The sequence below is a fragment of the Citrus clementina genome, unplaced genomic scaffold, assembly GCF_000493195.1.
Source record: "Citrus clementina cultivar Clemenules unplaced genomic scaffold, Citrus_clementina_v1.0 scaffold_6, whole genome shotgun sequence".
In the NCBI taxonomy this organism is placed as follows: domain Eukaryota; kingdom Viridiplantae; phylum Streptophyta; class Magnoliopsida; order Sapindales; family Rutaceae; genus Citrus; species Citrus x clementina.
Genome location: NW_006262139.1, coordinates 496,101 through 568,189, shown reverse-complemented (window position 1 = coordinate 568,189; position 72,089 = coordinate 496,101). Strand labels below are relative to the sequence as shown.

The following is a 72,089-nucleotide window of genomic DNA, read 5'->3' as shown; positions in this document are numbered from 1 at the left end:
AATGGAAATTCTTTTTTTTTAATATTATATAATCTTGCAAACCTTTTGATACGTGCATCAAAAAGTATGCTAATCTTAGGTAGTGTTTGTCTTTTTTTGTCTAAAAATCTGAATGGGCCTAAATTTTTCTAAAGTCTAAATAGGTCTAAATACGAAAATTTGAATAATATGTTTGTTTTTCTTTTTTTAATATATGAATATAAGTGGTATCTTATTTGTTTTTATAATAAAAAATATCTTAAACTTGATTCTTTAACATTTACATCCTTGTAAATTAAAATAAAGAAAGAGGATTCTATTTTATAGTTTAGGAAATAAATTATTTTATAGAGATATTTCTAGAATATAATATTTACTTATCATTCAGACCTTTTTCTGTTCAGATAAAAGTTACAAAAGTCTACTTTTTCTATTCAGATGTAAATGTTTGAAAGTCGAAATAAGTTACAAAAAATAAACAAATAAATTTTAAAAAATCTTGAAATTAATAAAATTTCAAGCTTCAAACATTTAACAAACAACCTCTTAGTCTCAATGTAGCATATAGTTGAAGCACAAACACAAACCCTCCGCCTTGATAATAAGGTGTAGAAGTGATCTACCGCTCGGTGAATTTAGTAGGAATTCAAATATTTCCAATGCAATATGTGTCAGCACTCCCAAAAAAACAAATTCCTTATTCGGTAACGTAAATAAATACAACGCATCACCATCAAACTTCGGATCTTGATACCAATCAATCAAGCGATGATTTTGAGTCGAATTGTGTACATGTGTACAGATTCTGAATTGGAACCAGAAGGATAATAGAGGCCGCATTTTGATGCATGCAGACAAAATAGGCTAAAATTTGAAACTACGGCGGCTGATTCCATTCAATTGATCTTTTATTCTTTGAACCTTTAATTGCATATATCCAATATTCATATCCCCATCTGTAATTAGATACCATGAATCAGAATTTTGTCAATTGATTTCCTTCCCCCAACAACACCCCCCCCCCCTCAAAAAAAGGGGGCATTTTCTAATTTAAACATGTGTAGGGATGGCAATTGTACCCGCAAACCCGCCCAAACCCACCCGCCAAAACCCACCCGTTGCGGGTAATTTTACCCGTTGCGGGCGGGTTTAATATTATAAATTAAAACCCGCACATGGATGCGGGTGGGTTTGGTATTAACCTTATATCCGGTGGATACCCGCATGGATATCCACCAAACCCGCAATATTTTTTTCAAATATTTTTAATTTAATTTTAATCTAAAAATGTATAAAGAAAATAATGTCATTAATTAAATTACCAAATAGCCAAAGGCTCAAAGTTGTGTATGTGTGTATGTGGCCTATATCATATTCTAAAGTCATAATCTAAAGAAAACTAAAGGCATTTTCCTTCGAATTAGTATTTGAAAATATTAATCTTAATTATTATTATAGGCATTGTGTTGGATGGGTGCTTATGGTGGTGAATGAAATGAATATCTTCTCTTGGAGCTTGTTTTAAATGATAATATGAAATGTAATTATTATTTTTAGATACTAGTTTGTGTTTTTTAAATGGATTTGTGTAATTTATACTTAAATTTGAGAATTTGTGTTGAATTGATGTGGAAATTTTAATTTTTCATTTACATTATTTAAATATAAAATTGAGTATGTTATATGGAATTTGAGGTTATTATTATAAATTTATATATTAAACATTTGTGATTTTAAATACGAAAATCCGCAAAAAATCCGCCGGATACCATTGCGGGTTTGGTAATTATTAAAACCCGCTGCGGGTGGGTTTTTGTAAAAAAATTAAAACCCGCTGCGGGTTGCGGGTGGGTTTGGTAATTTAAATTTTGTGCGGGTTTGGGTTTGGTAATGGCAAACCCGCTGCGGGCGGTGCCCATTGCCATCCCTAAGCATGTGCACTAAGACATTCTTTGACGTTTGTGTATATGATGGACTCTGTATATATTATCTTTTTCTTTTTCAACAATGCTACATTGATAAAAAAAAATTAGGTAATAAAATTTTGACAAAGGCATCAACAGACTAAAATATCGAGATAATTATCAATCAACTTATTTTTTGTCAAGATATTTTAGTCTTTTTATGTTTTTCTCAAAATTTTGTAACCACTTTTTTTTTTGTGCGTCAAAATAGCATTTTCTTTTTTTTCCCAAAGATAAAAGGATGAACAGAGTTCAAATCAAACTTTTAACTTTTATTTCTTTAAAAATTAAAGGAAAATTATCAACTGTCACCCGTTTTTTCTAACTTTTTCAAAAATACACAATTCTTTTTTTTTTTTTTTGCTGGAATCCACATGAAATTACATTTCTTTTCACTTTTTCACTTCCGTTTGGAGACCGTTTAGAAAACTAACGGAATATTGTGTAAATAACTTTTTTACCCTCAAATATAAAAGATAAATTTCCACCTACTACCTTTTTTTAAAAAAAATACACTATTCTTAATTTTTTTTTTTTTTTGCTAAACTCCACTTGAAGTTATATTGTTTTGCACATTTCCACCACTGTGTCATTATGAAAGCACAATTTTACCCTTATGATGTCAGCAAAGTTCTAACGGTATTATAACGAGAGTGGACCAATGAAAAAAATGTTAATTTCAGGTGGAGCGAAATGGTGAAAAAACAGGCGAACGGTGGATAATTTCCCAAAATTAAATTTGAGTGACTTGTCAAATAAACTGCTTTCACATGACTCGGTTTAGACCATTGGATATTTAGCTGAATTTTGCGAGCAACTTGGTTGTTGGAATTTAGCTAGATTTGGAAATAACTAGCTAGCTAGCATAAAAGCGTCATGGCGGGATGTATAATAATTAATAATTTGACTGAAATTTTTGTTCAGCAGTTACGTGAAAGGAACTTGCTTTAAATTTAAGAAGTCGGCAACATTAATTAAATTATATTTATTACTTGTGAGACACTACAAAACTTTGATTGCATTATTGCAGTTGTTTTCTTTCGGAATATGATTTATCCATTAATACTTTTGCAAAACCTATTTCAAACTGCCACAGATTCATTCAAGTTATACAATAATATTGACTAAAGAGACTACTTGAGTACATGCATTTTGATCGAATAAAAGGTTTGAGTTATCCAAAAATCAGACAAAAGTAAAATACATATTTCAGAAATCATCACATTTCGTACCAATTCCCTGGTTTTGGTGTCACATTGTGACATAACAAGTACCAATAAGTCTAGTTAAATTAATCAAATTCACGCTCTCATTTTTTCCATATGCCCTGTCAACTGATGAATATCAGCGTCGATCAATGGTGGCGTTGGAGGTATGCTCGTTCTCAGAAGCGACGTCGATAACAGCGGCACGGCCAATGTTGGCTTTGGCTTCCATATCCTTCATTGGGACAACACAATCTCTGGTCAAGGATACATCATTATTCTCTATATGTTCGGCTTCATCTTTGAACTTGTTATAAATATCACCTTGGTAAAAGTTTTTGGTCCTTAGCACCAAAATAATTGAAACAATACAAGCAAAAAATGTTGCTGCTGAGATTGTAACAAAGGCCACTCTGTAACACCGCGCGCCAATGCAATTCAAGCTGCCTTTTCCTTGCTTCAAAGCCTCTCTGTCATATAACCGACCAGCCACTCTCACATTGAAAATATATGACCCAATCGGACTTGAAACTGATCCCACATTGTACAACGTTGAGTAATGTTTAAGGCCAAATAATTCTGATATGATTGTGACCAATAATGACAATTGTGCTCCAAGGCAAAAGCCTATAATTATTGAAGCAAAGTAGAGAGAATTATGGACAGCAAAGGCAATCAAAAGATAGCCAATACAAGAGAATAGAATAACAAGAGTGAGCAGCAGAGGACGAGGGAGCTTATACTTGGCTAAGAAGATTTCAGAGGCAAAACCGGCAACAATTCGTCCCACGAAATTCCATATGCTTATAAGCGATATGAAACTCGCAATGCTATGTGTCGGATAGCCTAATGCCTTGCCTATCTGACCCATGTTGTCGATGGCTGCCAATGCGCCGCCAATGCTACAAGTTGTTGCTGTGAACATAATTAGCATATCAATGCTGAAAATTGCTTGTAACAAGGCATAGTCGTCGCCTCTCTCAGGTTTCTTGGAAACGTTTTTCAAGCTAAAAAGTGTCAAGAAATTTGTTTTCACATTCAATGCTGGAATCGCTTGATCATAATGAGCATCCAAGGCTTGTAAGTTGTTGCCCTTCCAGATATTTAGTTCTTGTTTTATGACTACAGCAAGTGGGATGAAGAGTGAAAGAACAACTACAACTGAAGCAGTGCCAATATACTCACTTCTTGTAAACCTGAGCTTGTTTTGAAAGATGATTGTCACCATTATAAATCCAGCCAAGACCAGCAAAATATAGAGGAAACTGTAGAAAACTTTGAGCTCATTTTCTGGCCTAGCGATCTTAATAATCCGAATTGTTGGAATAAAAACAATGGGAACAATGGTAGGAAGACAAGCAAGCAGTAAGATAAGAGCCTTTGTGTTGTCTCCATTTACGGCATGGTAGATTTGTGTCATGATTGCACCACTAAGACCAATAAGACCCTTCAAAAGGCCTATAACAATGCCTCTGCTTTCCGGAAAATTCTTAACACATGTGACTAAAGCTCCAGTGTTTGGAAATGACTGTGAATTTGCACCAATCAACATGTACAAACACATTTGCCACACATGGGGTTTGGCGCCTAAACGATGAGAAACACTCAACCAGATCATAAAAAAGCCAAAAAAGTTCATGATTGAACCAGATAACAGAACAATCCATGGCGGCGCAACCTCATAGGTTAGCCCTGCCAGGACTCCAAGATTGCCGCCCAAGTCCTTGAAGAAGCTTATCAAATTGAGTGTGGTCTGATCATAGTCTAACGATGATTTTATGTCGTTAGAGTATAAACCAAACATATAAGATGAGCCATTTACTGACATGATTGAGAGGGTAGCAAAGAACATGAACCATCTGCTATCAAGCAAATGCAAGCCAAAGCCCTTTACCTCTCTCCAATTTGCGCCAATACAACTGAACTTGGACATGACCATTTTACTCTCAAGTTCTAATTCCCTCTAGTAACAGCTGCTTGAAGTTTGATTTTGATGAAATTTTGTAAGAGAAGCTGAATCAATTTAGTAGACATTTTGAAATGAAACAATAAATGATTATCTTGTGACCCATAATACTACTTGTTTATAATTTTTCTGTGCAAGTGAAAAATTATAAATATTGGTGCTAAATTATATGATCGTCTTGTCTTAATTGTCGGCTTTACTTGTCTTCTTGTTTATGAAATTAAATGGAGTTTATAATTGAGGTCAATGCCATGCTAAGGCTACTTGGTATTAATTAATTAAATGAACTTATTAATTTCGATTTCATTATTTTGTTGCTTTTGGTTTGTCTGTATTAAGGAAAAGCAATAAACAGTTGAATAAGTTTGTTTACAATATTGAGGGCCAGTTTGGTAATATTGTAGCTTTTAAAATAATTATTGTTAGTTATACTGTAAAAATAATTAGCTATAAAAAGAATTAGTTAAACATTTTGTAAAATTTATTTTTAAAAGTCCTATGAGTTTAAAAGGCAGTCGTATGTGTTTAGTAAATTTTACTTTTAAAATGATATAAAAATATAAATGATTAAATTAGATATAACGTTAAATAAAATTTATTTACACATTTATGAACAAGTATATAAATATTTTTTTATTCTATATATATATATATATATATATATATATATATATATATATATATATATATATATATATATATGATAATTGATAACTAAAATAAAATTTTTTATTATTAATGTATTTTGTTATATCAATATAATTAGTAATAATAACAATCTTTTTAAATTTTCTTATTTTATTTCCTAATTAATACATATAATTTTGGCTTTTTATAATATATATGAGGATATATATAGTGTATTAAGTATAAAAATAATTCTCGAAATCAAATTTAGAAAAAGCTATTCCTTCTCTATTTTTCAAAATCTTTGTAGGATAAGGTAATTTTATAAAAAAAATTTAAATAATTTTACCAAACACTAAAATTAACTTTGAGTTTTAAAGTTATTTTTTAACCGTCTAAAAATAATTCAAATAGGCCCTGAAAGCCTCACTATTTTTAAAGAAGAAAAAGATTGAAAACATTATTGAGGCAAATGAATTAATTATAAGTTATCAAATGTTTTAAAAGTTCAACAGTTTATTATTAAAGGAATTTTTGCCTATCTCATAAGATTTGACAAGCGTCAATATACACCTACAAATTTTGACACGTCATCAAATCAACACCTGTTCTAATTTTAACATGTCAAATTTCACTATAAAATAAGACGATTAATCTAGAAAACATAACAGGTTTCACTGAATATATATATATATATTGCATAAAAATTACAAGTAGAAAACCTCTTTGAATGACTCAAGACACCAAAATAACATTAGTTTGAATCTCACCCAAATAGAAATTTGATACATACACACCCACACACAGAGGCAATGGCTTTTACCTCACCATAAAAAAAATTAGAATTATTACTCAATTAAATTAAAATAATGATATTTAAAAGATAAATAAAATAAAATATTTTTTTATGAAATGAAAAGCTACAAATTACAAATAAGATAAAATATAAAAATAAATTGTATCAATATAATTTACACCATCCCAACTAGGTTGGCACGTACTCAATTATCTATTATTTGCATATTGCGATCATTTTAAACACTAAAAATATTCTTAAATTTTAATATTCATTGTCATTGTCATCATCTTCGTCAACTTTAACACGAACATTATCATTGTTACCATCATTTAGTTGTAATTCATGAGTTGCTATAATTTATTTTTTTCTACGCAACACATTATTTCTGATTACGTATTTGAACTGTTTTCACTTCATAAGTAAAAATTGCTATCGCTTCTAAAACCTAAGAAGAATCAGAAATATACTTCCATAATATGGGAACATGAAAAAAATCATGAACTCCTGATAACTCTGAAGATAAGGCCAAACGATAAGACAAGAATTTTCAATAAATTAAAGGTTTTAAATGCTATTAACTTCTATAGATAGATGCACCATCAAAGAGATTACAAGAGTACAGTTTTTTTTTTAAATGTAAAAAAAAAAAAGCGATAACGATGAAGTTGCGGTGATGGGGTTTAGAGACACTGAGAGTTCTGTAAACTCACCTGCTGAAGAAATTAACTACAATACACGAATTCAAGATTTGGGGTGATGAAATTACAATCAAAGTGATTAGAGTTTAAGTCATAATGTTAAGAGAAACAAATTATTTGTTAGATAAACTTGTCCTTAACAGTAAATTTAGTTGTGGTTATTTTAAAAAGTAAGAATAAATTTTTTTATTGAAATTTAAGTGTTCTAAGTAATTTTTAACGCAAAAAGCCATGCATATAGTTCAAATAATATAGTGCATTTAAATTTATTTGGTTGAGTTGGTGATATGTTTCGCTTGCACTTAAATAGATATTTAAAATAATAAGGAAATTCATACAATAAAATTTGGAGGAGTGAGTAGCTAGAATTAACTCAGAATTCGTCGAATAACAGTATCATAATGCATATATTAACTGGTTTGATATTACCAAAAATTTAACGTGTAATTTGTTGAAAAGTCAGTCCACCAAAGCTTATTTTTCCACACGGTTTTTCTTGACAAATTGGAGGTTGGTGGCACAAATATTTGACAGGTTGTAGCCATGTATGCATGAAGATTTTGTTGCCCACCAAAATTGATTATTCATTCTAAATTCAATTTGTCAATTTGGCAAGTTGTAGCCAAATTGAAAGTGGTAGGTGAGCAACGATTCCTATAAATAGAAGGGTCATTGTTCATTTATCATCATCCCAATTTGAGAGAAGTAGAGCGCAATTGCAAGTGAGCTCTTTGAGAGATTTGTGAGAGCTTCCACTTGAGGTTCCAGTGAGGTTCCATTTGGGTCTATTGGGGTTTTGGGTGTTGAGAGTTTCTCCTACTTTTGTAAATTCTCATTGTTAGTAAAATTATCTTCCCGTTTTTGCCCGTGGACGTAGGCATTACGCCGAACCACGTAAATTATTGTGTCATATTTTTCTTTGTATTGATTTATTACCACATTTATATTTCTCCAGAAGTTGTAGTATTAGTAATTGCTCAACCCGTGTTTCTGCAACAATTGGTATCAGAGTAGAAGGTTTGTGCTTGGGGCGTACGGCACTGTTCACGTATACGACACTGTTCACAGATACGGTACTGTTCACGTATACGGTACTATTCAGTAATACGGTGGAGACGGCCATTTATACTTGGGAGACAGTCTATTGTAAGTAGTGTGTATTTTTGCATGTCTAGGAAAATTCTATTAACAAGGCGATAAGAGCCTAAAGAGTTTGGGTTTTAAGTGGGACCGTTGTGACCCCTCCATTCTCCTGGAAACGTTCTTGGTGCATTTATTCACGCGAAATAAACATCATAGAGGCTGTTTTTCAAGTGTAAATAGTTGTTGAAGAAACTGATCATTTGAGATAAATAGAATGGCAAAGGCATCGTCGTTGTCTTTATCGGTGAGGACTACTATGACTAATGCAAAGTTTGAAGTGGAGAAATTTGATGGTACCAATAATTTTTGTATGTGGCAATGTGAGGTGTTGGATGTCTTATGTCAACAAGAATTGGACGTTGTTCTTAAAGAAAAGCCTGACATGATGGATGACAAGGAGTAGATAAAGATCAATAGACATGCATATGATACTATTCGCCTATGTTTAGCTAAAGATTAGAAATACTCTGTCATGAGGGAGACATCGGCAAAGAAATTGTGGGAGACATTGGAAGAAAAGTATATGAAGAAAAGCCTTGAAAATAGGCTTTATATGAAGAAGAAACTCTATCAATTCACATATACACCTAGTATGTCAATGAATGACCATGTGAATTCATTCAACAAAATATTGGCAGATTTTCTAAATCTAGATGAGAGATTTGAAGATGAAGATAAAACATTTTTGTTGTTAAATTCCCTTCCTGATGAATATGATCATCTCACCGCCACTTTGCTTCATGGGAAGGACAGTGTCACATTCGATGTTGTATGCAGTGCATTGTACAACTATAAGACCAGAAAGAAAGACAGAAAGGATCACAGAGATACAATTGCAGAAGCATTAACAGCACGAGGTCGTTCGCAAAGCCGTAAACCTGGAAAAAAGAGTAAGTCTAAAGGGAGACCTACCAAAGATGAATGTGTTTTTTTTCGCGAGAAAGGGCATTGGAAAAAGATTTGTCCTAAGTTACAAAAGGGCAAGGCTACTTCTAATGCATGTGTAGCAGAGCATGATGAAGAGTCAGACTTTAGTTTGGTTGGCATGACATTGATATGTCACTCAAATGAATGGATTTTGGATTCGGGTTGTACTTATCATATGTGTCCTAACAAGGGCTGGTTTTCTAGCTTCAAGGAACTAGACGGTGGAGTTGTTTTTATGAGCAATGACAATGCTTGTAAAACCATGGGAATAGGTACAATCCAATTAAAGAATCATGATAGCTCAATCCAAGTCTTGATGGATGTTCGTTGTGTACCAAGCTTGAAGAAAAATCTCATCTCATTAGGATTCTTAGAATCTAAAAGGCTCACAATCACTTTGAGAGATGGATTGTTGAAGGTAATAGCTGGGGCACTGACGATGATGAAAAACACAAGAAGAAATAACTTATACTATTTCCAAGGAAGTACAGTTATTGGATCAACATCAACAGTTTCTGAAAAAAATACAGATTCAGAAGCAACCAAGTTGTGGCATATGCGTTTGGGACATGCTGGTGAAAAAGCTTTGCAAACTTTGGCGAAGCAAGACTTATTAAAAGGTACAAATTCTTGCAAATTAGAATTTTGTGAACATTGTGTTCTGGGCAAGCAGACAAGGGTAAAGTTTGGTTCAGCAATTCACGATACAAAAGGAATTCTGGACTATGTTCATAGTGATGTGTGGGGACCTACCAAAACAGCCTCTTTGTGAAGTATGCACTATTTTGTTACTTTTGTTGATGATTATTCAAGAAAAGCGTGGGTGTATTTGATGGAGAATAAGAATGAAGTTTTGAGCATATTTCTGAAATGAAAGAAAATGGTCGAGACTCAGAGTGGTCGAAAGGTCAAAAGACTTTGCTCAGACAATGGTGGTGAGTACAAGAATGATCTATCTCTTCAAATATACCAAGATGAGGGCATTGTATGACACTTCACTGTTCGAGATACACCATAAGAGAATGGGGTGGCAGAACGCATGAATCAGACTATACTGGAGAAAGTTCAGTGTATGTTGTCCAATGCTGGATTGGGCAAGGAGTTTTGGGGTGAGGCAGTTGTGCCATCAGATCAACCGTTTGCCATCAACTGCAATTGAGGGCAAAACACCCATAGAGATGTAGACTGGTAATCCCGCTACTGATTATAATTCTTTACATGTTTTTGGCTCCACTGCTTAATATCATGTAAAAGAATCTAAGTTAGACCTAAGAGCAAAGAAAACATTGTTCATGGGTATAACTAGTGGAGTAAAAGGATACCATCTCTAGTGTCCTATTATGAAGAAGATTATTTTCAGCAGAGACGTAACTTTTGATGAATCAGCCATGTTGAAACAAAAAAATTCTCAAGAGGATGACAAGACCAGTAGCACTTTGCAGCATGTGGAGTTTGAAAAAGTTAAATCTGATCCAGCTGGTGTCGATGAGATGAATAATGATTCTCCATCGACCGAAGATGATGAAGAGGTTCTGACTCAGAAACCTTCACAGCAACAAGATTCAATTGCCTATAGAAGGCCACGCAGAGAGATTCGCAGACCTGCTCGCTTTGTTGATATGGTGGCCCATGCACTTCTAATTATAGATGATGATGTTCCTTCCACTTACAGAGAAGCAGTAAGTAACCCAGAAAGTATACAATGAAAGAGAGCAATGAATGAAGAAATGCAGTCTCTTCACAAAAATAAAACTTGGGAGTTAGTTACATTGCCAAAGGAAAAGAAGGCAATTGGGTGCTAATGGGTATATGCAAAAAAGGAAGGATTTTCTCGTAAAAATGAAATTTGATACAAGGATAGATTGGGAGTGAAGGGTTATAATTAGAAGGAAGGAATAAACTAGAATGGGGTATTTTCTCCAGTTGTGAAACACTCATCTATTTGAATTTTGCTAGCCATGGTTGCGCAATTTGATTTTGAACTAGTTCAACTTGATGTAAAAACTGTATTTTTACACGGTGATTTGGAAGAGAAAATGTACATGACTCAGCCAGATGGATTTAAGGTTGCTGGAAAAGAAAATTGGGTTTGCAAATTGACAAACTCGCTTTATGAGTTGAAACAATCTTTGAGGGAGTGGTACAAGCGATTTGATCGATTTATGAAAGGGCAAAGGTACACAAAAAATAAATTTGATCATTGTGTGTATTTTTGCAAGCTACAAGAAGGATATTTCATTATTTGCTATTGTATGTCGATGATATGCTAATAGCATCGAAGAGTAAAGATGAGATTGAGAAGTTGAAGACTCAACTCAATCAAGAGTTTGAGATGAAAGATTTAGGTGAAGCTAAGAAGATTCTTGGCATGGAGATATGCAAAGATAGAGCTTGTGGCAAAGTAAGCTTGTCTCAGAAGCAATATTTGAAGAAGGTACTACAACAATTTGGCATGAGTGAGTAGACAAAACTTGTAAGTACCCCGTTGGCTTCTCATTTCAAACTTTCTGCACAATTATCCCCTTCAACAGATGTGGAATGAGAATACATGTTACAAGTTCCGTATTCAAATGCAGTGGGTAGCTTGATGTATGCAATGGTGTGTACAAGGCCTGATATTTCACATGCAGTTGGTATAGTGAGCAAGTATATGCATAATCCTGGTAAAGGACATTGGCAAGTTGTGAAATGGATTATACGATACATTCAAAAGACCATGGATGTTAGTTTATTGTTTGAGCAAGATGATACACTTGGTCAATGTGTGATCGGGTACGTCAATTCTTATTATGCTGGTGATTTGGACAAACGACGGTCAACCACCGGATATGTATTTACCTTTGCTGGAGGGCCAATCAGTTGGAAGTCTACACTACAGTCTACAGTTGCACTGTCAACCACAGAGACCGAGTACATGACAATTACAGAGGCTGTTAAAGAGGCTATTTAGTTACAAAGCTTGCTTGAAAACTTGGGATTGGCACAGGAGCACATTAATGTGTATTGCGACAGTCAAAGTGTTATTCACTTAACGAAGAACTAGGTTTATCATGCACGTACGAAGCATATTGATGTGCGATTTCACTTTGTACGGGAAATTGTTGATGAGGGGAAGATTTTTCTTTAGAAAATTAAGACTGTAGATAATCTCGCAGATATGTTGACCAAGGTTGTGACAACGATCAAGTTTGAGCATTGTCTAAACTTGATCAACATCCTCCAAGTTTAAAAGCAGTCAGAGAAGGCAGAGACTGGAAGGTAGTTTGTTGATAGTCGGCTCAGATTTACTAAATTTTCACTGAGGTGGAGAATTGTTGAAAAGTCAGCCCACCAAAGCTTATTTTTCCACACGGTTTTTCTTGACAAATTGGAGGTTGGTGGCACAAATATTTGACAGGTTGTTGCCATGCATGCATGAAGATTTTATTGCCCACCAAAATTGATTATTCATTCTAAATTCAATTTGTCAATTTGGCAAGTTGTAGCCAAATTGAAAGTGGTAAGTGAGCAACGGTTCATATAAATAGAAGGGTCATTGTTCATTTATCATCATCTCAATTTAAGAGAAGTAAAGAGCAATTGCAAGTGAGTTCTTTGAGAGATTTGTGAGAGCTTCCACTTGAGTGTTCTAGTGAGGTTCCATTTAGGTGTATTGAGATTTTAGGTGTTGAGAGTTTCTCCCACTTTTATAAATTCTCATTGTTAGTAAAATTATCTTCCAGAAGTCGCAGTATTGGTAATTGCTCAACCCGCGTTTCCGCAACATAATTAACGTGCACGGGTAGCCAAAAAAATTTACGTATTAAAGTTTAAAAATCTCAACATTACATATATAGTTTATGAATTATGATTGACGTTCATTCTTTTAATGTTTTTTTGTGTGTAATTCAAATAATGTAATCCAATCAAATCAATTTCGTTGAGGTGGTGATACGTTTTGTGTGGATTTAATTAGATATTAAGAATAATACGCAAATTCAAAGGGCCGTAGGATTACAAACTAGAACGCATGGTCTCCAAAATGTTTCATTGCCCGCATCCATGAGTGCAATCCCCCTTGTGCTTAAATCAGCACTGATATGATCACTCATTGAGAAATCTTTGTTTTTTCTGGTTGTTGCTCTTTTCTCAATCATAAACAACACATTAGCTTCCACCAGTCCTGCTCTCTTTAATGCCTTGTCTTTTAACTGCTGCAAAACCTGTCCAAAAACATTTTTGTTCAGCTCTTAACTATCAAATAAATGGAGAATATCAACAAAAACAAGCAAAAGGATCAGAAAGGCCTCTTGACCTGAGAGAAACCGCTGCGTGGCAGCAATCCCAGAACTTTTAGTACTTCTTTAACCTTGTTCTTTATTTTACGAAGAGACCGAATCATGACTAATTGCTGATTCTTGGGTTGCTTCTTCTGCAATTATAAACCAAAAAAGGGTTTTTTTTAATATTAAAAAAGAAAGTGTTATTCCACACATACAAACACTGACAAAGAAGAAAGAAGAGGGGGGGAGGGGGTCACATTTCCAACCAAGTACCAAATGAGTACCTTGAGCATGTTCAAATGATTGTTTCTGAATTTCAAGGCATCTTGGAAGGCACCAGTTAGTAGGTGTGATGTGTTCAAGTCATATGACATTCTTGCATAGAATTTATCTTGTAGATTCTTGAAGCAAAGTTGAGCAGGAGCACTGATGCGATCCTTTTTGCCATCATCTTCTTGGAATACTGATAAAGTAACTTCACAATCTAGCAATGTCTAAACAAGTACAGCAAACTCAAATGTATTAATATAGGTACAAAAATGTACATGCATCTTCAGTATTCGTTTCCTCCTCACTTCTGTGGAGTAGTAACTTCTGTTAGCATATGTGAGTAGAAATGATGAGAGCACCATTAACTGTATAAACAACAGAGCAGGTGATTCCAGCTCAAGAGCTGACGTGTCAACGATCGTTATACATGCTGGCTTTCTTTGTAACAAACTTATTTCAGTTGTAAAACAGATTCCAGTAGCTTCATTAATCAGTTAGATAGATTCCTTTAAGCTACTATATAAACCAACTCTTGTAATCATTTTTGACAACATTGATTCAAGTATCTTCTCTGTTATTTTCTTTCTCTTTCTATCATTTTCTTATCTGCCAAACACATTAACAACATTTCAAACAACTTCAAAGAAGTAAGAACAGATAAACTTAATAAACACAGTTATTCATGCATTCAAGTGGTAATTGATGAAAACAAAGCATGAGATTCTATCTAAACTAAGTTTCTCGTGCCATATCAGTTAACCGATTGCAATGTAGAATAAACAAAATCTGCTAGAAATTCAACAAGAATAGAAGTGGGTGCATATAGATTAAGATGCCGGCCGAACTTGACAAACAATCTAATGAAAAGTGTTTAGTACCTAAATAAGCTTCAAACCTGATATATGTAAAAAATAGAATCTGATGCACTTTCCAGTTGCATGACTGAGTAATTGAGGGGAGAACGATAGTGTGCACTTATTAAGAAGTGTCTCAAGGCCAGGGGATGATATCGCTCAGTAATCTACAAAAGTAAGATGCGTCAAACACTAGTACCATGAAACTGCAGCTCACTTTGAAAGAGCAGACCAAAGCAGGCGCTTGGCTCACCTGGTGAATTGTGAGAAAATTGCCCGAGGATTTTGACATTTTCTCATTGTTGATAGTCACATGGCCATTGTGCATCCAGTACCTTACACAGCTCTCTTGGCAAGCAGCACGATTCTGGGCAATCTCATTCTCATGATGCGGAAAAATCAAATCAATTCCACCACCATGGATATCAAACTTGAAAGTCAAATAACACGCACTCATGGCACTGCATTCTATGTGCCACCCTGGTCTTCCTTGACCCCATGGGCTGTCCCAACTTTTCTCTCCAGGCTTTGCTGCCTGCAAAGTTAAAGGGAAAAAAATAATCAGATTATAAATGACCAAGACAAAATGTCATGTCCAAATTGTTTTCAAGCAACTTTATTCGGCTTCCCACCCGAGTTTGATTCCTGGAGGTAAGGGCTAAAACAAATCGATTTGGGCTTCACCCACCACTTACCTTTTAAAGTATTTATTAAAAAAAATAATAAAAATGTCAACATTTAGTAGCTTCAATAGGAATATAATTTTCAAACCTTCCACAGGGCAAAGTCAGCGGGATTATGCTTTCGAGGGTCAACAGCTACACGCTCACCAGCTCTATTGTTTTCCAACCGCTGTCTCGATAATTGGCCATAGTTTGGAGAGTTTTGGAGAGTTTTCAACATCAAAGAAAACATCTCCCTCAACCACATATGCACAGCCATTGTTGATAATCTACATGATACAAAGAGTGCTTAAAGGTAGATCTATTATATTCCTATAATCACCATCCATATTGTAGATAGATTTCTATTCAATTTATATATTTACACATTATTTATGGTTTGGATTGATTTCTAATTTTATCAAATAATATCAAGTTCAGATCATTTTTTTGGGCTAAAGTGCCAGAAACTCCATACAGAGTAGCGTTAGCTTTTATTTAATTACTCACTAGACATGTTGAATCAACAAAAGCTAACATCTATGTTAAAAAACTCATCTTTTGACAAAAAATCAGTTTAGCTGAAAAAACAAAGAACAATTGGCGTGAAGAGCTCATTAATCTGACAAGAATTACCTGTAAAGAATGTCGAAGGAGATGGCAGCACGAGCGTGGCCGAGATGGCTGAGGTCATATGCGGTGACGCCACAGACGTACATGCCAACTTTGCCAGGAACAATTGGCGTAAAAAGTTCTTTCTGTTGCGTCATCGAATTGTAAATCATCAAATCCATGTTTGGAGCTGCAGTGGTAGTTTCCTTAGATGTCTCCATTGTGAATTTCGAGAAACCCTAAACCTAAAACCTGACTTGGAAATTACACACCGAAAAGATGAAACATTAAACGAGTGTGGGTAAGACTTTGGAGATTCGGGTTCAGTTTGGTTTTTTTCAAAAACTAAACCAAACCTATTTTACAAATAGCACTTTTTAGAAACAAAGAATATTTATTTAAAAAAAAAAGAAGACCATATGCTCTGTTTCCACTTTCTTAGTTAATCTCCCAAGTTTAGATCTTTAAGCTAAAACACTTCCATACCATTAACTGAAGCTCAAGGAAGCTTCCTTTTATTTATATTATCATGGTCCATGGAACATGAAATACGACCAATGCAATGCCGACAAAGCCAAATCTAAAACCACCACACGATGCAAATAAACTTTATAAATGCACAATAACTTTTAAATCCGTGTATTTGTTAATTTTACACTCTCTACAAACTGAACCTGAAACCTTTAGATTCGCATCTATCTTATATTCATCTTTTACCATACGGTATAAAGAAGCAAGAGTTTGTCAATGGAATAAATTTATGATGCTGGCTGCCGTAATCAAGATTCTAATAATTCTCCATTAGCCATAGTCTAAAACCATGTCCACATCCACTAGTTTAACATGCGGCACAGGATATGCGTATTACGTGCTGAAGCAAATAATCAATACAAAGTGATTTGGTGGTACACATGTTGTACCAAAACAAAAACACCCACACGCAGACGTATGTTTCTGCAATGTCTCCACTCCAAGAAACCAGAAAATAAAAATAACAAAGGACAAGCGAAGCAAATAGAGAAGACGAAAGAGATAGACAAATTTTAACGCACTAGATATTTAAATTAGAACAAATATAGATCCGAAACTAACTATGTTACTAATTTAATTACTTAGCTTCTTCAATCCTCGCGATTGAAACTAAAACATAGTAGAAATCTGATTTAAGCAGTAGTATTCAATCGAATGAAGCATTTGCGGAGAAAATAGTATTAAAAAAATAAATAAATAACAGAACTCACAGTCACAACGCGGCAGGAGTAGCAGTCGATGGAACCACAGCACGACAGTGATCGACGGAATCACAGCGCGATAGCTGCAGCGATCGATGGAAACACGTCGCGCAGGAGGTGGGATTGTGGGAATCACAGCCCTGCTACGAGGGAAGGAAGGGAACCAGCGGCGACGAGAATATAACAACGATCTTCACAGTGGCCGCCTCGTTGGCCGTACGTTTGTGGCTTTTGGTTTTTCTTTTCGTGCGTGTTTGCTATAACTTATGCAATAAGTCAAGTGTTTATTTAATTGACAAGTTCTTATTAAAATTTTTGTTATTATTTATTTTTTAATAAAACTTTTAAAAGTTAAATAAATTATTTTATCTCTATTAGTAAAAATTTTAAAATAGAAATTAATTTAAAAAAATTAAAATATTTAAAATAGAAATTAACTTATTTGACAATCTCATTTTTTGTTTCATGACATAATTTTAAAAAATTTATATATTAAAATAATTTTATAATTTTTAATAAAAGTTTTTATTGACAGCCAAACAAAATAATTTTTTTTTGCGTATAAGCTCTGCCTATAAAATCTTTATTTAAATAAGATCTATTTAAAAAACTATACTAAGGAAAGTCTTAAAAGTGTTCAGTGAGAGGTGATTGTTTTGAGTTTGGAGTTTTAGTACATTGAGGCTAGGGATGTGTAAATTGGGGTTCAGATCAATTTGATTGGTTTTGTATTGATTGGATTGGAAAAAATGTATTTGAATCAGATCGAATCAAATAAAAAATTTGACTTAATTTTGGATTGAATTGGGTTATGATTATATGTAGATCACGTTGGATTCGGGTTAAAGTCGTATTCGGATCAATTAAGATGATATTTAGATTATGAGTAATTTTGAGCCTTTTTTTATTACTTTGAGCTTGTTTACAAAATATTTTAGTTATTAGAAGATCGTTTCAATATAATTATCTCATTTAAGTCAATTGTTTTTTACTAAGTTTCAACAAAAGATAAAAATCACTACTATGAAATCAAATAAATTAAAATTAAAATTAGGTATTACTAGCGGATCGGGTTGGGTTATTTGTCCACTCCTAAGATTATGTCTAATTATTTTTTCTTTTTAGTTAATAGGTCGCCTTTGTTTACCTGACCACATCACAAATTAGGATCAAACAGCGATGCCTTGAATACAAATATCTCGATTTAGAGAATCATTGAACATTTAAACTCTCTAATGCTTGAGCAAGAAATCAATTAACCCAATTGACGCAGCAATATTAGCCTAAGTTTGGGAAGCATATATAAACTGGTCAACTTTTTGGAATTTTAATGAAATAATTTTCATTTTGTGTAAATTTGACCTCACACTCGGTTTCCACACACAAGTTTTTGTATCTCAGAAAAAAAGTTACATATGATCAAATGCCCTTAATTGCCTAATCCTTTCTACAGGTTCACCTTTGCTGAAAGTTCAACCGCCCTACAAAAAATGCAAACAAAGAAGCCAAAACTACTGGAAATACAATAAGAGCAACTGCTACAACTGCTAAATGGTCATGGTGAAACCCAAAGTACTCCTCTAAAAATGAAGCTATTGTTTTGTTTTCTATAAAAACCATAATTTCTTTGTCAATATCTCCATATTGTGAAGTGAGCAATCCCTCCAATGTCCAGGATGTAGGACTAAGATAATATAACCAGATCCACCATTTCGGAATTTGCTGCAAATACAAGTAACAACATGTTCATAACAATTTGTCAATTGTAAGATATAAATTAAAATTTTTTGACATATTCTAGTGGTAAAACTGATTGACCAATAGTATTAAAGACAAGCTCATTTGAAATGATCAATCAAGTCCTCTATAATTTCCTTTTATCCTTAAGCCCAATGTTTTTACCCGGGCAATTTGGTCCTTTCATGTCACAAGAGTAAATAGTAAAATTATTCTTTCGTTGATGGAACCTTGAGGGGGTTCCCGATTGTGAAGTGACCAAGCGAATTAAAGAGAAATTATTATCGTTCAAACTACTTATGGATTTAGATTTAGAGTTAGGTTTAATTCCTGCACATATTGATAGGGCTTATTTGATAAATATCTGAACTATGAAATTTTATTAATTTCAGATTTTTTAAAGTTTATTTTTTTATAATTTATGTCTGATCCTTAAATATTTACATCTAAACAGAAAAAAGTAAATTTTTATGACATTTATCTGAATGGAAAAATATTTGAATGAGAAGAAAATATTATATTCTACAATTTCTCTATAAAATATATGCATTTCCTAAACTATAAAAACTAATTCCTTTTTTATTTTGATTGACAATGACATAAATGTCCAATAACCATGTTTAAAATGTCTTTTATTTATAAAACGAAACAAAATGCCACTTATATTCTGATATTAAATGCAAACATGTTATTTAAATACTTGTGTTCAGACTGACTCAGACTTCAAAAAAATTCAGACTCATTAGATGTCAAAAAAAAAAAAAAAACAAACAAACAAACGCTACCTTTAGAATCAATTATGGGAACAGTGTAACATTGTTAGTGGAGTATAGAAACATACCGGCTGAGGAATCACAAATCCGGCAAAAAGGCTGTAAGTGGTATAGAAAGCTGAGAATAGAGTTGAAGCGACGATAACATTTGGTGACAATGCAACAAGCAACAGTCCTAGATAACTGAAGGACATCATCGAGCAGAAAATTCCATAGAAATTCCAAAAAATCTTATATGCCGATGCATAAAATCCGATCATCGGATAAGTTATGATCACATATAAAGCTGCTTGAATTAGTAAGTATGGAATCTCAATTGTCACCTACAATCAAAACCAGTAAGCTGACCTGAGTAATGGAAAATTAAGTCCTATAAAAAATATAATGAAACTAATATGGAAAAGATTCTATTAAATTTGTTTCCTCTGTTCTCTCTGTTGTCAGTTTTACATAAATGTTTTGGAAATGCTCTACCAGACATGTACTCTAATCTAAAAAGACCAAATTTAAAACGTCATTTTCATTTCCACAAATACATTATAAGGCATCACTATAAAAATAATCAGTTGTCAAATAAGAATTATACCTGCGCAAATGCATAAGCCAATGGAGAGTACATTCCTGCAGATTGTTCGCGATACATAACAGTTCGTTCTGATGCAGCATAAGGTAAAGCCGATGAGCAGTTCATTGATCCCAAGAATATAAACGAAGCATATAATGAACCAAGTATGTTGAACAAATCCTGCTGATTATTTCTGACAGATCAAACGAAGAAGAAATTAGTATTAGATTGCTGCAGAGCAGTTATCCTTATGCATTGCATAATTACATTTCAGTTGTCGCAAGCTGATTTTAATTGAGCTAATAAATAGAAAACAAAAAGGACAATCAAGAAACAAACTTACATTTCCTTTCCTTTGTTCCAAAACAGCAAACCAAAAAGAAATGATGCTGCAATCGTATTCAAGATCCGCATTAAATTGTACGAAGGAGTTCTCCAGTAAGACAAGTGCTGCTTCCAAAGGCAAGATTTGAATTGGCCCCACCCATTTTGTGAGAAACGAGTTGTAAAATGCAAATCTCTAGCAGCACCTCCTGAGGTACTCAACTGCCTTACGAGCTCTTTGTTATTTCTACAACAATATTGACCATTTAAAAACACATAAGAAATACATAGTTAATTTACAATACATGTCTATATCCATGAGGCTCAAACTCAGCAATTTATTGAATCATCAAATTAAAATTTTTAACCCCAACAACATGAAAGGAAGCACATGTGTTAGGCCCTTTAATATTCTCTTCGAGATATGAACAAGATTCAAATTGAAGTGGTAACAGATTGTAAGAGAACACCAGCACATTATCATGTAAACATGTAATGAACTTACTCATACAAAAGAGAATCTTCGTATATTTGGGAAAAATCTAAACCAAGTTCAGCTTCTGTAGATGCAGAAGTGACCTCTAACATCCATGTTGCTGGATTATAATTATTTCTAATCTGCGGCACCCCAGGAATACCCTGTGATAATAACTTTCCACTGAGCATCGGCAAAAAGAAAATTTAGAGTAAAAGGAATGAAAAAGAAAAGCTGTGTTCACGTTTATGATATGAAACTAACCTCAAAATATTCTATAACTCTACTTGAATGATTTCCTAATGGTCCAGCGTAGATGATGCGCCCACCAGTTTTCAAAAGGATCAACTACAATGGGAATAGAAAGGTTATGATTTCAAATATTCATTTTTTTTTTGGGCGAAAAGTTATGGCAGTGGTTTTAATTTTGAGGATTACATTGATATGTCTAACCTCATCAAAAGATTCAAATATGTCGATACTTGGTTGGTGGATGGTACAAACAATTGTTCTTCCAGTATCAGCTACATTCTTTACGGCTCGCATGACAATTGCCGCGGCTCTTGCATCCAAACCAGTTGTAGGTTCGTCCATAAAAATTATTGATGGTTTGGCAACAAGTTCAACACCTATAGTTAGCCGTTTACGTTGCTCAGTGGATAGACCGCTGACACCAGGTATTCCAACTAAGGACTCTTTGATTCCATCAAGCTCAATGGTTTTAAGTACGTGATTCACACAGTCCTGTTGAAACAATGTGCCATAGCAGCTTCAGAGTTAGATAGGGGCTCAACATTAGTACAGAATGTTCAATATACTAACTTACCGCTTTAGTTTTCGAGTTAATCGTTGGAGGCAGACGTAGCCAAGCAGAAAAAAACAAAGATTCTTCTATAGTGATATGAGGAGAATGTATGTCAGTTTGCTCACAGTAACCTGAAACCCTAACAAATGTTTCTTGAATCTTAGGGTATCCATTAACTTTTATTTCTCCTTTAAAGCAGCCACTTGTTTTTCTACCAGCAAGAACATCTAGAAGAGTTGTTTTCCCAGCTCCGCTAACACCCATTAGTGCTGTAAGAACGCCAGGCCTTAATGTGCCTGTAACATCATCAAGGAGTTGGAGTTTGTGAGCTAATCCACATTCCCGTCTTCTCATTTCCTGAAATCAAAGTTCAGTGAAAAAAAACATACATTGAGATAAAGAAATAAACAAAAAATTAAATTATTGCTATCAAATCTAACGGCTATAAAATTTCTATAATTATCTGAACTCTGAATAAAGTGATGGTTAGAAAGGTTACCAATGGGGTATCAATAGAGTACTGCAAATCTTGAAAAACCATTGTTATGGGTTGAAATGGTAAAACCATCTGGCCTGTGGATTATTGTGATATGGGATCCATAAAAATGATGGGAAAAACATGTAAGACAATAAGATTGAAACAACCTGAAGTATAGAAGTGAGAAACCAATTTAACCTTTATAATAATCTTTACTGGTGTTGGGATGAGCATTCATATCAACACCTTCAACATGTTCATCATCACAGGAACCTTTGCTTCTTTGTATACCAGAAAACTTTCCATGTGAAATCATAGCAGGAGATGATCCAGGAGCTGTATTTGTATTTAATTTGTCAACATATTAACATGCATTTGCTCTAATTATCGATTTAATCAACAAATTAAAATGCATTAATGCTCTAATTATAGATCTCAAGTTAATGTATAATAACAATAAAGATATAATGATGATAGAACTTACGCTTTAAGAAACTTAAGGCCAAGGCAAAGGCAAAGTTGAAAACCAAAGCCAATCCAAACAAGGCACCAAGTGAAATCCAGAAAAAGTATTCATCAAAGTTTAGCCCACGGCTTTTGAGAATTTCTCGCCCTATTGTAGTGTTTGTAAAAAGAATCTACAATGCCATCAAGAAGTATGGATAGCAATGAATACTTTTCTTCAAAATTTAATGGAGATGTTGTAAGTATACTTAAAACATAGCCAAAATCATCAGCCAAGACAATAGCAATGACAATAAACAACAGCGCTAAGAACGGACATAAAGAAACTGGACTTCCCATTAAGCTATTACTCAAAGCTTCAACATTAGAATATATATAAGACAAAACTTAGTAGTAGCTATGGCTAAAAGACTTGCCTTTTCCCATCGAGGAGCAAGAAATTCATTTACCGAAATGCCTATTTGTCCGTATGAGAGAGGAGAAACCCAAAAGCACCACTTCAACCACACTGGCATAGAGGCTGCAGTCATTAAATATACAAATTTAAGTTTATACCTTTTTCCAGTGCATTAATTTGAAGTAGACGATCATATTATTGGAAGATAGCCTTACATTGTGGGATAATGAAGCCACCAAATAATAGGATGAACCATATTGCAAAACTTCCAGCTGCCATACAATAATCAATATTTCGGAAAATTGATGCCAGAAATCGGAACATAGATGATGACGTAAAATGCACAGAAAAAAGTAGAATGAAATGGCGGAAGAACCTGAAAACACATAAATTGATCAATTTTGAGAGTCTCAGCACAATGATCTACAGAGGATTCAATGCAAAAATAAACAAAAGCTTTCTCAAATGAAACCCACCTCCAGAGCTCTGGGCTAAATCCAATGACATAGTAAGTAAGAGAAGTCCAAACTAGAGATTCAACTAAAGAAAGAGGAACTTTCAGAATAGTTGCCGGGATCACATATGCCCAAGCTGGGTAAAGGCACATCTCTTTCTGTTTATAGAAAACTGCAAGTCTTTCGAGAGTCATAGGTATTTCCGAAATGCCATCGACGATGAGTATAACCAGTGTGTAGAACAAAGAACCCATGAAATAATTTGCATGAAATACATCAACCTCCATCCCAGTCCGTAGAAAAAGAGTCATTGTCATGGTTGCGATAATAATAAGCTGTAGCCAAAAAAAATCTTTACATAGCAATATAAAGTGAAAAGAAAAGTTTCACTAGCACCCAAAAAAATAAAATAAAATAAAATAAAATAAAAGAGGGATGAAGAATGAAGATAGATAGAATATGGAAGTAGGAAAGTAACCTGAATTGTTTTGAATAGATAGAGAAAATAATTCCTCTTTGCCAGAAGAAGCTCCCTTGACATGCAAGCTTTGAATAGTTCCCATCTAGAAAGAGAAAACACAGCAAAAGAAACGGAACTCTTCTTGCTTTCAGATTTATCATACAGCTCTGAGAGATCCTCTTCAAGCTTTTTGCCAAAAGGAGATTCCTTGAATTTCTCATGGAACATGTCTACTGAAACAAAACTGTGTGGAAGTTCATTGTGGAACCAATATTGGGCTTGGTCTTTTCTAGATATAACCTGGGGGAAAAGAAAATGGAAGATATAAGATAGAAGCACATAAATTTGCGAATGGAAATGATGCAAATGAACTTGCCTCTAGGACAAAATCAGCTACAGCTTTTCTATCTGGACATCTAAATCCACAACTCTCAAAGAATTCTAGAACACTTTCACGTGGACCATGATACAAAATCTTTCCTTCTGCCATTAATATGATGTCATCAAAGAGATCAAAAGTTTCTGGTGACAGTTGAAGCAGTGAAATCAGTATGGTAGCATCAGTTATATGCGCCAAATGTTGCAGACAAGTGACAATCTGAAATGAGGTGGAAATGTCTAAGCCATTTGTTATTTTATCCATGAACATAGCTTTTATTGGACCAACCAACATCTCCCCTGCAAAATTTCAGATGAAGTCCTTAGTAAAGCTTCAATTGAATTTGAGATTTCAATGAAATAGAGAACACATTTTTCCCAATTCCTGAAACAGAATTTAGAGTGGGGCACTACCTGTAGTCAATCTTCTTTTCTGACCTCCAGAAATGCCTCTTCTTATAGCATCTCCAACCAGCGTGTCAGCACAGATATCAAGTCCAAGGATCTGAAAGAAAAATGAAAAATAACGAGACCTATAAACTGCTCATTAAGACATTTGCTGAATGTGATAAGGAAACTGATACGATATATGTTTATGATTAGAATCACCTTTAAATTATAGTCTGTCTGAAGGTTTTTTTTCAACCGGTGGACAGAAGTTGCCTAAAAAGGTAAAATCTATAATTATCAACAATGTATTGCATCACCATACTAATCTTTGGAATAGTGGAAGCTTCTGAGTTAATAAAATTTTCTTTCATTAATGGTAAAACTTTGAGGAAAAAGAACACTGTATATAACTCTATGGACCTTCATATAAGTATCTATGTCTGGATCAGGGATAATTCTTGCCTCCTCCTCTCTTCCACTGAGTTCCAAAAGAATATCTACATAGGTGAAAACAAACATTTTAATTGATATCAAAAACTTTAGCGATGCCGTGTTCAAGAAAATTAAATACCTGCTCGGCTTCCAACACCTTGACAATATGTAGAAAAATCAAGTGTTTCTCTCACAGTCATCTCAGAAATATGCAGGTCATATTGGCTTACATATGCAGATAATTTCTGGGGTACAAACTCTTCAAGTTTATAACCATTGTACGAAACTTCCCCAGTGACCTATTGGAGAAAACAGGGCACACAAAAACTAAAGCAGTGAGTAGGACTTGATGGTATTACGTAACATTCTAGGAAAAGATCATATCCAAAACCAAGCCCGTACAAAACCAGGATATGACACTCAATCCAAACCCTATTCTATCATTAAGAGAACTCATCAATTGAACCAAGTAGCACTCAGCCCTTCTTCTAGTTACGTACCAGCAGGTGATTTTATCACATAAATAAGAGAAGAGTGATGCTATGCTTACTCAGTAGGTATACTTAATTTGTATCCCAACTAACTAATCATAGCATTATTATTGACTAGAGAATTGAAAACTAAACTGCAGGTAGTTAAGTAAAATGTCTAAGGGAGCATTGTTATAGGGACGGTCTGTATAACAGCATCGGGTATTCAAATCCCTTGTTATTTCTCCCCAAATTCTTAAATTCTAATCCAAAAATGACCGTCGGAGGGCAACAAAATAATGTTAAGCGTGGGAGGGCCATAAAAAAATGATAGGCCTACATTTTAATAGAAAGAATAACACCTTAAAAGGTTGATTTAAGCTTCCCGAAAGAGCCTTTAAGAGGGACGTCTTCCCACATCCTGGAGGACCAAGCAACAGGGTCATCCTGCAAGAAAGTTAACCTCATGCATCTAGTTTTATATATATACATGGTTGTTTATCATTGTTAGCATATCATTGTTGAATTCTAGTTATTTAGCAAGTTGCTAAATTCAGATCTGACGCTGTACAAAGCGTCAAATCTGAATCATTCAACATGTGAACGCCTGCACTGGAGAAGGGTGTTATATATATATATATATATATATATATATATATAGCGGTTAAAATGTAGGCCTGAACTATGGAAGATTCTCATTAATTTCTAAATATTTAGGTAACATGGTCATGTTGCATTCGACAATATAAATCATATTGGTATATATATCATACCTTCCAGGCTTTATTATACCATTAGCATCATCAATGATAGAAATCTGGACTTGATGGGACCTGAAACCCAACAGCTTTGCCAAGTCCTACAACAAAAGGATTTTATGTTTGATATATTATAAATTGAAACCATGATATATAACAAAATGACATATAAACGTACGCGTACGTATTACATTTGTTGTTTATTTTTTTACACATATCCTGTATATATATAGTCAAAAGCATATATATAACAGGCTGGTCTAAGCATTCAAGCAGAGGGGAATCATTCATGAACCGGAGCTTAAACCATCAGGGCAAGGCAACTTCAGTTAGGTAAATATGATCTTCAGTCAAGCATTTTATCAAACAGCTTAAACATGAAACCCAAGAAACAGAAACTATGGCCTTTACTAACTTCAGGGGTATTAATGACTTTGCATGCCTCTCCAAATTAAAATTTATGGCCTTCATCATGTTTCACGTCTTGAAAACCAGTTTGGCCAAAAGGTTAATTGATTTCAATTAGGCATCAATAATAATAGTCACAAACAGTTTTACACAAATGTATATAAATTGATGTGGCATGTCGAGGTAGGTTGAAAAGTAATAACAATTATTTGTTTCAGTTATATGTGCCCATGATGATCTTATACAAATAACCTCCTTATGTCATATCAGTTTTTGTATACTCATTCGTGGCTTTCAGAAAACATAATGTAAAAAACATTTTGCTTTTATTAATGTTTTTATGTTTTAAAAGGTAGAGGGATGGGCACTCAAACCAATTTTTCAACCTCTAAATAAAAATGTACGACCTCTAATTTTAAATTCGAGTGGTCAGTTAAATAAAACTGCTTAAACCACTAGACTAAAGTCTAGTGGTTAGAACCCATACCTCATAATTGTGAGGTCATGAGTTTGAGCCCCCACAATGCATTATGGGGGTTTAATTTCCTTCCTCAATTTGAGTGAAGACAGTATTCTCTCTTTCGAAATGTGAGTGGAGTAGACGTCCCTCGAATATCATAGATGGTAAAAATCTAGGCGGACTTTATAAGAATTAATATAAACTAGTCCCAGTAATAATCTAATTTATAAATATCAGTTGTAATCTCATATAATCTGAGTTGTACTCTTGAGTAATAGTCTCATATAATCAAAATAATAATAATAATAATAATAAAACTACTTAAAAATCACTTAAAGTCCTAAAGGGCTTAAATTTGTGCATTGTATACATACAATCATTGCTTGCTTCCATTTTCTAATTCAAACATTCACACATTTTTCAAAGAAAAAGGTACAAATTTAGCTTTAATTTAGTTCAAATTGTGTTTATATATAAAACTCTTGAGAAATTTTATATAAATAGAGAAAAAATCTCATCCATTAATTGTATTTAATTCAATGATAGAAAATGTGGATAAGTGATAATACTTAAAATGCGATATTCATTTTTTGAGTAGTGTTTTTTTTTTTTTTTTTGAATGAAAATGATCATTTCATAAATCAAACAACACTGTTTAATACATTCAATATCTCGTCTGGAATATGATCCAGCCAGACAGCTGAAGTATTTGCTCCTACAGCAAGCTTTGCCAAGGAATGGGCACAAGTGTTACAGGTTCTTGGAATATGTCTGAACTTGACCTCTTTAAAGTCTCGTCGTTGCTCCTGGATGTCTGAAATCACCCAGCTTATACCTGTTCTACTGCCCTTGGTGTTGTTAAGTAAGTCCACAACTTCTTTGCAATCTGTCTCCATGATCAAAGCGGATAGAGAGAGTTCTTTTGCTACCTGCAAACCCCACTCCATCGCTTCAGCTTCTGCAAAACTCACTCCCTCCCTTAGTGGTACTTGCTTTGTGCCTGCCGCCACTATCTTGCCACTTGGGTCTTTTATAACAGCTCCCAATCCTGCTACTTGGTCTCTGTTATTTATTGCTGCATCCACATTAACCTTGAGGAAATTTCCAGGTGGGGGCTCCCACTTTTTCTGCACAATCCTTTTGACATTATGAATGTGAGATGCATCTGGTATTCGGGCTCTATGGTAGGCTTCTAGAAGTGATTCAGCTTTTGCTGCTGAGGCTCTTGGGTCTGACTTTTTTCCTTCGAAAATCCTTTTGTTTCTTGCAAACCATACTGCCCAACAGAAAGCTATTGTTTGCTCAGCCTCTGTTTTTCCCCAAGTGCTCCACACCTCATGGATGAATTCTAGAATATCCTAATTCTGGGCATTTGATATTTGGACTGAAGAAGTGGCATGATACCAGATTTTCCTAGCTGCTTTGCAATCCAAGAGTGCATGTCTGACTGTCTCCACCTCCCTGTTGCACCCCTGGCATATTGGATCTTTCAAGCATTTCCTTTTCCAAAGATTTTCAGCCGTTGGCAATAGATTCCTAGCTGCCCTCCACATAAAAATTTTCATTTTTTCTGGTAACTCCATAGACCATACAGCTTTCCATCTTTTAGAGTTTGATCCAGAGTTGCTAGGCTCGTCAGGGGCTTTGAGTTTAAGGGCTATCTGATAACCGCTTCTTACTGAGTATTCTCCATGCTTGTCATAATGCCACAACATCTCATCCACCTTTTGGCTTCTTGGGAGAGGAATTTTGAGAATAACCTCTGTATCTTCTTGCATAAAGTGTTGGTTCAGCTTTGCCACATTCCAGTTGTTTTCATCATCCATCAGCTCACCTACAGTTGTATCAATTGGTAAGGTTGGGGGGGAGATCGGTTTAAAGGTGTCCGGTCTTGGTATCCAATTGTCTTTATACACCAAAATGTTACTGCCATTTCCAATACGCCACCTCGCTCCTTTTTGAATCACTTGCCGACCCCATAAGATGCTTCTCCATATAAAGGATGGGTTGGAGCCAGGCTTTGCGTCTAAGAATGAGCAGCTTCTGAAGTATCTTGCCCGAAGAACTTTGGAAACCAGGGAGTTTGGGAATTGAATCAGCCGCCACCCTTGCTTTGCCACCATAGCTTGGTTAAAGCTTATGAAGTCTCGAAAACCCAATCCGCCCCTACTTTTTGCACAACTCAGTTTGTCCCATCGAGCCCAATGGATGCCCCGCTTGTCTTTTTTTGAACCCCACCAGAATTTTGCGATTTCACTCTGAATTTCCTCGCATAAGCCTTTAGGGAGCTTGAAGACACTCATGGCGTATGCAGGGACGGCTTGAGCAACAGCTTTTATAAGGATTTCTTTGCCTCCACTTGAAAACATTTTGTGCTGCCAATTATTAATCTTGCTTAAGACCTTTAGCTTGACTTCTCTAAAAAAGCTTGTCTTCTTCCTTCCTATCATTGATGGGAGTCCTAAATATTTTTCATATTTGGAAACCACATTGAGGTTAAAGATGTTTCTTATTGCTGCTTTCTGCTCCTCAGGAATCTTGCCTCCAAAAAACATTGATGATTTCTCAAAATTAAAGATTTGTCCCGACGCCTTTGCATATCTATCAAAAATTTCCTTCAGGTGCTTGCATTCAGCCACTGATGCAGTTGAGAAAACCAAGCTGTCATCCGTGAAAAGCAAATGGGATATTGTGACATCCTCCGCAAATCTTAGGCCGCTGATGCATTTTTTTGTTTCTGCCTGTAACAACAAACTTGAGAAGACTTCTGTACAGATGATGAACAAATATGGGGAGAGGGGATAGCCTTGCCTTAAGCCCCTCTCTGGATGAAAGAAACCTTTTGGGGTTCCATTGATGATAACTGAAAAAGAAACTGAAGTAATGCAGCCCATAATCAGTTCCAGCCACTTCCTTGAGAAACCAAGCTTCTTCATTGTTTGTTTCAGAAAAGACCATTCAACCCTATCATACGCTTTGCTGATGTCCAACTTTAATGCCACCAGCCCCTTCTTTTTTCCTTGACTATGTCTTATTTTATGGAGGCATTCATATCCAATAATCACATTATCAGAGATGAGTCTATTGGGTATAAATGCACTCTGAGTGGGAGAAATAATTTGCGAAAGGATTGGTTTTAGCCTATTTGCGATAGTCTTTGCTACTATCCTGTATATCACATTGCAAAGGCTAATTGGTCTAAACTCAGCAACCTTTTTTGGCTTGGCCGTTTTGGGGATTAAAGCAATAAAGGTGTGGTTAAGGGCAGTTAAGTTACCTCCATCGTTGAGAATGTGCATGCATGTTCCCAGCACGCTACTCCGAACTGTCTGCCAATGCTTCTGGAAAAAAACCGCGGGTAAGCCATCGGGGCCTGGAGCTTTAGTTGGGCTCATCTGATGCAAGGCTTCCACAATTTCTTCTTTAGTAAATGGTTCCTCTAGCTGGTGGTTCATATTTGTGGTCACCTTTGGACTAATTCCATCTAAAGCATCCTGAATTTGGCTTTGATTTGGGCTTGATGTTGTGAATAGGTTCTGGAAATACTCACAAAATTCTTTCTCTACCTCTCCTTGGTCTTCCGTCCATTGCCCGTGAGAGTTTTCGATGCCCCATATCTTATTTTTTCTCCTCCTCGCTGATGCCTTTAAGTGAAAATACTTGGTGTTTCTGTCACCTTCCTTTAACCATTCTGCTCTCGATCTCTGCCTCCAATAAATCTCCTCATCCATCAACATGCCATTAATTTGATTTTCAATCCTTCTGATTTGGTCTCCATCCATTCTCTGAGCATTGCCGTGCTTTGCATGATTGAGTTGGTTAATTAGCTGAGCCTGCTTCTTTTTCCTATCCACAAATTCAGACTTACTCCAAATATTAAGGTTGGCTAAAGAATTTTTTGCAGCCTGTTGGAAATGCTTCACCGGATTTTCCCGAGCCCCTCTCCCCATGGAAGCCCATTCATTTCTCACAATGTTCTTACAAGCTTCATATGAGCTCCACATATCCTCGTAATGCTCTCTGTGGAATGATTTTTTGCCATGACTCCGATCTTTTGATCTCTCTCTAACTTCCATTAAGATTGGGCAGTGGTCGGAGACCCAATTCACCAAATTCGTAGCTGCCATATCATGGAAATTTTCACTCCAGTCGTTGCTGCACAGGAACCTATCTAAGCGCTCCTCAATGAAGTGCTGGCCATACCTCCTGTTTGACCATGCCATTTTTTGAGTAGTGTTGAAATAACACAACACCAGCCTATTAGCATGAATCCAAGCCCAGCCCTTGATAAGCTTCTAAGTTAGATTGTGGTGCTAACGTGCGAAGCATAGAATTTGTTTAATGAGAGTGGAAATCATGGCGTGAAAATAATATAGATTTTTTAATTTAAGTGGAAGACAATGTAAAGCCATGGGTAAGGCAATGATATTTTTTTTTTTAATGTGTGGCCTGAAATGCATTTGTAAAGCTATAAATACACCCTGCTTGTGTTTGTATTAATCATCCGAAGAAATAAAAACAAATAAGGCAATTATCATTTTGTGTCTTAGTTTGATAATTATTTAAAGAGTGTTTCATAAGTGTTTTATTCTTTAGATTTCTTCTTTGAATAATTAGAGTTTAGTACTCTATTTATTCTAGAAGTACCAAATGTTTAAGGTTACATTCTAGGGAAAGGGTGGGCATTTGGTTTGGATATCGAACCAAATTGTATTATGTAAGCTCAATTCGGTTTGATTTAAGTAGCATAAATTAAATGATTTTAAATTGTCTGAATTAATTGGTTTGTGTTTAGTTAACTCAAAACCAAACTTCACCAAAAACACCAAATGGGTCACAGATTTAAAATTAAAAAAATATTTTGAAAAATGAAGAATCAAAGAAGTGGCGAATGATCTGTGTTGAACTTTATATATGTTGTTTCATTTGTGGTGGAATTTATTATGTTGCTTGATTTTGTAGTGTTGTGGTTTTCTTAATTGCTTTGTGTTTCTGGATTTTTCTAGCAGGTTGTGAGTCTTGTAACTTGTGTAATAGTTGTTAAGCTTTATTGCTTTTGGATTTATCTAATTAGAACATGATTTTTGCTATTAAGTTTTATTTCTACTGGATTACCTAGCAGGTTATGACGTATGCAATCTTTGACCAAACCAAATCAAACCACCATATGGAAACGAACTGAACTGAATTATTTTGGATCGTTTCGATCTGATTTTATTATTTGGTTTGTATTTGGTTCAATATTTGATGAACCAATTGGCTTCGGTTCGATTTATTCCAATTTAAAATTAAACCAAATCGAATCGGATAGTGCTCAACTCTAATACATTCAATACGGATTCACATTCAATCCACTATTTACTTTTTCAATCCAATTCAATTTTATGAAAGTAATTTTAACCTAAGGTCTAGCTTTAGTAGTGAAGACCAAACATAAGTCTTAAATCTTGGGTTCAAGCTCCAACAAATGTATGAGTTAATAAATATAATATTTTCACATGTTTTTTTATTGGATGTGGTTTTAATACATATCCACATCCAAACTACCGAGATCAAAATGGTGTTTTGTAAATCTATATTGACAATAACTTTTAAAAGTAGGTTAAGGGGTTGTTTTTTATAAGCAACTTACTAAATAAAGCATCACACATTTTTTAAATTACAATTATAAACTTAATATTTTAATAAGAAGACTATTATGTGTTATTTTTTCATAAGCCTTAATCTATTACAGAAGGCAATTTTGGTTATTATTTAATAAAACAATACTTTTATAGTCCAATTTATTAAATGCATGTACTCTACTTTTCTAACTCACAACAACCCTAACTACATAGTTTATTAAATAATAAGCTACTTTTTAGATCAACAGTTTATTTCATCCACAGAAGAGAAGCAGCTTATTTTATCAACCACTACAATATATCAATCTCTAACTAACAGTATTAATTGATTATATTATTAATTATAAACTTATTATTTTTATGAACAATTCAATGAATTACACATAAGATGTCATATTAGTAAGCATCTCAATTGAATATTCAAAGTGAATAAACATAGCATTACTCTTATGAATAATATTTTTCAATCAAATCTAATCTATCATTTTGTAATGTCGTACCTCATTCTCCCGATCACTTTGTCGGATAAGGAAACTTAATACAACTATAATTCAAATATTATTCTCCGACCAAGATTATGAGTACTCTGCACATGTGTCGTCACTTTAAAATATTCTAAAACGATATGGGTTTGGAAAGTTTTCCCTATAAAAGGATTGCCCAGCCCACGAGGTAAGTATTCTGGTTCTCAAGCATCTAAAAATAAGAACTAAAATTTCTCTCTCAAGTTGTTACTTCGGCAATTCCTGATATCTGACTTATGCATTAGAGGTTTTTTTGCTGGTAACAACACAAACACCTTCATATAAAAGTGCCGAACTCGAAGTCCAGAATCTCCTTCGCACGAAGACGTCATTAAAGCCTAACCTGCTGTGACCGATCACCTGAACATATGAAATTTTAGTATCAACATCTGGCGCTGTCTATAGGGAGATCAGGGAAAAAGCCGCACTCCTCAAATTCTGCAATAACTATGGCCCCACAATCCCTTTAAAACAGCTGCCTCGAGACTTGAATGGCACTGTTCCCGTAAATCCCCCAATGATGTTGACACCAACGATCCTAAGGATGAATAGATTCATCTTTCCATTAACAGACAAATGCCGCCCATTCTTTTGAGTTTTGACTCACCAAGAAGGTCACAACTTTAGTTGGGATAGCAATTGCGAGAAGGCTTTCTAACCAATAAAGGAGTAATTGGGAAATACACCAACATTAGCAAAACCAACACGTGGGGGAACTTTATTTTTATATCTACCTATCTCCGAACACGCGGTCAGTGCGCTTTTGGTGAGTCAATACACTTTTGGCAAGTCAATCAATGTGACATAAATATTCAGAGACCTATCTATTAGGACATACCAATCACAATCATCAATCAAGGGACAAGTTGTAGCAAATTTTATAGGAGAATTTGCACTTCATAACGTAATGTCTATCGAAGAAACATCCACGAACACAGCAATTAGTCTGGCGAAGGGAATTTTACAACCAACACACTCTTAGTATCTAATGCTACACAATTTTTTATTTCTACGCATAATTCTTAGGAAAAGTCATAAAAAAAAAAGGAGGAAACAGCTTAGGAAGTAAAAACGGAAATGGACCTTTTCCATCAATCCAGTTGTTTTAGTAAATCGTATCTCTGATTCTTCTGCAAAACTTCCTTATCTTGCACTATTTTAAAATTTGAATTAATTCGGGTTTCTGAATAGAGGTGGAAATAAATCAACTTTTTCCATTTTAAACACGTGATCAGTCATGGCTGGTTGAATTTTGAATTAAACTAGCATATCCTAGTTGCTTCCCACCATTCTACCCGAGCCGTTCGATTATCGGTTGCCTTCTAAGATCTTTCCACGTGGAATGTAATAATTGGACGCATTCAATTGAAAGCCATGCTATGTCATCTCCTATTAATGCGCACGCGTCCTTAAGCCCAAATCTCTTGTAATTATTGCACGTGGTTCACCCCTTTCCTATCTAATCTTTTATCCAGCAAAGACTCTCAGGATTCCTCGTTATATCTAACAATTTGGTGGTTGATTTCTCTTCATTCGAAATCCGATCACATCATTGTGTTTTTTTTTTAATACAGTGATATATTATAATTCTGATATTTATAATCAGAAATTTATATACTTAACCTGAGTAATTTTATTACAGTACAGTTCAAATATCAATCATCACTAAACTGAAAGGAGATTTGCCCTTATTATTAATTTCCTTATCCTATGTCTGGAGTAAGATAACAAGTAAAGTAGGAAACTAACTATTGTACCCTATTCTCCTTATCACTTTGTTGAATAACGAAACCTAATACGACTATAATCCAAATATTATTATCCAACCAAGATTACGAGTACTCTGCACACATGTCATCACTTTAAAATATTCTAACACAATATGGGTTTGGAAAGTTTTCCCTATAAAAGGATCATCCCGCTCTCTAGGTAAGTATTCTAGTTTTCAAGCATCTAAAACAAGAACTAAAAGCTCTCTCTCTTAGATTCTTACTTCAGCAATTCCTAATCTCTAACTTAAGCATTGTACTACAATATTTCTTCTCTCTTTTCTTCTTAAATCTCAGTTTCACTTCTTGGGTACAAACTCTACATATCAGTGGTATCAGAGCAGCCAATAATCCATGACCACACGCAATAAATCCAATGCTGAATTTCGTGAAGAGGTTCAAGAAATCCTTGCTAGACACGAGTCCAATTTTGACCAAGTTTACGCCACCCTTCAAACAATCCTTACCGAACTTCAATCCTTACGTGTCCAACACACTTCCCAAGAAGGGAGATCAACTCATTCGCCACGACTCACATCCCTTCACACCAACCAACCTCACTTTCCTCAAACTTCTTTTTCCAAAGTTTAGTGGTGATGACCCTACCAAATGGATTTACAAAGCTAAACTATACTTTGATTTATAAAACATTGCTTCAGAACAGCAAGTCCAATTGGCCTCTTTCCATCTCGAAGGAATAGCATTCCAATTGCATCGCTGGCTAACCAAATCCAAAGGACCACAAACTTGGACTAAATTTACCAAAGCTATATTACTTCGTTTTGGTCAAACGGATTATGAGGATCCTTCTGAAGCTTTAACACACCTAAAACAAACTTCCTGAATGGCTGAGTATCAAGAAGTTTTTGAAAAGCTTTCTCATCAAGTCGATGGCTTACTTAAAACTTTTTTAATTGGTCGTTTCATCGCAGGTCTTCAGGATGAAATATGACTCGATGTCAAGATTAAACAATCTCGTACCTTGGCTGACGCAATTGGTGTGGCAAGATTGATTGAGGAGTGGAATTCTCTCTACCGCGGCACCGAACACTTTTCTCAACCACCACCTATTTCCGTGATGCAACCGCTAATCCCAAATAGTTATGCTGGGATCTTGGGCCCCCCTCCTAAGGCAAACCAAACAGCCAATGCCAACACTCCTCCTCCTATCTAGCAGTTGACTAACCAAGAAGCATGGGTCCAACGTGATAAAGGACTATGTTATTATTGTGACGAGAAATTCATTCCTGGCCATCATTGCCAAAGGTCACAGCTATTCATGATTGAAGATCCTCCACCATTCACACCACCTTATACTGGTTAAGTAAATGGGGCACTTTGACCTTGTGGACAAGGTGGTTCTAAAGGGTGGGGAATGATATGTGCTCAATATGCATGGGCATTACGTGCACGGTTTGAAAGCAAAAGTGGAAGACTTATTTAAGTTAGTTAGAATTCTATTAATTGGTAGTCTTAGTGGGTTCGGTTGGATAAGCTTTTGTTGCTGATTTTCAACATGAATCTAGTCATTTTCTAGATTATTTTGCCATCATTTTGCTATTGTTGTTCTATTTCATAGCTTAGTGTGTGTGTAGAGATCGGAGGCTATATATGCGTAATATAGAATGATTGGAGGGGGAATGGATAAGGATGGCAAAATGTCGGGTCGGGCTCGGGCTTGGCCAAGCCCAAGCCCGACCCGATCAAAAAAATTTAAAACCCGACCCTAAAAAAGTCCGAACACTATTTAGTTAGGGTCGGGCCGAGCCCGACCCGAATCGGGCCAACATCGGGTCGGGCCCTACCGAAATAATTAACCCCACAATTTAATTCTCATTTTCCATCACTATTTCAACCAATTCGGTAATTACTCAACCATTTCAAACACAATTTAATCCACTTTCCACAACTATTTCAACTTCACACACAAATCAATTCCAAAATCCAACATGAAAAACACACAATATAATAAAATTAAAAACACACAATGTAATTTCACAACTATTTTACTCATACACAATTCAATTCAAGAACCCAACATAAAAAATAAAAAATAAAAGAATACTACAATATTTCGGGCCAAAGCCCTAAAAATTAGGGTCGGGCCAAAAATCGGGTCGGGCTAAATTGCCAAGCCTAGGAATGGAAAACTTAAAAAGAATACTACAATATTTCTTCTCTCTTTTCTTCTTAAGTCTCAGTTTCACTTCTTGGGTACAAATTCTACATATCACATTGGACGAATTTTACCAGTAATAACAACGGCACTCTTACGATTTCTTTGTTTTGCAGATAAAAGTGCCGAACTCAAAGTCCAAAATCTACTTCGCACGAAGACGTCATTAAAGCCTGACCTCATGTGCCCGATCAACTCAATTTATTCCTTTATTTTTCCTTTTGTAATTTTGAAAGTTTAAGTTAATGAAAAAATTAATAAAATAATTCTTTAATTAGTTCTCTCTTTCCTAGTTTCCGTCTATCTATGCGTTAATAAATAAGTGTTTTTCCTTTAATGTGAGTAAAGTCATTTCAGCTTAATGTGATAAATTCAATTCAGCTTAATGCGACAATTACTAATATAGTGCCGCATTTAAACATTTTTTTTGTTTAAATTAAAATATAAAAATAAAAATATAGCGGTTTTTACAAATTGAGTTAAATTTTTTTTAATACTTGCAGTAGCAAGTCAACATTCAATCCACTAATTCCAAATTTCAAAACTTTAAATTCAGTCAAATATTGGATTAAAGGTTATGAGACTTGGTCAGATTGAGCTAGCAAATTGTATAAATTAGATTAGATATAAAAAAAATGTGATGAGAATGAAAGACCTCATCTACTCTAAGCTCCAATAATTGCTCTTTGTTATTACTTAAACTAGAGTGATCACAAGCACAAAATGCATTTAAGATCAGTCAAGTTATATGTCTTCGAACAAATTGAATTTAATTTTGAACGTCCTCGTTTTGAGTCTGGACCCTTGAATATGTGTTAGAGGCTTGATTAAATCAAGGATGGGAATATTTCCAACCTATAATTTGTGTAAATTCACATAATTTAAATAAAATAAATAAAAATTCAAATAGAGAAAAGTTTGAACAATTAATCAATTAAATCCTCCTTTCTTTTTTGGTGACTTAAGTCTCTTGACCATCTTTGACCACTAAGCTAGCTTTAACACAATTTTAATAATTATAATATTGCTATGCTTACTTAGTTGAAATACTTAATTTACATCCCAATATAACAAATGATGTGTTACTTCCTAATTCGCTCAAATGATAGTTAATTATTAAGTTTTATTATTACTAATTTAAATGGTGAAATTCTATTGGTGACACAATAGTTGAAATACAAATTAAGTATTCCAACTGAATAAGCATAACATCACTCTTTTAATTACATTATTTTACATTACAAGATAAAATATCCAAATATCCCAAAAAAAAAAACTGTTATTGTGCTAAAATAATTTAGATATTTAGTTTTGGGTGGGACTATTTGAATTCACTAATTTTCTCTTTAAACTCATTTTAAAAAAATATATTATTATTAAAATTTTAATTTTTTTTAAAATTATGAAGTTAACCTTCTCTATTCTCCTTCTTCTCCAACATCACTATCACAAAAATCTCTATCTACCATGGTTGTTACTCTCTTATTAAATTTCTTTTAGCCATTAATTTTTTTCTTTTTATATGAGAAAACCATCAAATATTTTTTCTTCTTGATTACGGATCTTATAACAACTTATTAAAAAAAAGTATTTATTTAAAAAAAAAGTATTCGACCTAAATTATTGTTTTAATTGGGTAATTTACTGATTGTAGAAGCATCTTGTCAAAATCTAAAATATTTTCTTTGTGGTAATTAAAATGGAGATATTTATTAGTTTAAATTATCAACTTTAGATAAAAATTAGGTGGTGTAGTGTTAGTTTTTCTTTATGAAAATTTAGATGACGAAAAATCCTTTATTTTTCATGTTATGTGAAAATTACATCTAGATAGTAGGTTTGGTTCTTTTTTATACTTGATAGTTAATAGGTTACAATAATATCTCTTTGAACAATTGTCTCTTACGACCCAAGAGAGAGAGAGAGAGAGAGAGAGAGAGAGAGAATGGTGAGGAATTTAAAAAATGGGAGAAAGAGAAAATGGGTGGATTAGAGGAATAGAAAATAGTGTTACTTAGGTAACTTCATCTAATATTTTCTTAATAATAAAAAAACTAATTAAAAAGAGGGTGTAGTGAAGAAAATCTTGGACTCAAATAGGCTTCTTTACTTTTATAACCTATATAATTTTACGTTTTTAATCAAAACTCAATAAATTTTCAATACCCCACATATGTAAATAACATCAATTTGACAGTTAAAAGATTTCATGTTTCAAGGAATTTTTTATTCTTTGTTACTTGATTGAATATTTATAGTCATATTGTAAAGTAGCATTAATAAATCATTTTGAAATATAGAATTTTTTGTAAAAATAATTTTGTGGGTACATGGTACTTTTTACCTTATAAGGGTAAAATAATCAGATTGAAAAAAGAAAATGAGGATTTAATTGATTAAGTTTTCAATTTTTTATTTAAAAATATGAAAAATAATGTACTTTTTATAATTATTTTTTTGAAGCTGGGTTGGGAATATAACTACCCTTAAATCACATTCAATTGTATAGTCCAAACCAGAGTCTACTAGGGGAGAAGAAGCTCGAAACCCTTGGGAATCTATACGTACACTTGAATCTAACTTGTCTAACCCACTAATAGGACCGAGACTATTGCCACCCCTTTAAAATTCGAATGAAACTCCTCTTCTAAAAAAACCCCATTAATTAATTAGAAGAATTCATAATTTATAAGAATATATATGTTCTTCCAAAATTAACCCTAATTCAATCTTTTTTTCATCTTCTTTCTTTATGAAAGATGTCTTTTTCAAAAAAGAAAAAAGTAATGATGCATTAACAGAAATTATTACGAGAGAGAACTACAAATTGCAGAAGCTCATCCCCTAGCCAAATACACGACTAGCTATCATTTCAAACACCCCAAATTTCTTATCAACCTTTTCCTTAACAAAAGCAATGAGATTAAGCATGTTTCCAGAAGTCGAGTCACCGACATCTATTGAGAAGTTGGCATGAACATTTGAAATCTCCTCTAAAGTCTTGATGAAATTGAGCATAGGTTGAAAAGATGACTCCCTAATTGGCTGGAGCATCCCCTTAGGGAAAATTTAGTTTTCTTATAATGTTCTTTTTATTTTTTTGATGAATTATTAATTAAAAAAAAAGAATTTGTTCGCAAAGAGGAAGAATCGATTTACTGGAATTGATATAGTGGCAATTTTGAAAGAATATAGATATGTTTATGAATAATGAATTCTTTCCATCAGTAATGGGGTTCCTTTAGAAGAGGGGTTTTATCAAGACATTAGAGGGGTGCCAATAGTCCAACTCCACTAATAGCCCAACCGAAAATCTAATTTTATCTTACTAAAATCCAATTAGCAAAATTTTAGGCTCTGGTCGAGCTTGGTAAAGCCCGGGCTTGGCCGGAACATGTCTCCTGTTGGGTTCGGCTCAATCCTAAAAACCCGAATTTATGTGTTACATTTTTTAGAAATTTTTTTCATTATCTTTTATAAATTTATAATATATAAAAATTTTGTTTTTATTAGATTAAACTTTAAAAATTAGACTGAAAGAATTTAAAACTTTAAATATATATTATGGGTGGGTTAAATAAATATCAAAAAGTGTATTTTAATTAAAATAAAATGATTCCTTTTTCTTAGGTATTTATCTTGCTTTTGGGCTGAGCTTGAGCATTTTAGGTATGAACCAAGCCCACGTGTTTAAAAAATATGACTAAATTAGACTAAACCCAGCCAGAAACACCTGGGCTCAAACCGGACATGCTATCCTATTGGGTCCATTTTATTTAGGTGGCCAAAGCCCAAAGCCTCCATTGGTTTGGGTGTTTAAGTGATTAAAAGAAAATTGTGGGTTTAAGTGAATTTAACCATTAAATTAACTTCGAAACTCACGTGAAAAAAAGGAATAAAAGCAGGCGGTGGCAGTGGCATTGGATAATGTGAGAATAACGCATAAAAGACGAGAGAGAAAAAGAACGCAGTGGCCGATTATTAAATTTGGGGGAAAGGGTTTTAATTTTTTATTAGGCTATTTTTTTTTTTTTGAGGGAAATAAAATTCATTAAGCAGATAATTTAGAAATCAACCAAGGGGGTGGAACATACCTCCACTCTCTCGGACCTGACAAAAAACCCCCCACCCGAGCAATAAAATGAGTTTTTTTATTAGGCTATTGAAAAGCCAATTTAACTCTATTTCTCTCAAATTTAGAGAGTAAGTTTCTGTCACTACCTTCTATATTTTTTTTTGTCTTAATTTTTATTTTATCATCTCGTTAGCTATTATTTGAGATATCCGCTTGTTAGAGAAATAGATATTAGATTGTTACTGTAAGCGAAGATTATTGAGATTCTTGATGTTATTAGTCTTTAGTGCTATCTAAAGAAAAATTTGTGTTGTAATCCCATATTAATATAGTGGAAGGTTATATTGGACTACAATCTCATGAATTTGGGTTTTCTACAAAAAATATGTGCCTCTTGTGATTGACTAATTGCTTTGGATCGTGTTAGTTTAATTTCTATTTATTTATGGCACAAATCCAATTTTAATCACACACAAAAAGAAAGAGTTAGTATGAAGGAATCTTGGAAGTTCATGATTAAATTGAAGTCATGGAATTGTGATATTTGGAAGTCTAGAATAGAGGATTTGCTGTATATAAAAGATTTACATGAAACCATTAAAGGTAAAGAAGCTAGACCTACCGATTTAGATAATAAGAAATGGGATCAATTAAAACAGAAGGTGGTGAGTACTATCAGGTCATGAATTGGCCAAAGTATGTACCATCATGTCTCGAAGGAATCCAGGATTGTTGTTCTTTGGAGGAAATTAGAAATAATTTATGAGCAGCCAACAGCATGTAACAAAGTCAATCTGATGAAAGGCTTATTTACTTGAAATACAAAGATGAACGCAGTATAACGAAACACACTAGTGAGTTTCATGGCTCAGTTGATTAGTTGACATGTATGAAGATTATTCGAGATGATGCAGTACGAGCATTGTTATTACTTAGTTCTTTGCCTGATAGTTAGGAGTCATTAGTGGTGTCAGTCAATAATTCAATGCCGAATGGAAGACTCACTTTAGCTATAGAATCTAGAAGAAAAAGTGTTGAAGTGGTTCCCACTAAGTCAGATGCACTTGTTATAGAAAAGTAAGAAAAGCAGGGGATAAGCTAAAGCAAAAATTTCCTTTAGCAAAACAATTATAACCCTAGAGGAAGATCTAAGTCCCAGAGGAGAAACGTCAAGTACTTTCACTATAAAAAAATAGGTCATATAAAGGGTGTGTAGATTGTTGAAAAAAGAACAGGCGAAAAAAATAGGCGATACTAAAAAAAATAACAAAGAGAAATTGAAACCATGGTTGATGGTGATATGGTTATTGTTTATGATAAGAGTTCTATGTATTTCACTTGCTATACTAGTGATTTGGTGATTGATTTGGGTGATTCATTTCATGTTAATGCATATCATGATTATGTCACATTCTATGCTAATGATGATTGTGGTAATTTTCAAATGGGAAATGAAGGGGCATCTAAGATTGTGGGTATAGAAGAAATTTGATTGAAACCAGTGTGGACTGTAAGTTGTTGCTCAGATATATTGGACATATACTAGATATTTGCCTTAATTTGATTTCCACAAGCAAACTTGATGACAATGGTTATATTAACAAAATTGCTAAAGGAAAATAGAAGCTCACCAAAGGCTCCGTAGTGTTAGTTAAGGGAAAGAAAGTAAACACTCTGTATGTAATAAAAGACAAGATCAAGAAAGAAGATGTGAATGCGGCTGTAAAAGATTCCGTCCTTAAAATATGGCATAAAAAGCTTAGTCACATTGAAGAGAAAGGATTGAAAACTCTTGTCAGAAAAAAGTTTCTACCTAGTTTCATATATATGTCTCTCTAGACTGTTGTTTATTGTTTAGTTGGAAAGACTCAGTGTAGCTTTTAAAAGCTTCTCTATCTAAAAAGTTACATATCATTGATTCAATTAAAACTAATATTTGCATGATGTAAAGTAGATTAATAGAAAGTGTTCTTTATTTTGTTACTTTTATTTGTGATTGTTTTAGAAAAGTGTGGGGTTTTGCTTTGAAATCTAAAGACCAAGTGCTTGAAATGTTTAAGTTCTTCCATGCTTATGTTGAGAGAGAGACATGAAGAAAGTTGAAATGTGCCAGGGCAGACAATGATGGTGAGTAAAGAGGACAATTTGAACAGTATTATCAATTCCATCGAATTAAACTTGAGAAAAGTGTACCAAAATCCCCTCAGCATAACAATATAGCAAAAAGGATTAACAGAAGAATTAAAGAAAGGATCATGTGTATGCTTTCTAAAGCCAAGCTTCCTAAATCATTTTGGCAAGATGCTATGCATACTGTAGTTGATTTTATTGCCTTTTAGCCCATTAAATAGTGATGTACCTGGGAGAGTTTGGATCGAGAAAAATGTTTCTTATAAACATTTTAAAGTGTTTAATTGCAGAGCTTATGTTCACTCCCTAAATATGATTGATCGAAGCTTGATGATAAAGATAAGGAATGCATTTTTTTAAGCTATGGCATGAAAAATTTGGGTACAAATTATGGGATCCAATGACAAGAAAACTGATTAGAGGCAAAGACATTATGTTTCTTAAAGATTAAAAAGTTGGTAATGAAGAAAAGAGTGATCAACCTCAGTCATCTCTAGAGATTCCTATGATTCCAAATTCAGTTTCTTCACCCATAGTTTATGATGATTATGGGGAGCTGCCAAAGATAATAATGATAGTCTAATAGAACTAGTTGACCAAGCACCTCTAAAACCACCAACACCACTAGTTAAGTTAGAATTAAAGAAATGCACTAAGAACAACAACCTTTCACTAGATATCCTTTACATGAATATATGATGCTTACATATGAAGGAGAGGCAGAATGTTTTGAAGAAGGTATATCTCATTAATATAAAAGTGAGTGGGTTAAAGCCATGCAAGATAAGATGAAATCCCTAAATGAGAACTACACTTATGACTTAGTAAAGCTTCCTAAGGGAAATAGGGCATTGAAGAACAAATAGATTTTCAGGTTGAAGATTGAAAATAACTCACGACAGTGATACACTGCTAGATTGGTTGTGAAGGTTTCTATAAAAAGAAAGGTGTTTATTTAAAAAAAAATATTTTCTCCTATGATAAAGATGTCTTTTATCTGAGTTGTTCTAGGATTAGGAGTTAGCTTGAATCTAGAGATTAAAGAGCTTGATGTCAGGATAGCTTTCTTACACAGTGAGTTAGAGGAGGAAATACATATGAAGCAACCTGGAAGTTTCAATGTCAAAAGCAAAGAAAAACTTGTGTGCAATTTGAAGAAAAGTTTGTATGGGCTGAAATAGACACCAAAATAGTGGTATAAGAAGTTTGAATCTTTTATAGAGAATCATGATTTCAACAAGACTATGTCTGACCATTGTGTTTTTGTGAAGAAGTTTAGTGATAATAATTTTATCATTCTTTTGTTTTATGTAGATGACATGTTGATTGTTGACTTGTTAGTAAGATTTATAATTTGAAGAAAGAACTTGGTAAGTCTTTGCAATCAAGAACTTGGGACTAACAAAGCAGTTTCCTGGCATGAAGATTTCATGTGAAAGAAAAATTGAGAAATTATAGTTATATTATGAAGCATCTGTTGAAATGGTTCTTGAAAGATTCAATATGGGCATGGTAAAATATGTATGTTCTCGACTTGCAAGACATTTCAAGTTTAGTTTCAAGTCTTGTCCTACAAGTGAGAAAGAGAAGCAAGAGATGAGAGCAGTTCTTTATGCTTCATCAGTTGGCAGTTTGATGTACGCCATGGTTTGTTCAATACCAGATATTGCTCATGCAATTGGTGTAGTTAGTCAATTTCTCTCCAATTCAACAAAGAACACTAGACAACAGTGAAGTGAATTCTCATGTATCTCATAGGCACATCTTGAGATTGTTCATGTTTTGGTGGTGACAAACATGTGTTACAAGTGTACACAGATGCAGATATGGCAGGGGAACAGTCTCATGGCAGTCCAGATGTTAGCAATGTGTCACTTTATTTACTACTAAAGCAAAGTATATTGCAATCACTAAAGATTGTAAAGAAATCTTGTGGATGAAGAATTTTCAAAAAGAGCTGAATGTGAAACAAGATAAATATATTGTGTACTACAACAATCAGAATGTCATTCACTTAGCAAAAAGTTTAACATACTATTCAAAATCTAAGCATAGTGATGTGAGATATCATTGAATATAAGACATACTTGAAAAGAAACAGTTGCAACTTGAGAAGATTCACATAATGAAAAATGGGTCAAATATGATGACAAAGTTATTGCTCAAGGAGAAACTAAAAAGCTATAAGTAGAGAGCAAGCTTAGTGGTAATCTAGAGGGGGATATTTGTTGGGTCCATTTAATTGAGCGGCCCAAGCCCAAAGCCTCTATTGGTTTGGGTGATTAAGTGATTAACAGAAGATTATGGGTTTAAGTGAGTTTAGCCATTAAATTAACTTTGAAAATCACGCGGATAAAAGGAATAAAAGCAAGCAGCAGTAGTGGCATTGTCTCTTGTAGTTAATTTATTGTTTTGGATTGTGTTGATTTAATTTTGATTTATTTATTTGTGATATCCATCCCATTTTAATCATACAAAAAGAGAAAAAATTAATTTTCATTTAATTTGCAGCCGCTAATGTGGGTTCATTTCCCAAGACATCCCTATATAAAATGTTAATACTTGCTTGCCCATCAATTTTGATTTTCTTTAGTTATGTGATCAAATTACAACTTTTTTTTTCAATTTTCCAATATTACAATACAAATATATTTATAAAGATATGAGCTACGGCGACTTAAACTGTTATGGTATGTTTGGTTTGAGGAAATATAAAGAGAGGAGAGAAGAGGAAAGGAGGAGAGGGGAAAAAATAAGGAGAGACAAATGAATTCCTTATTTATCTGAATAATGAAAATAAAATTGGTTTTTTTTTTTAACTCATTTTCTCTCCCCTTCTTTCATTTTCATTCTTTTCCTCTCCTACCATTTCGTTCAACCAAACATGGGATTAAGGATGATTGAAGACGTATTAACCAGCAGGTGGTTGACACAAGATTACAAGTTTACAACTTTGTCTTTAATCACGACATTTGACTAGGTTGTCTTTATATATTTGACCACATTTCATTATTTTGTTGCATTTATTTACATGACCACACTACAAGTCAGGGTCAATTAGGGATGCCTTGAATACAAAATTAAATCTCGATTAAGGAAATAATTGAACGTTAAACTCTCTAATGATTGACCTAGAAACCAATCAACCAAAATTAGCCTAGTTTGGGAAGCATAAATAATCTGGTTAACTTTTTATTTTTATTTTTTTAACTTTAATGATTTTTTTTCCAGTTTTTTTTTGTAAATTTTAGTATTAAATAAAAAATTAAAAAATTTACTTGGTGAACAATTTACTGATAACCTCTATAAATTAATACTTAAAAAATTAACAACATTTATTATATAATAATTTTTTACAGTTCTAACTTGAACTAATAGGCTAAATTAATAATTTTGGTAACTTTACGGTCCCATTCATATTAAATTTATAATTTATTAAAATTATAAATATAATCGTTATGATATTTTGTTAAATAAAAATGACTCTACTGTATTTTTACTTTTGTTTCTGGAAATCTAAATACAATTGGATCTCATCTCTAATTTTGCCTATTGCTTCTAGAAGTTTTGGGTTGAATTCTCAAATTTTAAGAATTTTAAAATTTTTTGGTTAATTTAATCTATATTTTGTGGATTAATTATTTTTTAATTGATTAGATTGGTAAAATACAATGAATGTATTGCTTAGTTGATCAAATATATGTTTGTTGCATTGTATATGCAATCTATAAATTAATAAATTATTAATTTATGGCTTAATAAATACTTCTTTGAATCAATAGGTTTTGTATGGTCCTAACTTTATTAATTTGTAGAGATTTTACTCTCGACTCATGTCTATTACGTTATCGGATGTAATTCATGTCATAATATTCAAAAATAAAAAATCAAATCTACTAAATACCTACGCTGAAACTCTATAACAACAAACACTAGCTAAATAAATTTTAAGAGTTGATTTTTTTTTCAACGTATCAGAAACAGAATTATCAAGTCTACAACTATTACCAGTCACAAGTTAAGATATATACTTACAAAAAACAAGCTCTTGAGGGAATTCCACAGCGTAGGCAATGGCTTCCCATGAACTACCTCGCACTTAGCTTCCACGCACAAGTTTTTGTATCTCACTTCTACTGTAGGCAATTTTATGCCAACCCTGCGTAAACAAATTCAAGCGAAGCAACGACTAAAAAAGAAGAAATGAACGCCGTTGAAATATAAATATAAATCGACCAGGAATATTCCTTCTTGTTACTACCTGTCACCTCATTTAACATATGAATAATTTCATATATTTTTTATATCCTTAGTACCGAGTTATTATTGCCATTTGTTGGTGGTAAATCACTTCTGTGTATACACATGTGGTATGGGTATGGTTCTGAATTAATTCTATTGTGTATAATGAGAAAAAAATTTCTTCCAATTATTTAGAGGTAAATCTAACTAGATTAAGATCCTTTCAATTTGACACAAATTTCATTCACATAATTAGTAGTTAATAAATTAAAAAATAAGAATAATTAAATGCTAATCATAAACTAACATTAAAAGATAGGTGACAGAAAATCTTTAAAAATTAAGAAGAGTTAAGATGAAGAGAGAAATCCTAGTCCAATCTGATCGGTTTTAGGCTTAGAAATTCCAGCAAGCTGCGTCTGGATGATGATTTTGGCCAATCAAAAGGTAATCTCTCAATTTTAACCCACTTTATTCATCTTCATTATTTTTTTTATGTCGACCGATCATAGACATGTCACATGTCTCAACGGCCAACTCTTTAAGACATTTTAGTGGATCACTGACAAGCTTCAGCTTTTGAAAAATGCTGGAAACTATCATTTGTACGTAGTAGCTATTGAATTAATAAGAAGTATAATTTATTGCTCACAGTGCCAATTGACTGCAGGCCGTATTAATTTGAACCACAAATTACTTTTCACACTCATTTAATTATTGAGCCCACAGTACTAGAAGTTAAATTTTAAATTTGACTTTGTACACCTACCTGTTGGAGCAATCTATGGCAATTGTTTACTCAATCTAACCCTTTTGCTCACAAGACCAATTGATTAACTCCCAAGATCAGACAAGATACACATGGAAACAAGAAATCTGGAAACACAAGCTGTGCCCGCAAGCAATTTCAACACCAGATCAATCTGTCCCAATCATTTACATGGATTTTTCATTATTATTATTGTAAGGGTTATATGGGAATGAGAAATCCCACTAACTATCCATCAACCCTTGCCTTAGTTGTTACTCAATTTCAAATGAGTATATGTATAAAGTGCATTCACAGTCAACAGAACTACGTTCAGAGAGAGCACGATTTATATATCCAGACATGGGAAGACTGGGGTAAACGGAAAAAGTTCATTCATTCATGAGATTAGTTATGGAGAGTAAGGACAGGGGGTTGAGTGTAATTAATCTAATTGTTTAATGTAGTAACTTCGTAGCCAGCGCGTGGATTTTGTTCGTCTAGACTTTCATCTTCAAAGATTCAGTAGTTAATATTTTAGCATTAGCAGCTAAACAAATGTATAAGTTAAGCTGCTCAAGCTCGATAAAGTGGTTTTCAAGTAGTTTTTTAGTTAATCATTCAAGTTTGGATTGTGGAGAGAGAGGGACTAAAAAAATATTTTATCTTTTCTCACCTGTGCCTTTTAAAGTGAAAAAAAAAAAAAAAAGCATAAGCAAATCAAAAGTTGGATATGACATCATATGGTTAGGGAAGACAATTTTTGCAGTTATATTAGAGTAATTAGTTCAAACATTTTGTTTTTAAAAGTTGTCTTCAAAAGCCAATTTAAGTAGAATTAAGATTTTTTCTAGATTTGAACTTCTCCTTATCAAAGTTATCTTCTATTATATGACCTATAAGTTATTGTTGTCCTAATGTCCCCTACAAATTCATTTTGCTAAAATAAGGATACTATTAATAGAAAAAAAATTAGTGTATTGAAATCTGTATTTTTTTTTTGTATTTTAATAACATTCTTACTTTGTTAGAAGAGTACTAAAAATTCGCAATTTATATAATACTTTTGCAACTTAAACTATGGGAAACATGTGGTGCAACTGTGTTACCGTGCCACAGTTGCATCCAGCCGTTGGATGCCAGTGGACCTCACCAATCTAAGTACATCCAACGACTGGATGCAACTGTGGCACGGTACCACAATTGCACCGTAGCCTGATCCCTCAAACTATTCTCAACACCAAACACTAAATTATTTTTTAACAGTTGATTATTTTTTCAACATATCCGAAGGAAAAGTGTCTATTCTATAGCAGTCGTAATCAAGTCATGATATATACTTACATATAGCGCAGGCAATGGCTTCCCATGAACTACCCTCACACTCAGCTTCTCACTTATACTATAGGTAATTGTATAGCAACCGCAAATTAATAAATTCAAGTCAAGAAACGACTCAAAAGAAATGAATTTTAATTGACTTGTACACATATAATGATGTACGTATAAAAAATGGACGAAAAAGATTCTTTATTTATTGTTACGAGCTTCACCTTATTATCATATGCATATTTTCGTGTTTTTTGAATCCTCAATATCACGTTATTGTTGGACGATACACCCGTTTGTTGTAAATCCCTTCTACACACGTGGTATGGGTAGGGTGTAAGTTTCCCTTGTGTAAAATTTAAAATAAAAATAAAAATCTTCCAATTATTTAGAGGTAAATCTGACCTAATTTAGGCTCAGATAATTGGCCGCGCTGTGTCATAGTAGAGTTATCTAATTCTAAACAAGATGGCGCGGGCAGTTTGTGAGTGTAAATATAATTTACGTATAAAAAACTTAAAAGTTTTTGGGAAGTTGATTGGTATAGAAAATAAATTTGTGATGAGCGGAACGAGATGAGAGTATTATAAATGCATGCATTTATGAAGTATATACGATTATACGTACCTGTCAACTCTATTTCTAATCCTTTGCAACAACCGAAGGTTATCATTTCCAACATGTTTGATGAGCTTGTTGATGAAACCATGCCTTTCTAGAGATTCAAGCTTTGTAACATCAATCATCTTCTTCCTTTTGCCATCAATTTCAAAATTTTCTTCCACATTCTCCTTATTGAACAGTGATGATTTTAGCCGATCAAAAGTTGGCAGCCTCTCGATTTTAGCCGACTCGATAGCATCTTCACCATTTTCTGTCAACTGATGATCATCGCTAGTACTCCTCATAGACATTTCTCTAACGGTACCTCCTTGAGAAAATATTGTAATGTACAACTGAGAAAAAGCTTCAGCTTTTGAAGAATGCTGGGAAGCCTATCATCTGCAATTGGTACAAGTGTAATTTATTGCTCAAAATTTTTAGGTCGTCGTCGCTGGCATTATTAATGTCAACCACCCACAGAATTAATCAGTTTATTGAGTTTATGAATTTAATTTTTATATATATATAGGAATATTCTAATCCGAAGTTTTAAAGTGCGGGAACGTCTCAAAAAACCTATAAACCGTGCGGTTTAAGCACTTCAAGTTTTTAGTCATTTTCTTAACAATCAAATTACTCCCCAAAACCCATTATCTCTCTGTTATTATTAATGGTTAAAAGGATAAAATAGTATTTATACATTTTCCTAACAGTCAATTAACTGAAAAAGGCCAAACCTAGGTAGACTAATTTTCATGGGTCCAAATCGTTCTAGATTTTCCAAAACACACATAAATATTTCAAATATTTATAGTATGCTCCCTAATACTAATACTTTAAAATATTTTTATTTTGTGCCTATATGACTAATTTTTTTAATGGATTAAATTTTACCTTTTCGTATTTAAAAAAATTATTTTAAAAAATAAATAAATAAATTAAAAGCTACAAATGGAAAAAGAATAATATTTTACCTTTTTTCATATTTTATTATTATCATTATTATTCTTTTTTCATTTTGTAAAGGTGCTTAAAGAAAATATAGATATAAAATAAAGAGGAAAATCAAAGAACAAAAGAAAAATGCTACTGGAGTTTCACCAAACAAATGAAAGGAGTAAGGATGAGAAAAATGAAAGAAAAGAAAAAATGCTACTGGAGTCATGTACATGAAAGAAAAGAAAAAAATGAAGGAGTAAGGATGAAGAAAAAAAACAATTGAAAGTAAAAGAGGAATGAGTAAAAATGAGAAAAATGAAAGGAAAAAAATGTTATTGGAGTCATGTACATGAAAGAAAAAAAAATGAAGAAAAAGATAAAGGAGTAAGGATGAGAAAAAAAAATGAAAGAAAAAGACGAAGAAAAATGAATGAAAAAGATAAAGATATTATGACTTTTAATTTTGATATTTGATATTGATGGCATTATCGTAATTTATATATGATGACATGTCTTATAATTTATTTAACTAACATGTCTAATTTTTTATTTTCTTCATCTTTTTCTTTCATTTTTCTTCTCCTTTAATTTAGGAAAACTATCATTTTATTTAGGTTCATTAAGTTATTTGAACATTTTATTTTTTAATTTATTTTTCAATGACTAGTCATACATCAACTACTTTTTTTCATTTTCCAATAACTAGTCACACATCAAACTTTTTTAAGCCTCACAGTGCCGCCACTTTTTTTTTCCAAGAATATTCTGTTAAGATAAGGATACTTTTGTACTTTTATGAGTCAACAGCGGTTAATGATTAAAGATAATGAGTTTTGAGGGGCAACTTAATATTTTCAATAGTAAGAGGGGTGATTTGAAGATTGTCACTTTATGAGAGGGTACGCCGAAAGTTTCACTATATTTAAATAGTATAAAGTTATTATCTAATTAGGGAGAGATTTTAAAGTATATCGAAGGTACTACAACTAATTAATGCATGTATGTCATGTGTATATTTATTTTTAAAAAATAATGTAATTGGTAGTTATATTTAGGGCAAAAAATATCTATACACCAAGATTTAGGGAAATGATCATGAAAACTTTCAAATTCTAATAAAAAGACATCAAGAACCCTTTTTGACCATAATAATACCTTTAGACTCTATTAACCCAAAAAAATCCACTCCAATTTTTTATAATAAATGGAAATATAATATGAAAATAAGTATAATAATATAAAATTTAAATAATTTAAATATTAAAAATAAAATTTCTTTAATATAATAAAATATGTCTAATAGATTGTAAATATTAAAATAATAGATTGTAAATTTTACAATCTATTAGACATATTTTATTATATTAAAGTAAATTTCATAATAAATAAAAACATAATATTAAAATAAGTGTATTCAAATTTAAATTGTTTCAAATATTATGTGAAATAATAATTTTTAACATTACTAATCCGTGACTTTTTTTAATTACAAAATGTATTTAACCCAAATATTTATTTAAAATTTCTACAATATATAAAAATGTATTATTAAAATAAATATAATAGTTTAGATATCTAAATTTATTTAAAATATTTTAGTATGATTAGTTTACTAGACATATTACATTATTTATATTATATTTGTATTTATTAAAAAAATTTAATGTCATCTTTTATTTACTATATTTAAAGAGTGTTATGGTCAAAAAAGAGTTTCAGTGTCCCTATTTTAAAACTTAATTGTCTACATGATTATTTTCCCAAATCTTGGGGGTGTACATGTCTTTTTTCCCTATATTTAATCAAACTACACACGTCATATATATATTAATTGGGTGTAGTACATCTGATGTACTATAAAAGTTTCCTCTAACGAGGAATCCATTATGTTAATAAAGTAATAAATAAACTAAAAAAACAGACACACCTAATATACCTATAGGTTAAATTAAAATATATTGAAATATGTATTTTTATGTCTTTTAATGTCCTCCTTATTTTAATGAAATAAAGAATTCCTTATTTAAAAATTTTATATACACATATATAATCATTTTCTAGACTCTAATGAAGGCATCCTCATTTTGTTAAAGTGAGGATGCCACTAATAGATAAAAAATCACAGATTTCAATACACTAATGTGCAAAAAAATACAGTTTCAATGTACTGAAATTTATATTTTTTTGTATTTCAATGATATCTTCACTTTGTTCACTAGAGGAAGGGTTGAACCGATGACCTTGGTTCAAATGACACAATTGGAGAAGATTTGAATACCAATAGGTTTTTTGGTAATCAGAGAAGTGGTGAATAATTTGCCATTGACAGCTTTGAAATGTTCTTCATATTCTGTCCACCACAAGATCCTCCACCTCCACCAGCTCCATTACCCTTTTACTGAAAAGAACTCAAATGGATTGCAAAGCATTGCAAATCTGAGACTCCATCACCAATCCCACTTCCAACACCACCACTCACTTGTATGATGTTTTCATCCACTTCTTCAGACTATTCTTCTTCTTTTCCTCCTTTGATTTCCCTTTCCTTTTGGTCAAATTCGGGGCCATAATAGTGCTGGGCAAGCATAGCTCGTAGTTCAGAATCGAGTTGGGTAATTCGGGACTGGAGATTTTGGTGGATCTGCTGCATCTGTGCAGAACAATATATATATATATATAATCATTCTCAGATGTGGGTGCCTTAATTTTTTAATATAGTTTAATAGAGTCAATTTTCAATGCACCATAAAATTGTGTGGTTTAATAGTGAGTCTGCACTAACTCTATTAAACGGCATAATTTACTAACATGTTCGCATGAAAAGAAAAATGAGGATGCCTACACTATAGAAAGTTTATATATAATATATAGTCTTTCTCTAGGGCAGGTGCCTTAATTTTTTTATATACAGACATACTTTTAAATAGACTTGTACGCATACCAAAAACTTGAAAACTACAAAGAAGGAAAAATCATTGAAAATAGAAGCATGATCAATTTAAAATGGAAATGTGCACAACCACCACTAAATACATGCACCCACCACTATAGTTTATTCTAACTAAGACAATGACCATCAAAAGAAACTTGAGCCCTATGGATCTTGAGCACATATCAATCCCCACCCCTCAGGATAACCTTGTCGACAAGGTCAAAGTGCCCCATTCACTTAACCAGTATCGGGTGGTGTGAATGGTGGAGGATCTTCAATCATGAACAGTTGTGGCCTTTGGCAGTGATGACCATGAACGAATTTCTCGAATAACATATCCCTTTTACACGTTAAGCCCGTACTTCTTGGTTAGTCAACCACTAGATAGGAGTGGTGGCATTGACTGTTTGGTTTGCCTTAGAGGGGGGCCCAAGATCCCAGTAGAACTATTTGGAATTGGTTGTTGTATCATGGAAACAAGTAATGGTTGAGAAAAGTGTTCAGTGCAGCGGTGGAGAGAATTCCGCTCCTCAATCAATCTTGCCACACCAATGGCGTCAGCCAAGGTACGAGGTTCTTTAATCTTGACATCGAGTCAGAATGAAGACCTACAATGAAACATCCAATTAAAAACGTTTCACGTAAGCCATCGATTTGATGAGAAAGTTTTTCGAAAATTTCCTGATACTCAGTCACTGAGAAAGTTTGTTTTAGGCGTGTTAAAGCTTCTGAAGGATCTTCATAATCCGTTGGACCAAAATGGAGCAATATAGCTTTGGTAAATTCAGTTCAAGTTTGTGGTCCTTTGAACTTGGTTAGCCAACGATGCCATTAGAGTGTTATTCCTTTGAGATGGAAAGAGGCCAATTGGACTTGCTGTTCTGAAGTAATGTTTTGGAAATCAAAGTATTTTTCGGCTTTGTAAATCCATTCAGCAAGGTCATCACCACTAAACTTTGGAAAAGGAAGTTTGGGTTGGGTATGGGACCGATTTGGTTTGGAGGTGGAAAGTGAGGTAGGCTGGTGTGAAGGGATGTGAGCTGTGGCGAATGGGCTGATCTCCCTTTCCTGGGAAGTGTGTTAGAGACGTAAGGATTGAAGTTCGGTAAGGATCATTTGAAGGGTGGCGTGAACTTGGTCAAAATTGGACTCATGTCGAGTAAGGATTTCTTGAACTTCTTCACGAAATTCAACGTTGGATTTATTGCGTGTGGCCATGGATCGTTTGATGCTCTAATACCACTTGATAAGTAATTTTCACTTCAGAAAGGAAAGTCAGAGAAAGAGGGAAGAAATATGAATTGATTAGAAGGGAAAAGACAATTTTCATTCTCTAAAAAAAAACCTCCCCGTACAAGTTTAATAAGATTTCTTAAATAGACCTGTACACATACCAAGAAATTGAAAACTATAAAAGAAGAAAAAATCACTTGAAAATAAGAGTATGAACAATTAAAATGGAAACGTGCACAACTGCAGATAAATACATGCACCCACCACTATATTTTAGGAATTGCCTTAAAAGAAACTTGAGCCTAGGGATGGCAATGGGGTGGGGTGGGGTGGGGGTGGGGAGGCCTACCCCATTCCCCACCCCATTAAAAAATATTACCTCCATTCCCCACCCCATTCCTCAATAAATTTAGTGGGGTGGGGATGGAAAACTCCCATTTGGGGAATGATTTTCCCATTCCCACCCCATTCCCCATTTGCCTATTTTATAGTAGGTATAAATACATGATTTTAGTATATTAAAAATTAGAGACTTAAATAAAATCATTACCATATTATAAAGTATTTAAATTATTTTTAAAAAATCTCTAAAAGTTTGAAACAATATCTTAAAATGCTATTAAAATTGAAAAATGTTTGAAGAGAGCAGTATCTTAAAAGAGAAAAGAAAACATAACAATGTTTTAGAGTTGAAAAATAATTATATTATAGGATTTTCTTTTATTCATATCATGTTTATATTATATAAAAATAAAAAAGAAATTATTAATTGACACTATAGTTGATAAAATAAAAAATTATTAAATAAGAATTAAAAACATATTTATACATAATAAGGATTGGGGCGGAGAGTACAAAACTAAACCTCACCCCGTTAAAAATTTAGAGATTATTTTTCTCCCAATCCCCATCCCGTTCTCCAAAAGTTATTAAAAAAATTTTTCATTTGAAGTGGGGCTCCTTGGAGCTCCAAACCCGTGAAGAATTTTGTCATCTCTACTTGCGCTGAGCCCTATGCATCTTGAGCACATGCCAGTAGGCTATGGGTTAACCACGTGGGGCCCTGCACTGGCTTCAACGTGGAACTTTCGGTTGAAGCTTGTTGAAATTGAACACGTCTATTTAATGAAATCTGTTTGAGCGGTCCTTGTCATTGACACGCATTTTTCATTTCTATATTATAAGAGTTGGATGGAGATGGGAAATATCATCTATAATTATTTATCAATATCTTGATCTTATTTATTATTTAAATTTAAATGACTACATGTGTAAAATACATTTACTACCAATTAAGTTACATTCAAAGGTCCTTCTCTAATGAAAATATTATTAAAATATAAAAAATATATATTCTAATAAATTAAAAATTATATTTTTTTTATATGTTAGTATATTAAAATATGTTTTTTTTGTTTATTAGTGACATTCACACTTTCACAAATTAAGAATATCCTCATTAGAGAATGATTATATAGTCTTTATCTAGTGAGGACATTCTCACTTTATTAAAGTAAAAATGTCACTAAAACACCAAAAAAATACAGATTTCAATATTAGAAATTATATTTTTTGTCTGTTAGCCGTGGGGTTTAATACATCATATGGTTATGGAAGACAATTTTTTTTCTATAAAATCTCAATAAATTAATAACCTTGAACTATAAAAAAAATCTATTAATTTAATGATATTAATTTATCTATTACTAAATAAATTATCAATTTACAAAGATATTTTTTATTTTAGAAAATATAGTCATGTTTATAGTATTGAATTACCTAAATTAGGTACATATTATGTTATATTTGAATATTAATTATTAACATTATATGGTTAGTACTAAGATTATTGTAGTATTTTTATTTTTTCATTTTAAAGATGATATATAGAGCATATCTCATGCAAAGAAACGCTTATATCAATACTGACATTGAATAATTTTATATTAGAAAATGATAATGCTATTCGAATTTTGCATTACAAAAAGTTAGATGTAAGATTTAAACTGAAATCAATTTTGAGGATTAAAAAAAAAAGCAATATTGAGGACTTATTTTACAAAAACCACAGACACCTATCATAAGGATTTAGTTTTAAATTAGGTAATTATTAATTATATATAGTACTACTTAGGTTCTATAGTAAAATATGAATTTCAAAAATGTTATTATCTTATAAATTTATCAAATTATTTATTTACCATTTTGGTCCCAAGTCTGTAAAAACTATTATTTAATTGAGATTATCAATTAATAAGCATTAATTAATCAAGGTTTTATTGTAGTTACCATTGAGTAATTAGTTCAAACAACATGTTCTTAAAAGTCCTCAGTTCTTTCAATTTAGATTGTGTTGTACCTCCACCTTATATGTGAAATATGGTATTGAAGTGAATTTGAGCATAAAAAAGATCATCTCACTGAGCAAAAATACATATGGTGATTGATGGTTAATAAATAAAAATATAGAAAGTTAAATTTGATGTACCTATACACCATAACTAAAAGACATACCAACAAATTCTTTAAAACTTTGAGAGAGCTCAGATCCGGAGGATTATAATCTATTTTTTTTTTTGAAAAGAAAGTATGCCTTTCGATTGATTAGCTTAAGAACAAGTACATAATCTCCGGTGGAATTTCATCCAACCAAATTACAGTTTCCTTCTTTTGCAAAGCTAACTTTGCTAATGAATGAGCTGCATAGTTACAATCTCTAGGGGAATGTTGAGCTTTGAAATTCTGGAAATTCTGCAGATTTTCCTGAATGTCAGAGATCAACCATCCAATTTCAGTTAAGCTACTGGACTTCTTGTTGATTAAGTCAATAACTTCTAATGAATCTGATTCAAAAATTCCAAAAGTAATATGAGCTTTTTCAGCCACTTTTAGGCCCCATTCCATAGCTGTTGCCTCCGCCATTGCCACACTACCAGGAAGCCTCAGACTTTTAATTGCAGCTGCTCTGCAGTTTCCATCTGAGTCTCTCACCACAACCCCCAACCCTGCCATTTGATTCTCAACATCCACAGCCGCATCAACATTAACTTTTTGCCATCCATTTGGAGGAGGACTCCATTGCTTTTGCCTCTCAGCATTCCCCTTTGTCTTATAAACCATCTCCGGTTGTCTAATCTTTTTAAAAGACTCCACTATCGCCTCTGCATTTGCTACTACTCTGAGAGGGTTTTCTTTTTTCCCTTCAAAAAGCCATTTGTTTCGTGCCTTCCAGATAGCCCATAGTAAAGCTGCTACTTCAGCTCCCTCAACTTTAGCATGCTGTCGTGGCCAAAATTGCAGCATCCAAACAATGTCACACCTGTAAACTCCACGCAATTCCTCTGCCAGATTAGAGTACCTCCAGATCTTCCTTGCCCTATTGCACTCTACCAAGGCATGGGACACCGTTTCTACATGACAGTGACAACTTTGGCACATTGGTTCCTGCAAAACCTTTTTTTTCCATAAGTTTTCTGCTGTGGGCAATAAATCGTGAGCTGCTCTCCATAAAAAAATTTTCACTTTTTCTGGAATTGCAAGCTTCCAGATAAAACGCCATAGGTTTTGATCATGATTTGAGCAGCTTGGGTCCTCAGGGAACTTTATTCTCATAGCAACTTGGTATCCACTCTTGACCGAGTAATACCCTTTCTTATCGTAGTGCCATATCAACTGATCCTCTTTTGGTCTTTTTGGAAGTGGAATCTGCATTATGGCTTCTGCATCTTCTGGCCTAAAATGCTGAAGGATCAAATCTTCCCTCCATTGTTGCTTCTCGTCTATTAACTCCGCTACTGTGGTGTCAGTCCCCATCGAAGGAGCTGATATTGGCTTAAAGGTTGTAGGTCTGGGGATCCAATTGTTTCCATAAACCAGCACATTCTGTCCATTCCCAATTCGCCATCTCGCTCCTTTGTGAAGCACCTGTCTTCCCCAAACTATGCTTCTCCAAACAAACGACGGTTTTGATCCCAGACCAGCATTCATAAAACCCGTATGCTTAAAATATCTAGCCTTTAAGACTCTTGCCACCAGCGAGCTTGGAAATTGCATAATTCTCCACCCTTGCTTTGCTACAAGTGCTTGGTTGAAGCTTGAGAGATCTCTGAAACCCATTCCGCCTCTAGCTTTCGAGTGACTAATTCTTTCCCACCGCGCCCAGTGGATACCTTTTCTGTCCTGTTTTGTTCCCCACCAAAACCTTGCCATTGCTTTTTGGATATCCTCACACAGCCCTAGAGGAATTTTAAAAACACTCATGGCATAAGTTGGAATAGCCTGTGCAACAGCTTTAATCAACACCTCTTTTCCTCCACTTGTAAAGAACTTATGTTGCCAGCTTGAGATTTTATTCAGCACCCTTAACTTAACTTCGTTAAAGAAACTCTTTGTCTTCCTTCCTATCATTGAGGGCAGTCCCAAGTATTTTTCGTGCCGAGAGACCACCTTTAGCTGGAAAATCTCGCTTATGGCTGTAATTTGATCATTCCTTGTGCCTTTACTGAAGAACATCGAAGATTTCTCGAAGTTGAAGATTTGCCCGGAAGCTTTCCCATAGCATTCAAATAAAGCCTTCAAGTGTTTACAATCTTCTACTGCTGCTCGGGTGAAGATTAAGCTGTCATCGGCAAATAATAAATGGGAGACTTTTGCATCTTTGCCGAAATGAATTCCATGAATGTGCCTTTGCTGTTCTGCCTGTACCAGGAGGTTGGAGAAAGCCTCTCTACCGTTCAAAATGTGGAGGCAAGTGGAGATAACCCCAAGCTTGACCGAGTCCCAGTGCTTTTGGAAGAAGGCTGCTGGCAGTCCATCAGGTCCAGGAGCTTTGGTTGGACACATTTGGGAAAGAGCTGTGGAGACTTCCTCCTCCGTGAAAGGCGAATCCAATTGGTTGTTCATTTCTAAGGTGACCCTTGGCTTTAATCCTGCTAGAGCAGCCTCTATTTGCTTTTCTGATGGGCTGGACGTTGTAAATAAACTTGCAAAGTACTCACAGAACTGTTTTTCGACCCCCTCTCTATCATCAACCCATACATCATGCTGGTCCATGACCCCCCATATTCGGTTCTTCCTTTTCCTAGATGAAGCTTTTGAGTGGAAATACTTCGTGTTCTTGTCTCCTTCCTTCAGCCAGTCTGCTCGGGATCTTTGCTTCCAGTACACTTCCTCATCCAGCAGCATTTTTTCAATTTGCTCCTCCGTGCTTTTGATCTCACTCACTTCTTCCCTCTGCGTGAAATTGTGCTTCATTTCTGAAAGTTTTTTCTTCAGTTGCTTCAACTTTTCTTTTTGCCCATCGAACTCATTCCGACTCCATATCCGCAGCTGGGCCAGACAGTTGTTGGATGTTTTTTTAAAGATTGTAACCGGATCCCCTTGACTCCAGCTGCCACCCTTCAACCATTCTTCTTTCACTATGTTCTTGCAAACTTCATAATGGCTCCACATGTCCTCATAAAAGACTCTTGGGCTGGAATTTTTTTTGTACCAGGCAAACTTATTCCTTTCTTGCATTTCTAGCATGACAGGGCTGTGGTCTGAGCACCAAGTATCAAGGTTGGAAACAATCAGATTATAGGGGCTTTGTTCCCAGTCTTTACTCCCGAGAAATCTATCGAGTCTTTCCTCTATCAACTGCGGGCCGAATCTTCTATTCGACCAGGTAAAAGGATAGCCCCTACACCCTAAGTCTATCAAGTTGCAGTCATTAACAGTCTCCCTAAATGCAGCCACCATATCCAAATTCCTATCTTTCCCCCCTAACTTTTCATTTGGATGCAAGATTTCGTTGAAGTCACCAAAACATAACCATGGCCAAGTAAACATACCTGCAAGCCTCCGCAATAAAGTCCAAGTGTGTCTTTTCTGTATAGTTTCCGGGTGGCCATAGATTCCTGAGCATCTCCAAATTTTTCCGTCCACCCCATGGATCACTGCGTCTATATGATGATTGCTGTAGGAAATAATATTGACATCCACTTCATTATTCCATAACAGAGCCAAACCACCCCCTAGGCCATTTCTCCCTACATTGAAGCAACTGTCATAGCCTAAACCTTTACTCATGTTTGTCATATGCCCCGACTTCATTTTTGTTTCACACAGAAAAATGATTTGTGGCCTATGACATTGGAGAATGTCTTTTATTGCGAGGAACGTCCGGGTATTCCCCAAACCCCGGACGTTCCAGCTTATGATCCTCATTGCTGCCGGCGGGGCTGGAAGCCAGCCTCCGCCGATATCTCTTTCAATGCTGAACCTATCTCCTCTGCCCCTTCCATGGCTGATGTGTCCCAGTTTGAAGTGAGCTTAGCTGAGGGGGAATTTCTTTCTCCTTGACTTGGCTTACACTCACCCTTGCTGCCCATCTTGTATTTTTTGCTTTGTGAACTTGTCATTTGTGAATCACAGCTGATCCGCTTCAAGTTATTTGGTATGGTTTGGGTGATTCCTTTCTTACTTGAGCTTCGGGCCTGGTGTTTCCATCTTTTCCATTTCGTTTTCGTCCTCCTTGAGTGAGACTCATCGACCACCCCTTCATCATCCGAGCTCATATGGGTTGTGCTTGTTGAAATGGGCTGGTGAATTTTGTGGCCCATTTCGAGATTTTTGTCCACCTTTTCTCCCCCCATATTTTTCTCCATATGTCTTTTTTCAATCTTATTTCCCGCACTTTTGCACACATTTTCAGACACTACCTCATTGCCTGCTGCGCCTTGCTGCTCTCTGTTTTCAACTTGCTGCTCTCTCGATTGTCGTTCTTGGGGCATTAATTGTTCCCCAGCTAGCTCTGCCACGTGTCTTAAGCTTATTTGAGGACTGGTTGCTTCATCTTGATGTTGGATTGACCCTGACCCGATTTCCCCTTTCGGGTTCAGTTGTTGCAGTTGGGGGGTGCCTGTACTTTCTGAGTTCCTGTCTTCTCTTGTCGTTTTACTTTGGTCCCTGTTACCCCTCTCTTTGCTCCTCTGAAACCTCATTCGCTCCGGTAATGGAAGTGCCCTTAACCAAGCTCCATATGCCAACTCCTCTTTAGGTTGGCCTTTATATGTGGCACACTCTCTGTATTGATGCCCGATGTATCCACAGCAAAAGCAGTAGTCTGGCAGCTTCTCATAAGTAACTCCAACCAAAATCTCTTTCCCATCTTCCTGTTGGATTCTTATGACCTTCTTCAACCTCTTCGTGATATCTATCGAAATCCGGACTCGCACATATTCCCCAAAACAGTCCCCCGTTGCATCTGTAGCTACATCTTCAACCATCCCAATCTTAGAACTAATCTCACGAATTGTGCTTATATCCATGCACATTAAAGGTACATTATGCAGCTGCACCCAAAATGAGACGTGTGAAAATGATTGTTCCGTAACATTGCCTATACCACTCGGCTCTTGGAGCACTATAAGAGCTCGGTCGAAATGCCATGGCCCCCCTTTTAGCACTCTTCGTTTATCCTCTGCTGAGGAAAACTTGAACATGAATATTTTATTTCGCAAGCTCTCTACTTTGACTACTCCCACTGGGCGCCAGGCTTGTTGTAGAGCTGTTCTAATCCCCTCGTGACTGACTCCTCTCGTTGTGAGGATTTTTCCAACTAGGCACCCTGCTGCGATCTGAGCCCCTTTTTCCTTCATACTGCCCCCGAAAATGACTCTATCTTCCTCCTCCTCTTCGAGTGTTATTGCACTGCATTTCTTTATTAACTCCTCTGTTTCCATATTGTTAAGGACAAGCTCTTTTTGCCTTAAATACCACGCGAGATCCTCACCTACCTCGACCTTCTTCTACGATTCTGTTTACAGTCTTCTTTAAAGCCTCTCTCTTTTACGGTTCAAACCTTTTGGCCCCACGAGGACTAAGGGCTGTAAGCCAACCAGCACACGAGACGAAACCAGAATGATAAAAGGAAGAAAAACAAAAGCCCACGCTCAATCTAGTGAGCACCCATCCGGATCCTGTAGATCCAGTTTAGCTTCCATTCAGTGTTCTCTCATCCAGAGAAAACACCCCTGAAGGAAGAAGACGGATTATAATCTATTTGAGCAAGAAATCTCGTGTTCAAATCTGCAGTACGTTTGTATGCGCTTGTGATAGATTGTCTGTTACCTTAAAGCTTTCTAATTTAGTAGTTAATTTACATGAATGACTTTTCGATAATTTTTTATTCAAGCTTATGACAGATGGATTATTAAATATAATTTTGAAGAACAACCTTATACTTGTCGCATCATCATCATTTTAAGGATGGTTGTAAGGGCTGGTGGACAAAGTTAAAAGTTGAATTTTCTTACAAAGTTCTGGTTCCAAGGGCTGCATGGAGAACCATGTGTGATTGGTCCATGTTATTAACTATAGTTTATATACACAAATATCACATTGATATAGGGATTAATTTTAGATTACCCGCTCATGAAATTACAATCTTTAAAATGTCTCCTAAATTATTGTAAATTTTAAAATAGTTACTTTTTTTTTGTTAAGAAGATAAAAAAAAAATTAATCAATCTACCTCGATTTTTCCCCTATCTTTTAAACAAATTGTGATAGGTTGAGATTTATAATAGTATGGGGATATTTTGAAAGTTGTCATTTCACGAGAGATAATTTGAAATTAACCTTATATTTTGTTGGGTGGCAATATTTCTACCTCACAATTTTTGTAAATCCACCCCATTTCTAGACAATAATTAAAAAAGTTCACATTATTTTAAAATTTTCAAATAAAAAAGAGTTTTGGAGAATTAATTAATTAGATCTACCTTAATTTAATTTTTTTTGTGGCTTTATTTTTATTATGTTAGACTACTAAGATTGCTTTAACCAAATTTAAATGGACTATTTTATCCTTTATAAGGTAAAATTACCACAACGTTACTTTTTAACTTTATTATATATAAGTTTTTACCTAACCAAACCTGATGACATAAATGAGCATCCAAGCTCGAGAATTCACATCCAATAGCAAATCCTAATAATATAAATAGATTAAAATAACACAAGTTCTAATCCTCACCAAACTCAAAGCCGACAAGATAGGAGATAAGATTTTCTAACTTAATTATATTTTTTTATTATTGCTCTTATATGAAGAGGTCACCACTCAAAGATAAGACCAAAGAAGAAAATGTATATTGGCCGCTGGGTGTCGGGGCTGTGTGGGCTGGGAATTGGGTATAATATCCTCCAAGCCTTTTCTCTTATTCTCTGTTTTATTATTTATCTAAGTGTTATGATGCTACTCATGATGTCTGACTTAAACATCAAAGGGTCTTTACCGATAATATCCTTAGATCAAGGAGCTCTTTAATGGTGGCAACCTTGAGGGCATCAATCTCACATATCCTATTACATGCCTTTTATCAACTATTACTGTAAGGTCAAATGTTTGGTATCAACAAACTTCAACATTTTTTTTTTAACTTTATATAAAACTCATTGTTTTTAAATGATGTGTCAATTCTACTTTATCAGTATGGTTATTATTATTTAATTAAATTTAATATAATATCTTTACACTAACAAATTTATGTCATTTACATGTAAGGTACTAAAAATTATTAGATTTCATTAAATAAATTAAATTATAGGCACAAATTAAATACCTAAATTATTGGATACAAGAGCACATATTTGTTAGGGCAATTGGGTCATTTTATGCTGTAAGGGTAAAATATTCAAATAAAATTTGTATAAGCCAACTTTAATGATCAAAGAAGCTTGAGTAAGAAAAAAAATTTTAAGAAGGCTTTAATTGATTGGTAGTAAAAAAAATTGTTGAATTTTATTTATTAAAAATAATGTGAACTTATTTTAAATATCTTTTAAAAGTAGGGTAAGTTTATAAAAATAGTGGGATGAAAATATGCCACCCTATTTTGCTCCTTTCAAAGGATTCTCATATAGAAAGTATCACAATACAAAAATACTAATAATAATTGCTCAGTAAAATATGTTGCACTAATAATTCTCAAACAAAATTAAGTTTCTTGTATGTAATCTCAAGTAAATTTCGCATCGATTATTTCTAGATCAAACTCTGTATACTAATATATTTTCATATGCTAAGACAATGGTTGACTTTGGTTCTGGTTAAGAAGCAAGATCTTTTGTTGACTTCCCATGTCATTTTGTATAAAGGATCAGAACAAAGTTTGGATTTTAATTGTGTATATTATAAATGCACGCGTGACAGAAGATAATAAAATGCTCCGCACAGCTTAGTTCAACAGTAGAATCTGAGTTCTTGAGAGATTGCCTGATCTTTTAAAACTTTCCCACTTATTGTTTAATTTTCTCTTCAGGGAGTGAACAAATAGAATGTTCTCAAGTTTCTGAAAGAAAGAAAGAAAGAAAATATGTGTCACATTTTATATCAAATGTATCCAAGTTTTTTCTTCAAAATTTGAAGCTTTCCCTCATGATTACAATATGGCTCAAATGAATATGCCCTACAGCACATTGCTGAAATTCGGAGATTTTTTCCTACATTTGAATGATTGAGCTTAGCTAGCTTTGTTTGATAATGTTGTTGATGAATGAAAGATGCATGTACAGTTGATGGCAACATGGATGTTAGAGGTTTCTTCTAAATCTGCTGAAGCTCAACTTGGCGTAGATTTAGCCCGGATATACAGAGATTCTGCTTTATACGAGTGAGTTCCATCTTCTCTACTTCAAACTGGCTACTAAATATCATATGTTTAAATTTGGCTGAGGCAAATTTAAAAGAAAAATGGGAAAGATTACAGAGAGATTGGGATCTAGCCAGGAAGAATCACCTCTTATGGAAACCAAGGGCTCAATGTTGACTATCAGTTGAAGTATCTACAATCTCATTGTGGTTGCACAGAGACCAAACTGGTGCAGACAAATGTCATCTAGAACACGTACTATATTAAACCACCCAGTCACACTTCAAATGCTTTCTGTGGCATTGCATATATGACATGCAGTAGAACAATGGTATCTACCTGAAAGTGTTTCTGGAAAAATTCGACTTTCACTGAATATGTGGAATGGCTTCAATGCTATTTTTTCTGATGAAGATCTTCAACTGAAATTTTTCTCTTACCTGACTTCTAGGAATAACAAAGAGATTGCAAGGACATTGGTATGTCACCTCCAGGCTCAAGTGATCTATATTTTCCAACCCAATTTGCACAAAATGGTTGGGAACAATTTAAGTCTTGCCTTTGGAAACAGAACTTATCTTATTGGAGAAGTCCCTCATAAAATTTGACGCGTATCACGCAAGCGTTTATCTTATCTTTACTCTTTGGTGTAATATATTGGAACCAAGGGAAAGAAATGTAAGTATACTTACTGTTAACTTTAATTTTTCTGTCAATTTAGCTGTACGAAAGTCAGATTGCAATATATAAGAGAGAACAATTGAGGAAAGCCCGAATATTATCATTTACCACAAGCAGATCACTTCAACTAGTCTAATGCATTCACTTCATAGCATTATCAATAGTATTAATTTTCATTTTCTCATAAGGATATGCAGAATATAAGCAAAAGCTGTGGCAGGAAATCATATGAGTAAGAAGGATAGCTTTTACAGGCTTAGTAAGCTGGAAAGGATGTTCTCCAGCGTTAAATCTTCTCAGTTCATTTTCTATAGCGTGTATATTTGATCCTTGTATATGTAGCAAACCATTAGAGCTTAAGCCTTAAAGAGTATATTAGGTCATTACCTATCATCAAAAACTTTTGAATTCTATGAAATTATTTGTTTCATTCGCATTCATTTTCATTTTCTGTTTAGAAATTATGAATAGTGCTGTAAGATATAAAGTTTTTCATTGGCAAACATTTTGCAGATATATAACTAAATTTATTTCACATTTGCCAGTGGTAACCAGCAGAATTTGTTCAATATACATGGTTCACTGAGTGCAGCTGTGATCTTCTCTGGCCTAATTAATTGCACATTAGTGCTACCATATGTTCAAACAGAGCTGACTGTCATGTACTGGGAAAGATTTGCAGGAATGTACTCTCCTTTGGCTTATGCACTAGGGCAGGTGAAATTTCTGGAAAACTTTCAGCTCATTCAATTAAGTATCAAGTCAATACATCATCTCTGTCATGATAATCTTATTCAAATTATATGTCATTATTCTCAGATCATAGCTGAGGTTCCCTATATATTCTTCCAAACAGGAATTTTCATCATGGTTACATATCCTATGGTCGAATATTATGGATCAGTGTATAAGATCTTTTGCTACTTCTATATGATGTTCTGCTCGCTGCTGTATTATAACTACCTGGGAATGTTACTTATGTTGTTGACACCAAACTACATGGTAGCAGCAATTCTGTCATCAGCCTACCACGCCATGTTAAATCTTTTCTCTGGGTTCTTCATTCTTGAACCGGTAAAAATTGAATAACACAATTTAGATTTGTTTTTGGTCCAATTAGTACATTCCGGTAAAACTTGGTTCTGTTGTTCATTTTACAGCAAGTTCCCAAGTGGTGGCAATGGTTCAACTACCTAATACCTTCATATTGGATATATTGGACAGTAAAAGGTTTGTTAAATTCCCAATACGGAGATATAGACAAGGAAATTACGGTATTTGGGGAGACCAAAACAGTAGCTGCCTTTCTGAAACATTGCTTTGGTTTTGACCATGATCACTTGGCCATTACAGCCATTGTCCTTGCCATCTATCCTATAGCTTTTGCTTCTCTGTTTGCTAGTTTTATAGGCCGATTGAACTTCCAGCGTAGATGAATAAATCTCCCAATTGATTACACAACAAACCTTTTATGCGTATATGGTGTTTTGATCATTGTTATTACATTATGCATAATGTAAATAGCATATACTGTTTATAGCCATATGTTTTGAAATAGAGGTGCCAAATGAGTCAAAGGTGGCTTAGTTTCTGTTCAAAAATGCATCACAAGGTGTCCTTAACAAGAGATCAAAAGGAGAAAAATCCAGATTCCAGACCAATTACTTGGTCTGGAATCCTAAAATCTGAATCCTAAAACTTAGCACCGACTTCACGTGCCACTAGCCTCTTTACTACTGGTTACCGACGGGCGGCACCAGAGTGTACAATTGTAAAATCGTTGCGACTTAAATGGGTTTACAGTCTATACGCAGCAACTGTTGAATATTTTTCAAGTCCTCTTATCCAATTTCTCAAATTAAGTAATATTTTTTGAGTTATATGGTACGAAATCTAAATATAACACAATACTTTTAGCAAATATAACAGGTGATAATGTGTATCCAAAACTTAACAAATCTAATGGCAGAATTGATTTTCCATGTACCACACCACAAGACAAGAGATAAGAAGTAGATGAATACTCATAATTTGATTATGAAGAAAAAAATGCATTAATAGTACATTAACAAATAACAATGTTTCTCCACAAACGAGCTCTTCTTCCATCTCTATTTCTCTTCCTAGCATATCTCATACAGGCAACTTCTCTGTAATTCTTTCATCGACTATGACTCAATTAGACCACATATATCTTTCTATTATGGCAAAGATAATACAAATTTATTTATAAAAAAAAAGGCCAAGACCAAGAGAGAAAAAAGACAGAATCTGACAGGCAGACGAAAGAACAAGTAAATTATTGAGTTCAAACAAAGAATGAAACTGCATACTTAAATTCTACTCTTGGGGTTTCTCATACTTGAGGGGCTTCACCACCTCCCATGTGAAGTCAGGATCCTCCCTTCCAAAATGCCCATATGCAGCAGTCTTCAAAAACCTGCTATTTCCTCCCCTCTTGAGATCCAAGTTAATGGCAATCATTCCAGGCCTGAAATCAAAGTTCTCCTTCACAATCCTCAGGATCTCCTTGTCCGGAATCTTTCCAGTTCGATAAGTGTCAACAAACACTGAAAGGGGCTCTGGGACACCAATAGCATAAGAAACCTGCACAATGCAGCGGCGAGCAAGGCCACTGGCAACGATGCTCTTTGCTGCCTGCCTCACAATGTAAGCACCACTTCTATCAACCTTGGTTGGATCCTTTCCAGAGAATGCACCACCACCGTGAGCTCCCCAACCACCATAAGTATCGATAATGATCTTGCGGCCGGTCAAACCAGCGTCACCATGAGGCCCACCAATCACAAAACGACCGGATGGGTTAAGATGGAAGATAGTCTTCTCATCAAGGTACTTCTCAGGAATAACAGGCTTGATCACATGCTCTTTCAAATCAGCAGCGATCTCATCATTAGTCACAGTTTCGTCATGCTGAGTAGAGATCAAAACTGTGTGAACTCTCACAGGAACCATAGCACCATTCTCATTGTAATACTCAACAGTAACTTGTGTCTTGCCATCAGGCCTCAACCAAGGGCAAGTGCCATTCTTTCGAACCTCGGTAAGTTTAGCACCAAGCTGGGTGGCAAGAACATGACTCAGAGGCATAAATTCAGGAGTCTCATCGGTAGCATAACCAAACATATGCCCCTGATCACCAGCACCGATTTCCTCGGGGCGTTTAGACAAATGACCATGAACGCCCTGGGCGATATCAGGGCTTTGTTGCTCAATGTAAACCAAAACCTTACAGTTATCAGCATCCAAACCCACATCATCAGAGACAAATCCAATGTTGCGGCAAGTGTCACGAACAATTTTCTCGTAATTAACATTAGCTTTGGTTGTGATCTCTCCAAAAACCATAACCAAGTTAGTCTTGGTACAGGTTTCACAAGCCACCTTGCTATCTGGGTCTTGTTCGAGACAAGCATCGAGAATGGCATCGGAGATCTGATCACAGAGCTTGTCTGGATGACCCTCGTTCACAGATTCTGAAGTGAACAAAAAAGTCTCCATATTTTTCTTCAAAAACTGCAAAATTTAAATAAAAAAATTCCCAATAAATTCACAAGAACTCCAGATCTATTGAATTAACACACACAGACACACCAAATGACAAATAAATAATAAAAAAATTCCCACATCAGCCTTATCAACCACGATCTATATGAACTTATCCAACATCAATTATTTTCATTACAATTCTCAGAACTCTCCGTTAAGTTTCTCAACTTCCATTTTTTTACTTATTATCTTTTTTCCTTTTAATAAATTCCTTCAAAACAAATATCAAATATAATACAAACTAACCCACCAAAACTCAATTAAATTATGAAAGGAGCAGCAATATGGAATCAGAAACTCTACCTGCGAACCGGGTAGATCTAGAATTGAGAGAAAGCTGACCAGAGAAAGAGGAAATAGAGGGGGGGAATGGCGACTTTTACAGTGGAGCCGTGGCTGCCTATTTATAGTTCAAAATGGTGGGCTATTCAATATTTTATTATTATTATTATTTAATGTGTTTTTAGTGGTAGGATCTTGTGGGTCCCGATTTAAGGGAATTGTGTTGTAGCCGTTGGATGAGTGCCGATGGACGGTCTCCATTTGTTGTAGTCGGTGGGAGAAAACGACAAGGGGACACCGATTTATTTGGGATTTTTTTATGGAGTAATGACAGAAGGGTCCCCAAGGTTTTTGGTTTTCTCCAAATAAGGTTCATTGTCCATTTGTATGGGGTAAAGCCGTAAGCCCGATGCTCATTAATATGACGAACGTACACTTGTAATATCAAATCCTGAGTAACCTAAAGAAATTAATTATTTAATTGTTGATAATAATTTTGAACAAAAATTTAAAAATATATTGATAACAGAACAAAATGTTTAAAGAGCATGTCATAACGAATTATTTGACATTAGGGACTTATGTGATGCGAATAATAAACTATGAGTTTATCTGATAAATAATAAAAATATAGGGACTTAATATTGTTACTTTTTTAATGTTTTATTTATTTCTGCACGCGGTTTGACTTACCTGTTGAACTGGTTGAAGGTGGCTTCACCAACTCGGTTTTCTATTTCCCCCCGTCAATGGTGGAAAGTTTTAAGTCAGATTTGATGTGTAACCACTAAGTGCTTATTGAATTTTTTTTTTTTAAGGTGGAAAATTTTAAGTTAGATTTGATTTTCAACTACTACTTGATTTTTTTCTTTTTTAACAATAATTGACTAACTTCATCAAGTAACAGGACCAATTTTTGAAGATGAGCATGTCGAATTGGCAATTAATCTTGAATAAGGTAGGAGATAATAGATATTGACAAAACTTATAAGGAAATAATTAAATAAATCATTTTAGAAAAAATATCAACAATATTTTACTTTACTTATATTTTAATTTATTTTTTAAAAATAAAAATAAAAATCAGAATGTTCTAATTATAATTGGTCAATATCTATTGTAGTAATTATTTAATTAGGATAAAAAAATTATACTATACCAACTT

At 34.1% G+C, this 72,089-nt stretch overlaps 5 protein-coding genes across 8 annotated transcripts; all 5 read right to left on the bottom strand.

The window, feature by feature from the left end:
- Positions 1–3,287: 3,287 nt before the first annotated feature.
- Positions 3,288–5,087, bottom strand: LOC18038146. Its single transcript, XM_024181823.1, has 4 exons — positions 4,218–5,087; positions 3,892–4,136; positions 3,744–3,775; positions 3,288–3,679 (listed from the first exon to the last, which is right to left on the bottom strand). The coding sequence occupies exons 1-4, from the start codon at positions 5,085–5,087 to the stop codon at positions 3,288–3,290; spliced, it is 1,539 nt and encodes a 512-aa protein (XP_024037591.1).
- Positions 5,088–13,232: 8,145 nt separating this feature from the next.
- Positions 13,233–17,453, bottom strand: LOC18038658 (cysteine--tRNA ligase 2, cytoplasmic). Of its 2 annotated transcripts, none has more exons than XM_024181497.1 (8): positions 17,210–17,453; positions 15,993–16,224; positions 15,466–15,646; positions 14,948–15,229; positions 14,736–14,861; positions 13,855–14,064; positions 13,603–13,719; positions 13,233–13,510 (listed from the first exon to the last, which is right to left on the bottom strand). In XM_024181497.1, the coding sequence occupies exons 2-8, from the start codon at positions 16,187–16,189 to the stop codon at positions 13,286–13,288; spliced, it is 1,338 nt and encodes a 445-aa protein (XP_024037265.1). In that variant the 5' UTR covers positions 16,190–16,224; positions 17,210–17,453; the 3' UTR covers positions 13,233–13,285. The 2 variants fall into 2 exon arrangements, with proteins under 2 accessions (XP_024037265.1, XP_024037266.1); XM_024181498.1 differs by having other exon boundaries at positions 15,993–16,220.
- Positions 17,454–18,566: 1,113 nt separating this feature from the next.
- Positions 18,567–51,017, bottom strand: LOC18039363 (pleiotropic drug resistance protein 3). Of its 3 annotated transcripts, XM_024181496.1 has the most exons (24): positions 50,675–51,017; positions 47,764–47,887; positions 26,578–26,663; positions 26,167–26,251; positions 25,474–25,633; positions 25,323–25,399; positions 25,122–25,175; positions 24,927–25,017; positions 24,511–24,812; positions 24,153–24,434; positions 23,696–24,009; positions 23,435–23,595; positions 23,239–23,342; positions 22,842–22,995; positions 22,556–22,693; positions 22,379–22,452; positions 21,901–22,236; positions 21,528–21,818; positions 21,339–21,422; positions 21,105–21,238; positions 20,619–20,846; positions 20,297–20,468; positions 19,779–20,033; positions 18,567–18,922 (listed from the first exon to the last, which is right to left on the bottom strand). In XM_024181496.1, the coding sequence occupies exons 1-24, from the start codon at positions 50,959–50,961 to the stop codon at positions 18,656–18,658; spliced, it is 4,260 nt and encodes a 1,419-aa protein (XP_024037264.1). In that variant the 5' UTR covers positions 50,962–51,017; the 3' UTR covers positions 18,567–18,655. The 3 variants fall into 3 exon arrangements, with proteins under 3 accessions (XP_024037264.1, XP_006428269.1, XP_024037263.1); XM_006428206.2 differs by lacking the exons at positions 47,764–47,887; positions 50,675–51,017 and adding an exon at positions 26,978–27,034; XM_024181495.1 differs by lacking the exons at positions 47,764–47,887; positions 50,675–51,017 and having other exon boundaries at positions 25,122–25,139; positions 26,578–27,160.
- Positions 51,018–58,358: 7,341 nt separating this feature from the next.
- On the bottom strand, positions 58,359–61,823 carry LOC112097210. Its single transcript, XM_024181822.1, has one exon. The coding sequence runs from the start codon at positions 61,821–61,823 to the stop codon at positions 58,359–58,361; it is 3,465 nt and encodes a 1,154-aa protein (XP_024037590.1).
- A 7,262-nt stretch (positions 61,824–69,085) lies between these two features.
- Positions 69,086–71,050, bottom strand: LOC18039362 (S-adenosylmethionine synthase 2). Its single transcript, XM_006428205.2, has 2 exons — positions 70,946–71,050; positions 69,086–70,609 (listed from the first exon to the last, which is right to left on the bottom strand). The coding sequence occupies exon 2, from the start codon at positions 70,592–70,594 to the stop codon at positions 69,413–69,415; it is 1,182 nt and encodes a 393-aa protein (XP_006428268.1). The 5' UTR covers positions 70,595–70,609; positions 70,946–71,050; the 3' UTR covers positions 69,086–69,412.
- Between the last annotated feature and the right edge of the window lie 1,039 nt (positions 71,051–72,089).

Coding starts and splice junctions, on each gene's coding strand:
- LOC18039362 (XM_006428205.2), bottom strand. CDS start 70,594: ATGGAGACTTTTTTGTTCACTTCAGAATCTGTGAACGAGGGTCATCCA.
- LOC112097210 (XM_024181822.1), bottom strand. CDS start 61,823: ATGAGTAAAGGTTTAGGCTATGACAGTTGCTTCAATGTAGGGAGAAAT.
- LOC18039363 (XM_024181496.1), bottom strand. CDS start 50,961: ATGTCTATGAGGAGTACTAGCGATGATCATCAGTTGACAGAAAATGGT. Junction 21,423..21,527: donor TATTTGAATCTTTTGATGAG/GTTAGACATATC, acceptor TTCCCATTGTAG/TTGATCCTTTTGAAAACTGG. Junction 20,847..21,104: donor GAAGATTCTCTTTTGTATGA/GTAAGTTCATTA, acceptor ATATTGTTGTAG/AAATAACAAAGAGCTCGTAA.
- LOC18038146 (XM_024181823.1), bottom strand. CDS start 5,087: ATGGTCATGTCCAAGTTCAGTTGTATTGGCGCAAATTGGAGAGAGGTA. Junction 3,776..3,891: donor TCTGAAATCTTCTTAGCCAA/GTATAAGCTCCC, acceptor CAATAATTATAG/GCTTTTGCCTTGGAGCACAA. Junction 3,680..3,743: donor GAGCACAATTGTCATTATTG/GTCACAATCATA, acceptor ATGTGGGATCAG/TTTCAAGTCCGATTGGGTCA.
- LOC18038658 (XM_024181497.1), bottom strand. CDS start 16,189: ATGGAGACATCTAAGGAAACTACCACTGCAGCTCCAAACATGGATTTG. Junction 15,647..15,992: donor TCCTTCGACATTCTTTACAG/GTAATTCTTGTC, acceptor TGTATCATGTAG/ATTATCAACAATGGCTGTGC. Junction 14,065..14,735: donor CTATTTTTTACATATATCAG/GTTTGAAGCTTA, acceptor GTACTTGTTTAG/ACATTGCTAGATTGTGAAGT.